The sequence below is a fragment of the Malaya genurostris genome, chromosome 2, assembly GCF_030247185.1.
Source record: "Malaya genurostris strain Urasoe2022 chromosome 2, Malgen_1.1, whole genome shotgun sequence".
NCBI classification, from domain to species: Eukaryota; Metazoa; Arthropoda; class Insecta; order Diptera; family Culicidae; genus Malaya; species Malaya genurostris.
The window spans coordinates 215,068,020-215,140,108 of record NC_080571.1 but is presented as its reverse complement, the minus strand read 5'-3'; the positions used below and the strand labels follow the sequence as shown (position 1 = coordinate 215,140,108).

General features: G+C 37.1%; 2 protein-coding genes across 7 annotated transcripts; one reads left to right on the top strand and one right to left on the bottom strand.

Moving 5' to 3' along the window:
* The first annotated feature begins 21,375 nt into the window (after positions 1-21,375).
* LOC131427515 (coagulation factor VII-like) lies at positions 21,376-23,301 on the top strand. The gene is made up of 5 exons (XM_058590777.1): positions 21,376-22,047; positions 22,106-22,393; positions 22,461-22,628; positions 22,728-22,875; positions 22,947-23,301. Exons 1-5 carry the CDS (start codon positions 21,384-21,386, stop codon positions 23,218-23,220), a joined length of 1,542 nt encoding a protein of 513 aa, XP_058446760.1. The 5' UTR covers positions 21,376-21,383; the 3' UTR covers positions 23,221-23,301.
* A 7,339-nt stretch (positions 23,302-30,640) lies between these two features.
* On the bottom strand, positions 30,641-59,491 carry LOC131427512 (neprilysin-3). 6 transcript variants are annotated; one of them, XM_058590765.1, is made up of 5 exons: positions 58,831-59,491; positions 46,632-46,908; positions 33,088-33,602; positions 32,598-33,016; positions 30,641-32,535 (listed from the first exon to the last, which is right to left on the bottom strand). In XM_058590765.1, exons 1-5 carry the CDS (start codon positions 58,843-58,845, stop codon positions 31,380-31,382), a joined length of 2,382 nt encoding a protein of 793 aa, XP_058446748.1. In that variant the 5' UTR covers positions 58,846-59,491; the 3' UTR covers positions 30,641-31,379. The 6 variants fall into 6 exon arrangements, with proteins under 6 accessions (XP_058446748.1, XP_058446752.1, XP_058446753.1 ...); XM_058590769.1 differs by lacking the exon at positions 58,831-59,491 and adding an exon at positions 47,333-47,462; XM_058590770.1 differs by lacking the exon at positions 58,831-59,491 and adding an exon at positions 47,237-47,360.
* Positions 59,492-72,089: the final 12,598 nt, after the last annotated feature.

The following is a 72,089-nucleotide window of genomic DNA, read 5'->3' as shown; positions in this document are numbered from 1 at the left end:
CGCCATAATCCTTCCAAATTCAATTGACACTGTTAGCTTTCAAATTTGTTGAGTTTTTTTCTACAAAATTCAGCCGATGAAAAATGTGTGTGGTTAGTCGGTTACGTCACTTAAACCAAGTGACAATCATTTGATTTTCGAACTTCATTTAAAATTCAACTGTGGCTTTCAAATGAGTCTAAGCTTGTTGAAATCGGTTCAGCCATCTCCGGTAAAATTGAGCGGTAAATAAATCGACAGTCACACGACAAAACGTTTCAACTGCAAATGAGAACCTCTTTTTGGTTTACTTTCTCTTTTTATTATTACGGAGCCATTACTGCAACTTCTTGAAAGTTTCCAATATAAATCGAAAGCTTTTAGTTTTAATTTGAAAGTTTTGCGAAGAGTAAGGCGTCAAATATAAAATCCATCCGATAAATCGTGAAAGAAAAAGTAAACAAAGAGAAACTGTCATTTGCAGTTAGGCCCTCTAGTCGTGGGACTGTCGAAATCTTTGAAAGGTGCACACACACATACATACATATACACACACATTTTCCGATCTCGTCGATTAACATAACACTACTAGCAATTCTATATCCACAAAGAAAGTCAAAATCAAAGATTATCTGATAACGCAAAAAATATTAATTTTTTCATTAGAAGTTGTATATATATATATATATATATATATATATATATATATATATATATATATATATATATATATATATATATATATATATATATATATATATATATATATATATATATATATATATATATATATATATATATATATATATATTCGTTGATAAAATATAAAATAATATATATTTTCGTTGATAAAATAGTAGAAAAAGTAAAAATAGTTTTTATATGTAAATTTCTTGAATATCTGCATAACTGGTAACCCTGCTTACGAATTTGACAACGAGCTGAGAAGAAAACAGAGCCATATGATTGTGTTGTCGTTTAGAGCTAAGACAAGACCTCACAACTGGCTTCTTATTCTTCCTTCCGAGTCATCCTTCTCGATTCTCGTAATCTTCACCCTGTTGAATAAATACCACCCACATACTCAGTGCTGCCAGACGACTGAGTAAACGCTACCAGCGGACAAAATATGGCTGGCAGCCATTCTGGTGACCGACTGCCTCACCGCTGCCAGACATACACCTCAAACGATACAACCGTATCCACCAAGATTTTTCCACATCAAAATCTTTGACATTTTCAGCAGAGGTGAAATGATACAAACACTCGGCTATCTGAAATACAAGCGGTTATGTTTTGCCAAATTGGATTTGACAGATGTCACTGAATCAATTTTGGTATCCGTCTGGTGACCATGCCTCCCCAAGTATGGATATGGATATGGATCATACGATATGCCAAAAGGCCGTGCGGGCAACTGCTCGTTTACGTATCGGCTACAGTGTTGCCATATTTACATATTTTTTATTAACTGAGAAAAATATATGAATTTAATTCAAATTTTTAGGCTCGGTCTTTGATTTGAAATAAACGTAAAAAATGTTTTGCTATTAACGTGTAAAAACAATCAATTGAGCATACTTCTGCTGTTGAATTTATTTTACGTTTTTACTCTCCTATTTTCAAACGAAAAGCTACAAATCGCTAAATTAAAGGATGTGGTGTCACGTTCAATTAATTGGATCCTTGTTATGAGTTATGAGGTAGTGCTTGTTCAATAAAAACAACTTGGAGTATAGACCTTAAGATCTACCAGCGTAACCAAGTGAACTATCAAAATCCTTGCACACGGTTCATGTTCGTGGTACCACATGGAAATCATTTCTCTTTTGTGAATGTTCTAGGTCCTTAGGTTCCTGGAGTTCAAAATAGAACAGCATTGAAAAATTATACATACGTTATTGATTGCTCGTGTAGATCTTAAAATCTGTTTTCACTGATGTTCTTGGATGACTGAGAACATATCTGCAACAGCTATAAATAGACGAGTAAGCAATGTGTAGCTCTAAAAATATGAACAACAATTAAAAAATAGATATTAGCGTTTTAGTTCTTGCTTAGGCACAGTGTAGTCTCGAAGGACAATATTCCAAGTAGTTCTTATATCTTGGAATATTTCTTACGGATTTCCGTAGTCTCAAAATATACTCAAATGGTCTTAGATTCTTTTGCGTATGAACGTAGTTAGATTCTTTGTGTTATTTATGAATTGAAAAAATCATTTCTTCATGCGAAAATTTTGGAATAACGCGATGTTTCATTTAATTTACGCAAAATTTAATTTACGCATCTCCAGCTTTGCGCGTTAAGTGGTCCACTGTACCTCCTACAGGAATAATATACCAATTGAATGAAATAGACAGTAATCAAATAGTTTATTTATTTATTTATTTATTTATTTATTTAATCAACAGACAAATTTAAGTCCTAATGATTGTTTCTAAGAAGCGCCTTATCCCTTATTCGGCTGCGGGAAAAATGAAAATCGAATCCCGTCGAAACACCGTTGAAGGTTCGTTGCAATGCAATGATGGCACCGTTGATTCCGTAGTTAGTAAGACGTAGAGGCAATCTGAGGAGGTTGTTGTTGCGGAGAGCTCTGGAACGAACATTGATGTTGATTTGACTAAGAAGTGCTGGGCAATCGATATTGTTTGTCAAGACATCGGCAATCAGCATTGCACGGAACAGGTCACGACGCACTTGCAAAGTATCGAGCCCGATAAGCATTCCACGGCTTTCGTAGCTCGGCAGCTGATGAGGGTTGGTCCAGGGCAATTTGCGAAGAGCGAAACGAACGAAACGTCGTTGGATTGACTCAATTCTGAGAACACCGTTAACATAGTGAGGGTTCCATATCACCGAGCAGTGTTCAAGTGTGAACGAACAAGTGAGCAGTAGAGCGACTTCAAACAGTATATATCTGTGAAGCGCTTAGCAATTCTCATAACAAATCCCAAACAACGAGAAGCCTTCGTAACTATGTAGCCAATATGCTGCTTGTAATTCATTTGTTCGTCTAGATAAACTCCAAGATCCTTGACACAAGTGACTCTTTCAATCGCTGCATCATGGAGGCAATAATCAAACCGCAAAGGGTCTTTCTTACGAGTGAATGTGATAATAGAGCATTTGCTAATGTTTAAAGTCATTCGGTTGATCTCGCACCACCTTGAAAAAATTGTCAGTTGACGCTGAAAGTATGAAGCATCCTCTGCACTCTTTATTATTTGGTATAACTTCAAGTCATCAGCAAAAGATAGTCGTGGGCCTTCTAGTGAGTAATTTACATCGTTGAAATAAAGGAGGAAAATCAGTGGACCGAGATGGCTTCCTTGAGGTATTCCGGAAAAAGCAAAGAACTCCTGCGATAGACTGTCATTGATTTTAACCACCAGCCGTCGATTGCAGAAATACGATTGCATCCATCGAAGAATACTGGAACCGAAACCCAGCCTATCCAGTTTGGCGATCGTGATAGCGTGATTGATTTTATCAAAAGCTGCGGAGAGATCCGTGTAAATAGCATCCGTTTGGAAGCCATTAGACATAGCATCCATTATGTACGTCGTAAAAGATAAGAGATTAGTAGCAGTGGAGCGTTTCGGCATGAATCCGTGTTGAGTTTCCGCGATGTATTGTTTACAGTGGTCGAAAATTGGCTTAAGAACTACTAATTCGAACAATTTAGGTATGGCGCTTAGGGCAGTAATTCCACGATAATAGTTGATGAAAAGGAAAAAGGAATACGGAAAGGAACACTTCAATTATTTCTAGCAGCACTGTATATTATCAGTAGTATTCTATTAGTAGCATTTCGGTTCATTGCGTTAGTCTTCAATGAAATCTTGTTGAGTAAGTATCAAATCTCAGTTCACTGGTAGGTTCGGCTAGTATGTTCTAGATCATTCTTAAGTTTACGTTTCGTCTTCGACTCATCAGTGCGTCAGCAGATTATGCTGACGCAAACCCCCGGATCAACATAATCCGCTGAGCAGACGTAAAGTCAATGCTATTTGCAAGACACTTTTTTTGTACACATGAAGTGTAACGTCTAACCTGACGTCTCGAACGAAACAAGTTTCGGCTTACTGGCCGTACAGATTGTGGTAATTTGAAGGGGAAAAAGCTTGCTTTTACCCCCAAGTTTATGCTAGGTGCACATAACCATTTTCTTAAGTTTACGTTTCGTCTTCGACTCATCATTGCAAATAGCATTAACTTTACGTCTGCTCAGCGGATTATGTTGATCCGGGGGTTTGCGTCAGCATAATCTGCTGACGCACTGATGAGTCGAAGACGAAACGTAAACTTAAGAAAATGGTTATGTGCACCTAGCATAAACTTGGGGGTAAAAGCAAGCTTTTTCCCCTTCAAATTACCACAATCTGTACGGCCAGTAAGCCGAAACTTGTTTCGTTCGAGACGTCAGGTTAGACGTTACACTTCATGTGTACAAAAAAAAGTGTCTTGCAAATAGCATTAACTTTACGTCTGCTCAGCGGATTATGTTGATCCGGGGGTTTGTGTCAGCATAATCTGCTGACGCACTGAAGAGTCGAAGACGAAACGTAAACTTAAGAAAATGGTTATGTGCACCTAGCATAAACTTGGGGGTAAAAGCAAGCTTTTTCCCCTTCAAATTACCACAATCTGTACGGCCAGTAAGCCGAAACTTGTTTCGTTCGAGACGTCAGGTTAGACGTTACACTTCATGTGTACAAAAAAAAGTGTCTTGCAAATAGCATTAACTTTACGTCTGCTCAGCGGATTATGTTGATCCGGGGGTTTGCGTCAGCATAATCTGCTGACGCACTGATGAGTCGAAGACGAAACGTAAACTTAAGAAAATGGTTATGTGCACCTAGCATAAACTTGGGGATAAAAGCAAGCTTTTTCCCCTTCAAATTCTAGATCATTGTTTTTAAATGCAATATTCAATAGATCAGGTAATAATTCAGTTGAATTTCAATTAAATTCCACACCATCAACACAATTATTTTTGAAAAATTCGAAGCACCTAAAGCAAAAACTGCATAACCGTTGCATACGATTAGGCCCGTTGGTGTCAATTTTCCTGATACAAGTGATACTTGAGTCCAAGCGTTTCCTAAAAGTAGCTACGCTCTTAGCTTGTATAACAGATACTCTTCAAATTGACATTTTGGCAGAATTTGCAATGAAAACCCATTGTAATTTTTCATTTATGTTGAGATATGTGCTCAGGAAAACATCCATTTTAGTAATTGTTTGTTTTGCAAGGCTCAATTAATAACTTTCATAAACCAGAATTTATAAGAAATGCGAGGAGATTTTAGAACATGAAAATGAAATTCCAATGTTTTTGAATCAAATCATCGACCACATAATTACTGGACCAACGAGTTCTAAGATATTTTACTTTGAAGGAATATGAATTCCAATGAAAATATGCTTACTTTAGTTGATGTTGTGAATCAGAAATCCCTTAGCGATACAGCCCGCACATGTTTTCATTGATGTATTCATTGAATAAAACATTCACTGCTCCAAATTAGGTCGTTTTAACAGTCCCAAATAGTTTAATTATCGTTCGTGTCGCCGGTTTATACTGTAGTAAGATTCATACCGAAGGCAAGACGAAATATGTCAACCGTCACATTTTCCACACTCAGCTTGAATGTAAATTTATAAACTATCGTCCGTAAACGATGCACTACTGGCAGAACCGGGGACCGCACACACCTCAAAGAGTTCTTCCGCTTTTTATGGCTTTATTACCATCAATGTACAACGCGATAAATGAGAATGAATAATAATGACGCCTGGACGCATTTTACAACATGCACCAAAACGCAGCATCACTTTACAGCATCGGATACCCACAGCGGAACCGTCTTCGGAACATCAGTGAACAAGAAAAAAAGGGAAAATAAACTATAACAGCTCCTTGGATACCCACTTGAGTGGCCAACAAGGTGCGCCTAGCTGTAGTTGAACTTTTTACCAAAAAATCAAAGTGGCCCATTTATGGTTGTGGTGCCATTTTGGAGGTTTAGAAAATCCATCTAAAAAATATTTCTTTTATAAATCGATTTCTAAACTGCACAGAAACTTGTACGAAACGCCACTCATTCCTCGATGATGCTTTTAAGTGGAAACCCGGCGAAAAAGTGTAGCCCATAAAGTGAAGACAACAGCATGCTGCAACGCGGAGCCCACAGTCTTTGGTATACCGAATGTATTGACGTGACATATTTATAGCGTTATTAAGATGCATCAATAACACTTTCGGCTGGTCCTTGATACTTTTGGGTAGTGCTAGCAACACGTTGAAAGTTTTGAGCGATCGCAGTATTATTGTCCTATAAGACACTCTGCTTTACGTTTTTGCGAGATATCGTTTAACTACCCAGTGCATAATTTTTAATATCGCAATTCGAATACTCCAGAACATTTTTACAGTTTCTAGCTGAAATCAACGGGATACGAATATGTTCAACATTAGAAACAGTGAAGTTTTCGTCGGACAAAGCATTAAAAAGCGGGTGGGGTCTAACACTTTTGAAAAATCATTTATTTTTTTCTTTTTATTTTCTTATAGTAAAACATTTCAAGAATATTCTATGAAATTTTCAAGCCAATCCGAGCAAAAGTAAGCAAGTTATGGGCCTTTACCTTTGCTTATCTTATACTGAGAAGAAGCAAGCGCTCGGCGCACAGGTCTAAGGTTGATGTCAGAGTGAGTGCAGAACGCGATGCGAAGCGAAGATTCAATGCAATGTACTGTTATCGCATCGCGTTCACTCTGACAGGCTTGCTTTGATCAAATGCAACTAGCTCGCACGCGTACCTCGACGCATCGCGTTACGCTTTCACTCTGACAGCAACCTAAGAGCTCTGCTTCGATTGACTTGAAAATTTGACAAAACGTTATTGAAATGTTTTATTGTGACAATATACAGAAAAAAAACATGATTTTTAAAGTGTAGGAATAAATTGTTTCCTTCGATTTTATAGACAATAAACATTAAACGCGGTTTTCTCGAAAGCAGGTTTTGAAAGTCCCTTTTCATTTTTTGTTACTAAAGGGAGGTTTTACCGCGGTTTTTTGCATGAAAAGAACGCATTTTTAACTTTATACAACCACAAAAACTTCAGAAAATTAAAAAAAAAATCAAACAAAAACGTTGAGGTCTAGAAAAACATTTACTTTATCAATACTGCTTTGATTTGTTGACTTCTGATTAGTTTGCGTTGAGGCACAGTGGACAACGCAAATCATGATTTCCAGGAAGCGTGCTCAAAAATAATTCTTCGTCGGCTTATTTCTCAATATTTTTCTACGAAAAAAATAAGGAATGTTGTTCGAAAAATGCTTTGTATTATGCAAAACATTTGAATTTATTTTGTTGAGCCAAGTACAATTAAACATCCACATATGAAACTATAAGATCTTTCATTTGAATCTAAATTTATGAAAATCGATTAAACATAAACTGTTATGTTTTGATATTACACATGAATCAAATGATCAGAAAGTCGAATGAAACCTTTACAATCGAAACAAAAATTTGTCAGTTGTTGGGAAAAACCACTTTATTCGCTCACTGTAAAACTCCTCCGACGAACGCCAATAAATCGATCCACAACGAGAGTATTTATTTCAGTAGTTACTCCCGTTGAAGCGCGACCGTCTGCGACAATTTATGATATCGGGGTATATTGGCGAGAAATTATGCTAATAGACTCATTAAAGAGTGGTTGTATAGAAATTAACATGATAAACATAGTAAACGAAAAAAAAATCCCGATCCCGGACCGCAGTTCCGCGTCCCACATGATTGGTTGTCGGCATCTGCTCACTGGCATGATAAATTTTTACCAAGTCGAAGTGCGTGGCCGCCCAAGCGAAGCTTGTGAATACCTCGCGGCCCGCTAATAGCGAGAGCATCGGTTGGTTGGCCCCGGGGGCTCAATGAACCGAAAAAGTACGAGATAATTTATGCATTCTACCGTGATACCCACTCGATCGGTACTTGGGACCACTTGGTCGTTACAAACCTACCGATAAAGTATTGCAACTATTTTTTCACATGTTGCAAAAGTTTTCTCCGTGCACAAATCAGCGTGCAACGAGTGAATGAGTGAAATTTATTTTCTAAGCTAAACTGATGGTTTGGTTTGAATCGAGCAGGGTTTTGTTGGTTAGTGATAGTTTAAAGTGATTGTATACCCATTCAGATCCGAAAGTCGCAAACCGGAAACGACATCGGTTGCATACGAGTGGATTTTGTTGGTTGGATGAGGTATTGTTAAGGTGTAATAAAACTGGGTTTGTTTATCAGAGAACAAATAAAAAATTAATCCAACGGACTTCATGTTTTCACGCGGAACAGTGAAGTGAGCTTCGAATGTTGCACTCTAATTGTATATGTCAAATGATGTTTTTTGTATCTTCTAACCTTCCGAGTTACGCCGTCCGGTGTACTACTTGTATTCGGTTTTTGTTTTCCGAGTGCTCAAAGTTTTCAGTGAGAGAGTCGATTTCGCGAAGTCGAATGAAGAAAGCAGCGATTTAGAAGAAAAATTTTCAAAAAGAAGTTATGTTTTGTTTATGTCTTTTTCTCCGATACAACATCGTATTCATACCTGCCAATATAGAAAAGTCTACCGCGACTGGAATTTTATTCGGTAGTAGTGTGTCATCTAGTGGCTAGTAGTCATTACGATGTTAACGTTTTTTCGGCGACAGAGCGCCATATAGCTGTAAATTGCAGAAACCAATTCAACCATTTATGTTGGTTGAAAACAACGTTTTATTTCTCTAATTCAACTAAAAAAATAGTTGAATGGAAATGAAGTGTGCCTTAGCTAAGAAATGACAGCACGTTTAATTGGTGAATTCAACTAAAAAAATAGTCATTTCAACAAATATTTTATTATTATTAAGGGAATTAGAATTAAAAAATCTAAGTTAGCAAAAGTAAGATTTATTAGTTGTCTCAAAAAATAACTAACTAAAATCAGAAAATCAAATAATTTTTTCACCAAAGTGCTGATTTCGGTCTTTCCATGTAGGATCGTAGCACCAGCCATGCAATGGTTCTGTACGCTATGAATCGATTGCAAAAAAAAAACAGATACAGAAGGTCAACTTCCACAAAACGAAATGTAATGCGATGGCATCTTACCTTTTTATAAACTGACCTTGAAAACTACACACATTTACAAATTTCGGTACTTTAAGCCTAAGATTGGAAGAATCCGTCAACTATAACGATGACATCGATATTTTTCTGTAGTCGATTATTGCTGATTATCTTCACTGACGAAGCTTCCCATGCAGCATCAATCATAGTTACCCATGAATCAGCAGACGAAATTTAACAGCGCTATCAGTCGAACTCTAACCGTGATGGCAAAAACAGTAACATAGCTCTGCTCAGAAGTGTGCACATTTAAAGAACGGTACTCCGCCGCGTCGTTCCGGACGGCCGTAGACCTTGAGCGACAAGAAGCTCCTAAGGAAGCTGAAAAGGAAGACCGAGAGAAAAGTGACTACACCGCTGTGTGTGCTTGGCCGGGGGATCGGTACAACATAACATGTCAGGAAGCGGAAGTCGCATCTACTGGTTTCGGAGCAGCGGCAGTGGCTGAATAAGATGGTCAACTCGATTATCCCGGTGAATGGTGATGAACAACGAGACGACTGGCAGGGTACTCCGTATCCTCGAGTTTCGTAAGTTTTAAGAGAATCGTCAAAATTACATATAATGAAGGGTAAAACCGGGTCAAAATAAACGATAATAATAATATTAATACATAAAATTGTACTGGATGACCGGAAAGAGAAAGTGCGCGAACATGCCATAGTTAGGAATGATTCTGCATATGAGAAACATATTATGCCACTGGATCCCGCACATATTTATTTAGCACTTAAAAGATGAACGCAAGCGCACTTCGCATACATGTTTGGCTGGAGTAAGTTTGTATGGTCATCAACTAATATGATTTACAAATTTGGAAAATGTTTTTCGTTCTCTAAGAATCGGAGTAAGGGAGCTATTTCGAATCACCTCTCAAAATCTATCGTATTATGACTAGAGCTGTGCGCCGATCAAAATTGTCAACATCGGCGGCTGAAAGGTCTTTTTGACCAGCGGCGGCGGCGAATCTGCGTGACGCTATTTCCTGAAAACATCGGCGGCGGAGGCGGCGCGATTCGGCGTAATCAATTATAAACATATTAAAAATTTTAATATTGATTCACACAGGACAATTTCTCTATCTTATTGTTTTGTCGAACTACAATCAACGATCCTAATGTTTATGTGATCCATTAAAGCCAACGTAGTGAATGGAGATGGTAAATGTTTTCGAATGCATCGAATTAGAGGAGAAATTGAGATGAATATAAGTGCGATATTTGGAGATGGTTGACTATTGTTTAAATAAATTTTTTTTTATTTTTTTTTAAATAACTATTTATTGGAATATGAGTTAAAATTTAATTATTAAGATTTAAATTGGGTGTTCAGCCACAAGTGGTGACTTTTCAGCCCTATTATATATATATATATATATATATATATATATATGATTTGGCTATTACTATGAGCACATTATTTGCTTCCGCAATTCTGAGATTTTTGTGTAGGGAAAATTCTAAACCTACTTGTATTGTGTAATGGGAAAAAGGAACTTATATACTAACTTACTAACTAATATAGAGAGCGAATCGATTCAATTGAAGATTGCATCGATTTTTGTCGGAATTTGCTTATAATATTATGTGACATTACATCTAATGGTTCTATATTTGTGAGTCTGTGTAACTCATTTGTACTAAACCAGGGAGGACGCTTTAAAATCATTTTCAGAATTTTATTCTGAATCCTTTGATGCGTTTTCTTCCTGGTGGAACAACAACTTGACCAAATTGGTACTGCATAAAGCATTGCTGGTCTGAAAATTTGTTTATAAATTAACAATTTGTTTTTTTAGACAGAGCTTAGAATTTCTGTTTATAAGAGGATATAAACATTTAATATATTTATTACACTTTGCCTGGATTCCTTCAATGTGATTCTTGAAAGTGAGTTTTTTGTCATACGTTAAACCTAAGTATTTAGCTTGATCAGACCATGTCAATTCCAAGCCATTCAATTTGAGAATGTGATTATTGTTTGGTTTAAGAAAAGAAGCTCTTGGCTTATGAGGAAAGATAATTAATTGCGTTTTTATTGCATTTTGTTTAATTTTCCATTTTAACAGATAATCACTGAAAATATTTAAACTTCTTTGTAAGCGACTGCAGATCACTCTTAGATTTCTACCTGTGGCTAACAGACTTGTGTCGTCACAGAATAGCGATTTCTGACAACCAACGGGTAGATTTGGAAGATCAGAAGTGAAAATATTATACAAGATTGGAGCTACGCTCGAACCCTGCGGAACACCGGCTCGTACGGGTAGCAATTCAGATTTACAGTTCTGATAGCTAACCTGAAGAGTACGATCAGTTAAATAATTTTGAATCATTTTGATCAAATAAATAGGAAACTGGAAATCGGACATTTTTGCTATTAAACCTTTGTGCCAAACACTGTCGAATGCTTTTTCTACGTCTAGAAGAGCAACTCCAGTGGATAATCCAGAAGATTTATTTGATTTTAGCATGTTCGTTACTCTTACAAGTTGATGAGTAGTTGAATGTTCATGACGAAATCCAAACTGTTCTGGTAAAAAAAATTGAATTCTCATTTATATGAGACATCATTCTCAACAAGATAATTTTTTCAAAAAGTTTACTGATAGAAGAAAGTAAGCTAATTGGTCGATAACTTGATGTTTCTGCTGGATTTTTATCAGGTTTCAGGATAGGAATTACTTTAGCGTTTTTCCATCTTTTTGGGAAGTAAGCTAATGAAAAACACTTGTTGAAAATTTTAACCAGGAGTCTCAAGGCAACATCGAGAAGATTTTTAATAAGAATATTAAAAATTCCATCATTACCAGGAGCCTTCATGTTTTTGAGTTTCCTAATAATTGATTTAATTTCGTCAAAATTCGTCTCAATAATGTCATCATGTGATAACACTTCTCGAATTGCTGAGCAAGTTTTTCAGCTTTTTCGCCATTTGTAAGAAGTATTTGATTTCCTTCCTTGAGAGCAGGAATTGGTTTCTGAGGTTTCTTAAGAACCTTAGAAAGTTTCCAGAAAGGTTTGGAATATGGTTTAATTTGTTCAACTTCTTTAGCGAAATTTTCATTTCTAAAAATCTATGTTTAATTTCTTTTTTAAAATTCCTAACTATGTTTTTCATAGCAGGATCATGAGAACGTTGATATTGTCGTCGACGAACATTCTTCAACCGAATGAGCAGTTGAAGATTGTCATCGATGATAGGAGAATTTAATTTAGTTTGAGCTTTGGGAACTGAAAGATTTCTAGCTTCGATAATGTAATGATTCAAATTATCAATTGCTGTGTCGATGTCCGCAGAATTTTCTAAAGTAGTTTCATGATCCACATGATTTTCAATGTGAGATCTGTAATCCAACCAATTAACTCTATGATAGTTGAATATAGAACTAATAGGATTAATTATAGCTTCGTTGGAAAGTCTGAATGTTACAGAAAGATGATCTGAGTCAAAGTCAGCATGTGTAATCGGTTCACTACAAATGTGACTTTGATCTGTTAGAACCAGATCAATTGTAGACGGGTTTTTCACGAAGAAACAAGTCGGATTACTGGGATAAAGAACTGTGAAGTAACCAGCTGAGAGTTGATTATGAAGTATTTTACCATTACTGTTATTTTGCCTACAATTCCACTGGACATGTTTGCATTTAAATCCCCTATTACGAAAAATTTCGGTCGATATCATGTGAGTTTTTGCAAATCGCCTTTAAAGAAATTTAATTGTTCGCCGGTGCATTGGAATAGCAAATATGCTCCAGCGATGAAATAAATTCCATTAATGGTTTCAACTTCGATTCCCAAGTTCTCAATAACTTTAGTATTGAAAGAAGGTAAAATTCGATGTTTAATTTGCCGTTGGACAAAAATGGCAACTCCACCACCCATTCCAGTAAACCTGTCAAATCGATGAACCACATAATGTGGATTACTTTTCAATTTGACATTTGGATAAAGAAAAGTGTCTATCACTATGGCAATATGGATTTTGTGAACTTTGAGAAAAATATAAAATTCATCTTCACTCGATTTCAAAGATCGAGCATTCCTATTTAAAATATTCAAATAATTTTTTAACATCACTGTTAAATTTTAAATTCATTAAAATATTATTTGCAAATTGCCATTCGATTTGAAATGCTTCAAAAAGTGATGAAGTCGAATTCATTCGGATGATCATTTGAAAAAGTTGATCTTATAGGTAAATCATTTTATTTTCAGTTATATCGCCTAAATCGACTTCATTTAAAGAAGCGAATGGCATTGAAGGAATATTTGTAGGTAGACTGCCATTAGAAGAAGATGATTTGGCCGGTCTACCTATTAATAAATTGTTTTCGTTAGAAGATGAACTGCAAGGCGGTCCTGTGTTTGGATTATTTACATTAGAAGAAATAGGTGGTAGATTTCTACCTAATATACCAGCATAACTGACATTAGAAGAAGTTGATGACGAGGTCGATCTACCTGTCAATAAATTGTTTTCGTTAGAAGACGAATTGGCAGGCGTACCTGTTTTTTGTTTTAAATTCGAAGAAATAGGTGCCATAGAAGAATTAGTTGTGGCATTTGTAACGGTTTTTTGATTTTCAGGTATGTTCTGTAAATTTAAGGTCGTTGATTTGACTTGTTGTCTAAGCGAACGAGCGTTTAAATTTTTTTCCCTGACAGGACATTTCAAATAATTGGATTTATGATTTCCATTGCAATTTGAACATGAAAATTTATCAGTGGTTTCATTCATTGGACAAACGTCTTTCGAATGCGATTTACCACAATTCAAACACCGTATATCCATATGACAATTTTTGGTTCCATGACCAAAGCCTTGGCAACGACGACATTGCGTTAAGTTTGCAATACGATTATGCCGTTTATAATGTTCCCAATGAATTTTAATGTGGGAAATGAAACGCACTTTTTCTAAAGTTTTCAAATTGTTTACATCACTTCGATTGAAGTGTATTAGGTAAAGTTCATGGGAAATTCCAGAGCGTGGTTTAGAAGTACCATTCGCTCTTTTTTTCATAATTATTACTTGGGAAGGGGCAAAACCAAGCAATTCTTTAAGTTCAGTTTTAATTTCATCAATACTTTGATCATTTGATAAGCCTTTCAAGACAGCCTTGAAGGGTTTGTCTGATTTTATACCATATGAATAAAATTTATGAAGTTTCTCGGACAAATATCGAATAAGACGTTGGTAATCTTCCAATCCATCAACCAAGACTCGACATTCTCCTCTTCGTCCGATTTGAAATGAGACTTTTACTTCCGGGAGAAAAGTAGAAAGCTCAGTACGGAATGCTTTGAAGTCGGAAATGATCACCGTCACTGGTGGCATAGATTATTCTTTCTTCCCAGAACGATAAGCGTCATTTTTGGGAATTTTTGAAGAATTTTCTTCTATGACGCTACAATCGGATTCAGGAAGAATCTCGTAAATATTATTAGACGGCATAGGATCAACGGAAGGGAAATCCGTCCGTTGTCTTTTATTTTTACATTCAGATTCTATAAGATCGTGAATGTTATTAGAAAAATGTTGAATAACGGATTGTGATTTATTCTGTATTGAATTATTTTTAGCCTTAGGTTTGTTACCTTTCCGGTTGGACGCAGGCATTTTTTAAATGAATGGAATTTTGAATTTTGAAGTTTGAATAATAGTTCTTTGAATAGCTAGCCTTAAAAAAGGCTGATTAATTTCTTAGTCACTCTAATATCACTCTTTGTATCACTTAGTCACTCTAATATCACTCTTTGTATAGCCTTGAGAAAGGCTGTCTTTAAAAAGACTGTTAGTGATTCAGGTAGCCTTGAAAAAGACTGAAGCCTTGAATTAATGAAACTCTAGGTAGCCAGAAAAAATTTCCAGGAGCCAAGAGCTATATGCGTGCGGTACGAACGACTGTTCAACACCAACTTTGATGTTTAAATAAATATTTCATTCATATACAAAGGGTTTTTTATTATTATGAGCAAGAAATATGAAGTTTTATTCGGAACTATTTTTCAAATCGCTTTTTACATAGTTGATAATTATCATGTATAAAAATCGTTTTATCAACTCAAAAAATAAGTATATCTTTTTCGTACGTATGTAATTAACATAAAATCGATTAGGCGCTCAAATTCATTCAGATATCAAAAATAATATCGAATTAACAAATTCAAATTTTAATTACTTCTCATTTGTAACGATTTCTTATAAAAACGGGTAAATTCATTTGAAAAGTCACTTTTTGACAGTTGAGGTAAACAGTCTGGTTGTTTGAATATCGAGCTCTCTTTTTAATCAGTGTTTTTTGCATGTTTATATCCATTCCATCACAACTTACGTTTTCATCAAAACCGCCGATCTACGTATCATCAATTTCATCTGGAGTACACTTGTTTCAAGCCATCGAACCAGCAATTTCAGAGAGATTTTAGAACTGAATATCCATCCTTAACCTAACAATGGATTCCGCTTCAGCTTGTTGTGCTTGCGCCTGCGAAGTATCAAAAGCAGAAGAAATTGTGTGCAGTGGATTTTGTAGATCGTCTTTCCATCTTAAGTGTGTGAAACAATCAAATGCGATTCGTGATTCAATCGTCAAATGCTCCAATCTTTTCTGGATGTGCAACGCTTGCACTAAGATGATGGCAAATGCTACTTTCCGTCATACAGTTTCGTCAACAAACAATGCCATAGCCGCCATGAGTGTAGAACACAACAAAGCACTTTTGGAGTTAAAGGACGAGATGGAACAAAACAGTTTGAAAATAAATCAAATTCTGCAGCAAATTCCAACCATCCTTCAGCAAACCGGACAAAAAGGTATGTCTAGTGATAATCCCCGGAAACGCCCCCGGACAGACATTGATTTCGATCAGTCAGCTTCGGATACATCAGTAGGCACTAAAGATGCTGATCCAAATTTAACGATACCTTTGGCAGTACGCAAGCCTAATGATGACTTGTTTTGGCTGTACTTGTCCGGTTTCGATCCTAAAGCCACTGAGGAGGATATACGCAAATTAGTACAACGAAACCTGGACACTAATGAGACTATCGAAGTGCACAAGTTAGTTCCCAAAGGCAAAAATCTTGACGAACTTTCCTTTGTGTCATTCAAAGTCGGAGTTGGTATGCAGTTTAAATCTCTTTCGTTACTAACATCAACCTGGCAGAAGGGAATTACTTTCCGGGAATTCGAGTTTAAAGCACGATCAACTTTTCACTTTCAACCCGCTAAGTAATAGTGATTCAACGGCAGACTCGCGATCCAGTCCGCTTAGATGCGCTAACTTAACTTCATATTCTCCATTGATACATGATAGCACTGTTTTAAACAACTCAAGTAACCCTTCGAATGGATCTGTATCAATATATTATCAAAACGTACGTGGTCTGCGCACCAAAACAAATGAACTTTTTTCGTCTCTTTCTGCTTCCGACTACGATGTCATTGTTCTTACAGAAACCTGGCTAAACGAGAATATACTTGATGCAGAACTCACTGACCAGTATATCATTTACCGATGTGATCGCAACAATTTTACAAGCCGGTATCTTCGAGGTGGCGGTGTTCTGATTGCAATTAAGAAAGGCAATCAGAGCAGTATCATGACTGTCCAAGGAGCGAATTGTCTTGAGCAGATAGCGGTTCGTATTACGTGCGGAGGGATTTCGTTTGTTATTTGTGCTGTTTATTTACCACCGAACTCCGAACCCTCTTTATTGCCCCGTTTACACTTCTGCTGGCTGCCAGCATGCTGGTGTCAGTGTACTGCCCTCTTAGGAAAAAACGTTCAACTGTGGTCCAATGATCCAAAGTATTAGACCAACGAAGGACCACCGTTGAACGTTTTTTTCCTAAGAGGGCAGTACACTGACACCAGCATGCTGGCAGCCAGCAGAAGTGTAAACGGGGCATATATGAGCAACATGCAGCCTGTGTGAATGAGCTCTCTAATAAACTGACTGACCGTGATAGAATTGTAGTAGTAGGTGATTATAATTTACCAATGTTGCGTTGGAGTTTTGACGAGGAAGTTGGAAGTTTTCTTCCTAATAACGCATCTTCAGAACAAGAATTGTTATTAGTTGAATCCATGATCGCTACAGGATTGCAACAAATTAACAATTTGACGAATTTAAACGGAAAACTTTTAGATTTGGCATTTGTTAGTTGCTCCACTGACTGTGAAATTTTTGAACCGCCCTTACCTTTGATGAAACTGGATCAGCACCACTACCCTTTTGTTCTCACAATTCAAGCTTCATACACTTTATTGACGAATGACAATGCAGACTTTTATTATGACTTCAATCAGTGCGATTATCAACTACTGAATGCGGAAATCTCTCGTGTAAATTGGATGGATATACTCAGACAGGGCGCTTTGGATGATGCAGTAGACTTGTTTTATCGTGAATTAGATTTTATTTTTCAAAATCTCGTGCCGCGTAGGAGACGCGTGTGCAACTCGAACAACAAGCGGCCTTGGTGGAATGATGAGCTGCGCAACCTTCGAAATCGGTTAAGAAAGGCTCGTAGAAGATTTTTTCGGACAAAAAGTGAAGGAGATAAACTGTTGGTGCGTGAATTAGAGCATCAGTTTGAATCATTGAACGTATCGTGTTTTCGACTCTACGTTTCTCGACTGGAGAACAGTTTTAAGGAGGACCCGAAACAGTTCTGGTCTTATCTGCGAAGTAAAAAGTCTTCCCGAGGATTTCCAGAAAGCATCTACTATCGAAACCAATCTTCAACAACATCTATTGACTCAGCCAATCTATTCTCGTCTTTCTTTCAAAGCGTGTTAAGTAACAACTCACCACCTTTGTCAGAATCTTACTTGAATAGTCTACCGTTGTATAATGTGAATCTACCCGCTGCTGTTTTCACCCAAGACGAGGTGCATAATAATCTACGATTAGTTGATGGATCAAAGGGACCGGGCTCGGACGGCCTTCCGCCATCTTTTGTAAAGCAATGCTCATCTGCTTTGGCCTTGCCGGCATCTCTTATTTTTAATCGTTCTCTCGCTGAAGGCTATTTTCCTGCGAAATGGAAAGAAGCTGTAATAGTACCAGTTCACAAATCCGGAAACATACATGACGTCACGAACTACAGAGGCATTTCTATCCTTAGTTGCCTTCCAAAAGTTTTCGAGCGTATGCTGTTGGATATTATTTACCCGTCAGTAAAGCACATCCTCACAACCGATCAGCACGGCTTTGTCAAAAAACGATCAACTACTACGAATCTAATGAGCTACGTTTCTACTCTGATTGACAAGCTTGAAAAACGACAACAAGTTGATGCGGTGTATTTTGATTTTTCTAAAGCTTTCGATTGTGTTCCTCATGTACTCGCTGTTGAAAAATTGAGACGAAATGGATTCCCTGACTGGATAACAAACTGGATTCTTTCGTATCTTACAGATCGTAGTGCTTCAGTTCGAGTCGGAACTGTACATTCTGATCCTTTCGATATTACATCAGGTGTTCCACAAGGGAGTCATCTCGGACCACTTCTGTTTGTGCTGTTTGTGAATGATCTTTGCAATGAACTGTCGTCGTTTAAAGTAATGTATGCCGATGATTTAAAAATTTACCGAATCATCACAAGCCTTGTAGATTGTTGTGCGCTACAAATGGACATTGAATGTGTCATAGATTGGTGTAATAGAAACGGCATGAGTGTTAATGTTAATAAATGTAATACCATAACATTTTCACGAGTTCAGTCTCCAATTTTATTTGAATACTCAATGATGGCGAATCCAGTCAAAAGAGTTTCTTCGGTAAAAGATTTAGGCGTAGTTCTCGACCGTAAGTTACGCTTCACCGAACAGCTTTCGATGGTTATTGCTAAAGCTTTTGCCGTCCTGGGACTTATCAAACGCAACACTAAAGACTTTAACGACGTTTATTGTCTCAAGGCTGTTTACATTGCTCTAGTGCGCAGTATTCTAGAATACGGAGTTGTAATCTGGGCTCCATACCACAACGTTCACATCGACCGGATCGAACGAGTGCAGAAATGTTTTGTCCGATTCGCGCTTCGAAGACTTCCTTGGCTTAATCGGCTTCAGCTACCACGTTACGAAGATCGCTGTGTTCTCATCAACTTACCCACGCTGCAAAACCGGCGGATATTTCATCAACGACTTTTCGTTTTTGATTTGCTTAATAATAACATCGACTGCCCCACACTTCTGGCAAGGATTCATATCAATGTTCCGGGAAGATCTTTGCGAAGAATGGACTTCATACGACGATCAGCTCATCGCACACAGTATGGACAAAATAATCCAATGGATGTTTGCTGTAATCAATTCAATAGAGTTTATCATCTGTTTGATTTTACTATGAACAAAGACACATTTAAATCGAAAATATTGTTAAGTTAATGTTTTTAGACTAGATAGATAATAATAAGTCTGTGCGATAGTTTTTACTCTAATCGAAGACAAATAAATTTGAAAAATAAAAGTCATAGTAGAAGTAGAAGAAAATGTTTTTACTTTGAGTTGGTAACGTTGATCTTAATCTATTGTGCGAAAACTAACGTTTATTTGGATCATGAAATTTTGTTCAATACCATTTTTCAAATGCCCGGAAATAACAAATAAAGTATCCAAAATAAATGGTACTCGATCACTAAACATTCTAGTACCTGAGAAATCAACACTTCACTGGTTTCTAAAAAAAATGTTAATCGGAAAAAACCTAACATTATTTATTTTTTTCGGAAGAACCCTCCTTCTTTGGTTCCATTTTTCATTTTCAGATGTCGCCACCGATAATGTGCCAATAGCTCTAAACCTTTTAAATAAAGACAGAAAATAGGCTTTGAATCAAATGACATCGGTAGTACTGATTTTCAGTATAAGTAGGAGGAAAGTAACTGTACTGTAATTTTCAATGAATTGTCATGAAAACTGTAAACAATTTTCCACATTGATAAAATCATTTTTTCGGCTGATGTAATATTATCGGCGGCACGATTAAAATGTGGTAACCGGCGCGCGATCATCTTTTTCTTAAATTGGCGGCGTGTCGAAATTATCGGCGGCGGCGGCGTGGCGCGGCGGCGCACAGCTCTAATTATCACTAGTCTTGTGGGTTGTTGTACTCCATAAATGGACATTTAGAAGGTCTTAAACATGTGTGACTGAAATGGCATGACAGTGAGCGTAAAGAAATAGTATGTAGTAACTTGATCTAGGGCACAGTCATTGATTTTATTTAAATACTTAATAATGATTCTTACCATTGCATTGCACTAAAACATAGTATAGGAGTTACAATTTGGGCTCACGTTCACATCGGCCTTGGCTAAATCGTCTTAAATTGCCACGATACGAGAATCGTAACCTATCGACTCTGCAAAAAAGACGAGTACTTCTTCAACTCTAATAGAAGTCAATGAAGAAATATAAACGTGAGATTTTGAGCACTCAAAATCATGTATTTTTGAAATTTTGAATCCATTCTATCATTTGTGAAAATCGGCCCAGTCGTCTCAGGTAAATCTAAATGTGCGTTTTGTTTTGTAATTTTGACCGCTACTTTCGGAACTGAAAATCGAAAACCGGTAAAACCAAATTGTTATAAAAACTAACTAATAAGACGTGAAAATTGATACGGGATTGATTCAAGTGGAGAAAAATTTTCTGTTTTTGTTGCATCGTTACTTCTAATGACGATTTAAAATTATAGATACTTTGGGACTATAAGTAGGATATCGATGAAATTAAATGTCATACGATCTATCATTTGAATATAAGTTCGTGAAATAGGCCAAGCAATATCAGAGAAATCGGTGTGAGTCTGTTCCGACGCTCTTGGCCGCTTCGTTTTTCGGTGCTCTTGGAACTGCTAAAGTCAATTGGCTCCTCCCGAAGCAAAATCCTAGGTTCGGGCCTGCTGTGGAGAGTCGTTCACCGGGGGATGATTACGGAAGCTACCAATGTTCTAACAAAAAACGAATTTGCTCTAAAACTCCACAATTTCGCTAGTGTGATTCAGAATCGACCATATTTGTGAATTGTATTCCCGCGAATAAGAAGGTATTCCCGATACTATCAACAGTTCAACACAGTGGTGTTATCAGTAATGTTATGTTGTGAAATGCGTGTTTTGTTTTGTTCTGCTCATGACGCGATCATGTATCCCCGCTTCAAGTTCAGTACAACTGCAACCATGACATTTGCGATGCGCTTACTTCTATTGCTCGTTATGTTACAGAGCGCGTTTGTAACTAGTCTGGTGACAGATGGCCATCGCTGCGGACAACGCCCAGTCAACGCGATTGCAGTGATCACAGCAGGTCAAACGACTCGATCCGGAGAGTTTCCCTGGCATGCTGCAATCTACCTTGTGGAACGACTCAGAAGTTCGTACATATGTGGAGGATTTCTGATCAGTGACCGTATCACGATTACGGCAGCACACTGCGTTACAAATCACAATGGATTTGAACTGTCTCCGTCTGGACTGTCGGTGCGTCTGGGGATGTTCGAGCTACTTACGTTGAGTAAAACTACGCAAGAACATCGAGTGGAAAAGATCCACCGGCACGGCAACTACTCGGCCAGTTCCCATCGGCATGACATTGCGGTGCTACTTTTGCATACAGTAGCTGAGTTCAATGAGCATGTTCAACCGATTTGTCTTTGGAATAACAAGGAACACGGTGAAGGTGAAGCACTTGTAGGAGCTGTTGCCGGATGGGGTTTAACGGAAAACGACACGCTGGCAAGCACTCTGAAAGCGACGAAAATACCCATGGTTAGTTTCCTGGAATGTCTGGATAGTGACAGAAATTTATTCTCGCATGTTCTCTTCGATGGAATGTTCTGTGCTGGTTTGAGAAACGGTAAAGTTTATTTGTGTTACAATCAATGAAATATAACCAGTTAGGAAAATACTGCCAGGGACGAATGTCTGCAACGGAGATAGTGGGGGCGCTTTCGCAGTGCTGGTGAACGAGACGTGGTTTGCACGAGGCGTCGTTTCCTTCACTGGGCTGAGAGAAAACACTGCTTCATTATGTAATCCCCGTAGTTTTGCTGGGTTTGTCAGCATTCCTCGGTATGTGGAATGGATAGAAAAAGTTACAGATTTGAATCGATTCATCGTTGAACCTACGAATCCACTGGAACATATAATTCCAAGCAGCACCGAAACGCCGGCAGAGACATTCCAAAGCATTAGCGAGAAAAGTATTAAGATAAATCATACTCCTTCTTTTATTCGCTGGCATCAATGACTGTTCCATTTTCCTTACAGAATGTGCAGAACATAAAAACGGCTTCCAGGATTTGTCCCACTTTGCGTATGTTGCGAGGGGCGCTCCATTCATGCGTGTGATTGATTGTTTCGCTATATTGATAAGTGAACGCTTTCTAATCTCAACGGCAGACTGTCGCTCACGGAATATTCTCGATAAAAGTTCAGGTGGGTTCACTACTTGATATATGATTATTCGATGGAGGTAAAAAAACGAAGACATAATAAATTGAATACTTTACTCTACCGAATCGGACGCTGGGACAGACAGAGGAAATGAACAATTCGTTGTTGTCGAGAGCGAAGGTCAGGCACTTCCGTACGAGATAAAAGATTTCCATCAACATCCAGAGTTTTATCGCAGTACGACCGACGATAACAATCTTGCTATAATTGAGCTGAAGCAGAACGTATCGTAGGATGTCATTTTTAATCGTTCTCTATTAATCGATTTGGTTGAGAAATTAAATACTGCTTGCTTTGCAGGATACCCAGCGGTCAGTTCGTTTGTCTGTGGAGTGAGGAAATCTTCGATTGGGACAAATTACTATTATATTCGGCAACCGGCTCATCGAAACTTACAGGTGAACCAGAGTTCAAATGTTTTAATCAACTGCTAGCTCCATCAATTATGATACAAAGTCCGGCAAATGGAATGAATTATTTAGTGGGACTCGTTGTTGGTAGCACATGCACGAAAATTCGATTTATTAAAATACCAAAATTTATTCCGTGGATCGAGACCATTGTGTGGAAGTGAACAGATCCAGGGTTATTGAGATGCTATCTTGTTTCAACTTTATTGTTTGAACTCATAATGTTAATAAAATTAAAAGGATTTTTTTAGTGTTCTCCATAATATCCCTTTTCCCATACAGAGAAACACTCCAAAACTCAACTTTCAAACCGATAAGCGGTGTCATACACTTTCGCTTCTGCCCGTCGGTATCAACAGTTTCAGTGTATTTTTTTTCAAATAATTATTCGAAAGAGAAGGAATAAAATAATCGTTCTGACTTGAAGTAGGTTTGCTCACTATCTCTTGAAAAAAACCTGTTTCAATCCACCTAGTGTTGTAATGATACATTTCTCATGTAAATATAATATTGTGGTATTCTATTCAAAAATTTTATCATCGAGTTTTGAAAGAAACGAAGAGATTGTTTATGTATAACATACAGAACAAAACAGTGCTTTGATTGCGTAGGTCATCCTTAAGAAAACGAAGTGGGTTCACTATTATATGTACTTCCGGCACCGGAACCCGAGAACCGGTATAATCAAAGTCGGTTCGTACAGCCACCTGCTAACATAACATACAAACTCTACTAGTACGCACTCTTAATTACGATTTAAATGTTTGTTGCATCCGAAAATATGCAGTGATTTTTGGTAGGACCATAAGACCTTGCAATTGACCCTAAGATTGGGAATAACGGTTTAAAGTCCAGTTTATGACATTTTTTACGGTTTTAGTTTCGCCGGTTTAAGTGATGGTGTACAATGTTGAACACACTTTACCCTATAACTCCGGAACCGGAAGTCGGATCCGGATAAAATTCAGGAATTCCGTATGGGACCACGAGACCTTTCGTTTGAATTTAAGTTTGTCAAAATCGGTTCAGCCACCTCCGAGAAAACCTAGTGAGATTATTTGATTTGGGCCAATTTTCACTAGTGAGTTTTTCAAGTGATTGCATAACCATTCTATATGAGAAAGGCACCAAGTGTCATCAATTAGTTGGAAATGTAACTCTTGCTGTAACAATAAGAAATCAAAATTTTTCGATTGTGTGTTCATAAAACTTGCATCTTCTAGTGTAACCTTGAAATATACAGAAAAAGTAAAAAATCTTGAATTGGCAAGCCTCAGACAAAAGGTCAAAAATCTCTACCTTTTTTCAAAATTTTTTGAGTCATACATCATACATACATGTCAATTATTACGAACTTGTTTGGCTTTTTTTAGGTTTAACTAGAAGCCAACACCAAAGAAAATATTTGTTCCGAATACAAAGACAAAGACAATACAGTATTCTATTTTATGTAATTTGTGGTTAAGGCGGGAGCCATCCTTATAAATCGTTGGTTACCTATGATAATCAGCTGATAACGTGTCAGTTTTGTGAAAAACCTGTACACTAAGGCAAACCCTGCACGGGAACTGCGGAAAGGACATCTTCAACCAAAGTTAGGATTCGATCAGTGGCGCGACATGTGTCGACATGCTAAGCCCGTATTCGAGCGAGTTGCGCTGCGGTACACTCCGCGCGTGCGGGTCGTGATTGAAAAATTCACTGCTCCAAAAGTATTAATCTTTCCACTCTCAAACTTTGCGCGAAATTGAGTTAGACCCCTAAGGCTTCTTTTTTAAACTAAAAAAAAAAAATTAGGCCCAAGTTTGAAATTTGTTTTTTGTTTATTAACTTTTAACTTTATTCATTAAATAAATTATAGAGGTTGTTAAATGGAATCGCTTATTTGAAAGCTGAGAAAAAGACGCACATTTCATGTCTTGGACGAATTTTTGTATCTTTATTAGATTTTTCAGTACAGGTTGTTGAAAAAAGGCTCATTTTTGAAAACGTGATACTTCAAAAAATCATGTCTCGAGAATTCCACGTAACATTTTGATATAAAAACCCTTCTTAACCTTTAATGCCTTTCTCTTTCTTCAAAGCAGTCTCATAATTTTTTTATAATTTCACGAAATAAATTCTGACGCTAGTTTTGGTTCATTTTTGACACCAATTAATTCAGATTGATTCACAAAAGCATGCTTCAGTGTTTATGTCACACAGTCAGCATCATTTCTCCAAACTAGTGCTTGACATTTGCGCTTCCTATTTGTATGAGAAGAGTGATGCTAATCTAAAATAATACCTTTCTATTGAGAGAGGCAAAAACACTTCTTAGTCCACTTAGTGGAATTTTCATATATCTTGAAAAATCACCATAGGGGGTACATGAAATTTTCGAAATTTAAAAAAAAATTTTGATTCCAAAAGGCTTAGAATTGCATAAAACGTCGAGATTTAGTGTCATCTGAAAAAAAGTTTTTTGAAAAAATCAACATTTTGGGACAAATCAAGTCCCAGAAAGTTGATTTTTTCAAAAAAAAAATTTTTGTTAGATGTCACTAAATTTCGACGTTCCATGCAGTTTTAAGAGTTTCGGCATCAAAAAAATTTTTCGATTTTGCAAATTTCACTCCCCCCTATGGTGCTTTTTCAAGATCGAAAATTGTCAAACCTATACCACCGGGCAGCACCCCTTACGCATGTCCGATTTAGTTCAAATTTTGCATGAAGACATTTTTCGAGGTGCTTAAACTTTTGAGCACTAGCGCTTTACGAAATTAGAGGTGATCCCAAAATATTGACATACTTATATATAAGAGCGGTAAAAATCAACGTGTTTTGTCGGTTACGTCACTTATACCATCATATCTGCGGAACCAAACGTCACAGGCATTTGATCTTTGAACTTGATGAATGGCCCGACAGTAGATTTTAAACGAGCATAAGTTTGTTAAAATCGGTTCAGCCATCTCTGAGAAAATTGAGCGCGTTCAAATATCTTCGGAAATTGCACACACACACACACACACACACACACACACACAAAAATCCATACATCTGCAAGTAACTCCGTACAAGCGATCTGGCACCGCTTCCAAAGTGCCTTAGCCCAAACAACCGGAGTGCCAACCAGCACATTAGGATCGACGCCAGTAAGACCCTAATTATGGCAAACTGGCAGCCCATGGACGTGGACACGAGCAAGGAATACGTATATACTACATGACGCTACAGAGCTGACAGCCGTGCTATTCCACTACCCTAGTAAGAATGGGTGACACCTCTCTGAAACGGCGAGTGGGCTAATGGTTGCCCCCGTCCCGTTAAAACCTTGGCAGGCCTCCTAGTACGTTCCGAACCCGCCACCCTAGCCGGTGGAAGTAGGCTCAGTTGAACATTCCGGACTAGTGCCAATCCGGCTCTGAACACGGCTCCCCATAAAGGACCGTGTCAACCATAGTATGGCCTCACTGCTTGCAAAGATCACCATGGGATCACAACGGCAACTACTTATGACGGGCGACGATAGCGGCTTGGAGGGGGGACCCAACCAGATGGAGAAGAAGCAAAATAACAACACAACGGAGGTAGCAGATGATATGGATGCGAGCGCATTCCTAAGGAGCAGTAGGTTGACACGTTCGCCGGTAGAAACTTTCAGTACCACGGCAACGGATAGCAGCGTCACGCCACGAGGTGGGCAACATGGACTCTTTAGAGCAAAAGGGGTAACGAGCCAAATGTCCACACCTAGCGGCAGCACTAAAGGAGGGCCTTCGGTGCCTACACCAAGCAGCAGCACCACTCAAGAAGGCCTACAACTTGCGAGGCCCAAGGTGTCAATGATGGATGTGAACAGGAAGGTCATCGAGCTGCACGAATACGTAAAGGGCGCAGAAGAGAGCAGAGTCTGCTGAAAAGGCTTTGAAGCTGGCCTTGGAGCAGGTGGCGGCAGTGGAAGCGTCAATCGAAATGCAGGAGACCCCGAAAGGACACAGAAATAAGAGCTCGAACAAGCGGAGTCGAGAAACACCAGGCAAGGAAGAAGACCCGAAGAAGACAAAGAATGTTCAAGGTAGTGAGGAGTCGAGCGACGAGAGAACCAAGGGCTATTGGAACGTCGCCATAAATCGCAAGGAGAAGAAGAAAAATCAGTCCAAAAAGGAAGAAACGAAAGGGAATAATCGGATCGAAAAGGGAAGAATGCCGGTTCGTGATAAAAGGAGATCCAAAGAGAGCTGGCAAGAACGCCGTCTACCCCATCCGGAGAGACACATCGGAGACACCCTGCTGGTCAAGGCAAACGACCAACAGTCGTACGCAGCAATCCTCAAGAAAGTCCGAGAAGATCCGGAGCTGAAGGAACTGGGTGAGAACGTGGTGAGAACCAGGCGCACTCAGCAAGAAGATATGCTGTTTGAACTGAAGAAGGATCCAGCGATTAAAAGTTCTGCCTACCGAGAGCAGTTCGCCAAGTCATTGGGCGACCTCGTCGGGGATGGCAGGAACGTGAAGGCTTTGTGCCAGGAAGCAACGATCGAATGCCGATACCTGGACGAGATCACAACAGTAGAGGAGCTTGGTAGTGTACTGAAGACGCAATGCGAATTGGGAGAAGAGGTTCTAACGATCCGGCTGATGAAGGGGCACCAAGGCACACAAACAGCGATGATTCGACTATCGTTGCCTGCGGCCAGCAAATTGCTGAAGATAGGCAAAGTACGAGTTGGCTGTTCGGTGTGCCCGCTGAGAGTCGCCGCCCGAGTAGTAAGGAGTGACAGCAAACGGGTTTTGCGATGCTTCAAGTGCATGGGCTTCGGACACATGTCGGCCATCTGCAAAGGCCCAGACAGATCTGAACAATGCAGAAAATGCGGAGAGAAGGGACACATTGCGAAGGACTACTCGCAGGCGCCAAAGTGCACGCTCTGCACTACGGAAGAAGGAAACGCCCACTCGACGGGTGGATACAAGTGCCCTGCATATAAGAAGGCGATCGCAGGTCAACAGTAATGGAGATAATTCAGATAAACCTAAATCATTGCGACACCGCACAGCAACTGTTGAGGCAGTCAACAACAGAAGCAAGCTGGGATCGCTTGAAGAGTTTGAGCAATACGATAAGTGCATGAGCACGGATTAGAAGCGACCAAAAGTGCTTGAGCACAGCAATAGAAGAGTGCAGGAGCACATTGCCCCCCCCCCCCCCCCCCCCCTGAAGTAGTCGCATCAGTGGTACCAGGGCACAGTGGTTTGAATCGACAAAAACGTGAACTTAATTCTCTAGCCGTTAAACCGTTGATCCGATACACATAGTTCCTCTGGAGAACTCATTCACAAAAATATACCTCGTAATTTGATCACAATAAAAAATGTGCAAAGCCTACTACGATAAAAGTTCATTTCAACAACTTTTTTCCCTTAAGAGATAGAAAAACGATGTCTTCTACAAAGTTTTAGAACTTCTAACGAGAAAAAACTTTGCCGAAGAAGCTATAGGTCTAACGCAAAAAGTTTCGGATATATGAAGCATTTTCGTTTGAAACCATTTAAAATCAATTTTTTGTACATAACTTCTTTCGCAATTATTTTCAGTGTCTACTATGTTCGAGACAATTACTAAAAACATAAAATTACACGTTTTCGTTGAAGATTGTGTACGGTTTGGCCTTTTCCTTAAAAAGTTATTTAACATTTAAACTTTTATATGCACTAACTTTAACTACTAATAGGAAGCAGGGTCGCAGACCAAAAGGCACATACATATACTTTTTGGAAAGCTTAAATCAAGTAATATAAAGTTACGAAGTGTGTAGGGTGGCCTTTTTAAATTGTGTGAATCAGACAACAAAATATAGAGAGCTTTTTTGACCATTTTCTTAGGAAAACTTACATTAATAAAATTGTTTATTTTCATATCATGCGGTTTTTGGTGATATCAACCGATAAGTTACCTTTAGGCAACAACTTTTGCAAGAAATTGCAATTTGTATTATCAACCAACTCTTTAGTGTTCTTAAAAATAATATGCCGCGCTGCTCTCACCAACACCAACAGTGCATATTTGAAGCAAGAAATTTATTATATAGTTACTTCTTTGTGCTTCATTTGTCAATATACTGTAAAAGTAAAACTAAGCGTCAATTAAATAAACGGTCATATTCATTGAAATTAATGTATTCCAATTTAGTTTTACATCGAGAATGGTTTTGAATCGAATTTTTTATTCAACTGATGTCCATTTCATAGTACTACTTATTTAGAAATCGTGTGAACTTCATTATTTTTTTCAGTGTATGGCTTAATTCATTAGGACGTATTTCGTAGAACGACATGATTTTACAAAAAGGATTCAGCCTTTCAAGCAGGCTACACTTACACATTTCAATACATAGAAATTAATCGCAGAAGACTTGAATTCAATCGATGTTTTTGGGCGTACTGGTAATGGTGTAAGATATCACCCTTGAAATGAATTGGATTGGAATTAAGAGAACGGATAAGGAATATTCTATTAAAAGAATAAGTACAACTTTTCGAAATTTAATGAGAACGTTAACATGCTTCTTTAGTTTGATCAATTGCATACAAGAATGCATCATGAAATTATATTCAATCATAACACCATTGCACCAAAGCTACACTAACGACCGATTCCAATTTTTGAACATTTCCTACAAAGCACCTTTTAATAAACCAAAAATAATCGTTTTAGTAAATGTTTTTTCTAAGAAAATGGTCAAAAAGCTCTCTATATTTTGTTGTCTCATTCACACAATTCAAAAAGGCCACCCTACACACTTCGTAACTTTATATTACTTGATTTAAGCTTTCCAAAAAGTATATGTATTTGCCTTTTGGTGCCGACCCTGCTTCCTATTAGTAGTTAAAGTTAGTGCATATAAAAGTTTAAATGGTAAATAACTTATTAAGGAAAAGGCTAAACCGTACACAATCTTCAACGAAAATGTGTAATTTTATGTTTTTAGTAATTGTCTCGAACATAGTAGACACTGAAAATAATTGCGAAAGAAGTTATGTACAAAAAATTGATTTTAAATGGTTTCAAACGAAAATGCTTCATATATCCGAAACTTTTTGCGTTAGACCTGTAGCTCCTTCGGCAAAGTTTTTTCTCGTTAGAAGTTCTAAAACTTTGTAGAAGACATCGTTTTTCTATCTCTTAAGGGAAAAAAGTTGTTGAAATGAACTTTTATCGTAGTAGGCTTTGCACATTTTTATTGTGATCAAATTACGAGGTATAATTTTGTGAATGAGTTCTCCAAAGGAACTATGTGTATCGGATCAACGGTTTAACGGCTAGAGAATTAAGTTCACGTTTTTGTCGATTCAAACCACTGTGCAGGGGGATCGAGGCATATATGTGTAGCAGAGTTTTTTCAATCGGTTTTCTCTGCTGAGGGAGGTTGGAAGGAAAAAACACACACACACAGACAGACATTTTACGATCTCGAATAATTTCGAGTTCTTAGCCGGAAAAAAGTTAGATGAAAAAATAATGTTTGGGTAGCTGATTTTGCGTGAAATGCCCTATATATAAGTTGTGATATGATATTTTTTTCGGATTCAAAAAAGACATTTGCCCAATATACAGATTTTTGAAATTTATTATTATTCAAGTCGTATTAAATTGTGCTTCCAACTTACAAGTTGTCAGTTTGTTATTCAAACATATAATCATATAGACCATTAGAACTAAATAAATTGCACTAATAGAATGTTTCCTGATTTTCACAAGGAACCGAATGTCTTTTCAGAAATACTTTAAAACACGATTTCATGGTACAGTAGTTAAATGTTACGTAGAAAATTTGATTCTCTGTTAATCGTGACCTTCGTTTGTTACACCCCTCTGTGTGTTTAATTTACTATTAATTTTCTACTAAATAGACGATCTGTGTCGAAATGCGCACTCCTCACGGCACGACACGTTTTGATTTGAATCACATTTATAGTAACTGTTCAAAATGTCAATACGCTTCCCTGGTAGCTTCAACTGTCACATGTAGGTAGGTCTCTCCTATCACTATTCCGGTAATATTTAGGGATTATGTTAAATTTCAGCAGGGGTAGGTAGCAGTCTACACTAGATATTCACATAGATTAATGTTTTTTTGGCATCGCAGATAGTTTTTTTTACATTAAAAAGAATATAAAACTAAAACCTAACAGAAGCAGCAAACGTAAATCTCTTTTGTACACATTGAGTTGTAAATAAAATATGTATATTAACAGGATTACATGCAACCATCGGAATTGATCCTTCTTCAATTTATACTAAGCAAGCAAAGAGTTGCCACGCTATCCTAACAGTCTTTTACCATACCTCACATTTGCGTTCTGGATTCATTCTCGAGCCCACTGGGCACTTGAACGTGTCCGCAAACTCCCTAAGATTTGACAGAGATCCAATCACTCGGTACATCGGTGGAGAGTGTGGATCTTTCTCGATCTGCAGGGTTGTCGTCTCGTCGGTTACCGCCGAACACCAAACTTGGGCAAATGATATGAAGAACAGCTGCCGGTGAGTCATATTCAGTCCCGGAAGTGGAAGAGTGTCCGTATCGGAGCTGCTGAATTTCTCACTTTTGATATACGCATGAAAGGCCGCCTTCAGGCCTCCATTATCGGCAATGTTCTCACCCATGGTTTGTTTGCCGTTCAGATTTTTACCGTTCACCTTGTAAACACTGTACTGCTTGTTGAAACACTCAGTTTGTTTCTTGAAGCGTTCGATGGTTTTATTATTCCACCATTGGTGCAGATTACCATGTTTGTCGTACTCGCGACCTTGGTCATCGAAGGCATGCGTAAGCTCGTGACCCATAACAACACCCATTGCTCCGTAGTTTAAACTTTTGGGATTTTTCATATCGAAAAATGGAAGCTGCAATATCCCAGCTGGGAATACTATTTGGTTCTTTGTTGGTGTATAGTAAGCATTAACTGTCGGCGGTGTCATCCCCCATCGAGTTTTGTTAACAGGTTGGTCAAGTTTTTCTAAATTTTTCTTCAAACTGTAAATATTGAAGTTAATATTGTTTTCAAAATACATCTTCGGATCGATATTCAAATCTTGGTATTTTTTATCTAACTCTTCTGCATTCAATATATAATCCGGAAAGCCGATCATATCCGAAATGGCATCAGCTTTTTCGTTAGCCAACTGCCTCGTTTCGTTGTCCATCCAAACTAGGCTATTTAGGTTATCCTTAAAGGCAGTACGGACTTCATTGATCATTTCCTCCGCCCGCGGTTTCGAATCACCGTGGAATACTTCACGAACAAACATAGCACCAATGGCAAAGCCTAGGACGTTCGTAGTATCGCTAACACAATACCTCCAGGGTTCTTCTCCTCCATCCGAACCGATCAAAGCCTTGCGGAGACCTTTGTATGCATCACGGAAAGCTTTCGACAAACATGCAGTTAGTGTGCGTACGGTTTGCCAAACGAGATAGTTGTTGAGGATGCTGTAAATGAAATCAAAAACTTTTACAATTACTTGAAATACATGAAATACTAGAGTGCATACGTTTTCTTCTCATCCGTTGAATTATATTCCTGAATTAAAGCGTTCAACTTTTGCAGATATTCCGGAGCATAAACAACGACCTTTTCCTTCTCGGTGATTTTTCTTTTGACCAACCGAAAAGCCTCTTCAAAGTGATCACGCCAATTAATAAACGGAGCCTTCTCTTGCAAGGTCGTCAGAGTCATCAAGTGGTACATCTCTTCCTCATCTCTACGCATGTCTTGAGGAGTAGTGATGTTGGCCAATCTAGTTTCAAACTCAACAATATCCGACATCTGACGACGTGCGTCTGCTTCATCAGCCCCTAATAAAACAGCCACCTTCGTCATGTAATCCAGGTAAGCCGTCAAGATCTTCGCATTGGCCGTTTTGTTCAGGTAGTTGTCTCGTGAAGGTAACGTGAGACCACCTTGGTCAATCTGTAAACAAAAAACAAAATGAAAACATACCAATCCCATTCTACGGAACAAACATCTCAACAGATCAGTACCTGAATGATGTGTTTACTGGAATTTCGATCATCTTCACCAACAGCCCACCCGAACAATCCTCCCATATTGTATTTGATTTGCAAAGTTTGAAGTGACCTTTGTAGAGACCATTTGCTCACATCGAACCCACTGGCATTGGCCGTCACATTCCAACCACCGATCGACTTGAGCAGTTTCAACAACGGTTCAGCACCCAGCTTTTCCATGGTTTCGTCCTCATCCAAGCAGGACTGGTAGTAGAGTTTCGCCTTCTTTTCGGCTTTCGACTTCAGTTCGGTCTCGGGTCGTTCGAGGGCATTCTTGACCACCAACTGATTCTGCTGCTCGAGTTTACCAAACGTTCCCCACATCGATTTGCCGTCCGGTATGGGATTATTCTTAATCCACTGATTACAGGAAAACGCGTAGAAGTCATCGCACGGGTTAACCGAACTGTCGATCGAGTGCAGTATCTCACTTGCTGCGAATATACAGTGCTTGTTCAAACATGGCCGCGAAGAGTCCGACGTACCGTCTGAGGAAAAGAAAAGAATGTGTGAGAAATTCGTTATTATACTCAGAATTCAAATCATTTTATTCGTGCCCATGGGAACTTTCAGATATCTGATAGGATCTAATAGGATTTAATACTATTTCCCTTTTTTGGACCCGAATCATATCAGCATTTTTCAGTTCGCTTTCTCATCTCATCCATGTCAGTCTATAAAACAAAACCGCTTACGTACGGGACGGAAGAAACCAAGTACAGTATTGTGTAGTGAACAATAGAATTACTTCGAAATAAGTTATCCAAACGAACAAAAGCAACCACCGCTACAAAAAAATACAATTATTCTTGACTTCAAGCAGTGAAAAATTCGACCTTCGATACGAGAACTTGAAGCTTTGCTTAAGGAGCAAATGCATCTTGACATTAAACGTGTGCATTTACTTCAATGCAATAAGACAAATAATGTTGTTTACATCCCGTTTCATAAACACTTTGATGCAATTCAATTCGCAAAAGACAATAATAATGTGCACTATGTGGAGCACGAAAACATTAAGTACAACATACCAGTATATATGGAAGATAGTGCTATAGAAGTGCGTGTGCATGATCTTCCCTCAAGCGTCATCGATCCTTATATTCGTAAAACTATGTCCCAATACGGAGAGAATCTCTCTATCGAAAAAGAAAAGTGCCAGAACTTTTTCGTCGGTATTCTAAATGGCGTACGCTTATTACGCATACACTTGAAGAAGCCTATACCTTCTTATGTGACTTTCGGTCAGGAAACAAAAAATCCCGTGCAAATCACTTGTTACCTATGACAATCAAATGGCCACATGTCAATATTGCCAAAAAGTTGTTCACTACGGTAAGCCATGGGATAAACTAGACAAGGAGACAACTGCACCAAAGGACAACGGTACTTCCTTCACACTAACCCCAAGCAAACACAGTACACCTGTGATCAGAGATGGCATTTCACCAGAGAGATACACGCTAGAGTCAGATTTTTGCCACACCGAGGATCCAGAAAACGAAGCACCGCACAAAGAGGAAAGCGCACTTCTTCTCAGTGTCGAATAGACAGCATTTGAGTGTGTGCTTGTGGTTAAAGCAGCTGGCGCGAGTGAAACACATTCTCTTCGCATGAATCGCTCACACGCGCTCTCGTCTAAATACACCCAAGTGACCACCGGCGCGTGATGGTGAGCGAACACTTCTGTGAACTTCAATTAATAGAGAGTAGATCTGGCCTTGCTATGAAAAATTTGCAAGGAAAACCGAAAATTTTACGATAAATTGTTTTATTTTGCTGATATTGCGTGTCCACGCTTCATCTACGAAAACCATACAGCAGAGGGCTCACCGGCGTGTACACCTCTGTGAAAGTATCTGCATCCACCTCAGAGAATTTATTAGCTAATGGTCTAGCACTTTGGTGCGATTCAGTGGAAGAGGTAAAAGGAAATAAACAAACGCACTCATGATGCGTGCACACTTACACAACAGTGGTGTATAAATGTGAAAGAGAAGAGCTCTCGTTGAAGTTGTCAGTGCGAGGGGAGAAATTTTGCTTGCTCTTCGTCACACAGAGGAGATAGACATCTCTGCCTGTGATAGCCACCAACAACAATGAAGCAACCCTTCAACAAACACCAACAAACAAACAACAACAATTACCCTCCAACCAACCAGCAATTGCAACCAATATACAACAAGGTGCATCTACAGCAACTAGCAACGAAAAGAAGACGGAAATCGACAACAATACCTTCGATGCGGCAATGGATGATGAGACGAGCCACGAACAAAGTGCCCCTTTTTAATAATTCGCTTCAGTCTGGAGTTTTTCCAGATACGTGGAAAAACTCTTTCCTTATACCAATTTTCAGAAATGGGAAAAAGCAGACATATGCAACTATCGCAGGATTGCTATTCTTTCTTGCATTCCGAAGCTCTTTGAAGCGATCGTTAATGACAAACTGCTTAGTCAAATAAAAAATAGAATTACTCACATGTAACATGGATTTTTCAAAGGACGTTCCACTACTACTAATTTGCTTGAATTCGTCTACTATACCTTGACCGCTATGGACAAGGGAAATTACATTGAAGCTCTTTATACAGATTTCAGCAAAGCATTCGATCGTGTTGACATACCCACGCTTATGTTCAAATTACAGAAATTGGGAATCTTACCAGGTCTTCTTAATTGGTTGGAATCTTATCTAACAAATCGTCAACAAATTGTAAAATTTAAGGGTAAAAAGTCGAGTCCCATTCACGTCAGTTCCGGGGTCCCCCAGGGATCTCATTTAGGTCCTCTTTTATTTATCTAGTTTGTTAACGACATTTCCTTTCTTTTAAAAAAAAATAAAAATTCTAATATACGCAGACGATATAAAACTATTTTTAGAAATAGAGAAAAGTGAGGATGCCAAGGTTTATCAAGAAGAAATTCTATCTTTTTATACATGGTGTAACAAAAGTCTTCTTCAACTAAATGTTAAAAAATGCAGTAGAATAACATTCAGTAAAAAACGAAATACACCTGACTTGATAGTTACTCTTGAAAGTCAAACAGTTCAGAAATGCGAAAGAATTAGGGACTTAGGAATAATACTATATTCTGAAATGACTTTAGTTGACCATTATAATACAATCATAAACAGAGCCAATAACATGCTAGGATTCATAAAACGATTTTGTTACTGTTTTCACGATCCGTATACAATCAAAACATTATACATTGCCTATGTTCGGTCAGTACTAGAATACTGTAGCTTAGTTTGGTCACCTTACTTAATCACATGGGAAGATCGAATAGAATCAGTTCAAAAACAATTTTTGTTATTTGCACTTCGTAAATTAGGTTGGACAGGACTTCCTCTTCCGTCATATAAAGCCCGCTGTATGCTGATAAGTATTCAAGCATTAAAAGAACGCAGAGAATTTTCAATTGTCTCATTTGTAAATGACATTGTCTCGAATCGCCTAGATTCCAGTCAACTCCTGTTCAAACTAAATTTTTACATACCATCTCGGCGTTGAAGAAATCGAAATATTTTTATTACAAACCACCAGCGAACAAACTATGCAAAAAATGGGCCAATAAATCAATTGATGGCTGTATACAACAAGCATTCAGAAGCAGTCGATTTCACTTTGTCAAAAAACAAACTAAAGCAATATTTCAGTTCTATTCGGTAAGCCAATTATTATTATTTAACTCATAATTAATTATACATTATTTAGTGATCTATTTAGAATAGTTTACTAATTTAAGACGATTATTGTAATTAATCATATAGTCTACTTTTGATTGACGACAAATATATGAAAAAATCCTCGAAGGAGGAAAATGGAAGCTCCTCTCTCTCTAAAAAAGGGTGACAACGAGATCCAATACAAAAAAATATCTTTTATTTAAAAAATCGGCACAATCGGCTACGTAAAGCTTGTACGCAAATAGGCCTGAATAAAAATATATTTGAAATTAACATTCAAACGATCGGGTTGGGATTTTCATCGTTTTTTTTCAAAAATTTGTAACTACTAAATAAATTGACCGATCTTGATGCATTTGGTGTCAGAAAACCCGGGTATTCTTTAATTTCATTCTGCCTTAATCGGTGTTGATATGGTCCAAAAACACCGGTGTTATTCCAGATCGCCTTGGGGTAGGTCGGTTTTGCAATTTGGGGTATTCTATCTAAAAAACTAAAAATGTATATGGGAACAGTTCTTTAACAATCTGAAATGTGCAAGATTTACTGAAACGCATCAATTTGAATAAACTAATCATTTGGCACCATCCCAGAGGGTACTGGAACCGGTTACAAAACTTCTGAAAGACTTTTTTGAAAAGACACAAAAATGTTATCAGAAAAAACAAATTCTATGTTAGAATGAACGAAATACAATGTAAAACTTCACTGATACCGCAAAACCACTTGAAATTGAATCCGGATTATGGTCCCGGAAAACTGCTCTGGGTTTTGGGCAAGGCATACGACATGTCAAAAAACATCTACTGCTCTTCACAAGCTGTTTGAAGACATCCAAAACTGATTCGGAGACGAATATTACAGAGCGGTAAGTGAAAAAGTGCAACTTTCATGACAATCGTTGTAAAAATACTATTCTTCAACATTGAATGTTAAGTTCTTTCATTTTGCCGGTCTTATAAGTTGATGTGTACCAGGCCCGTACCTAGGATTTCGTTTCGGGAGGGGTTCACAAATAAGAAATATTGCATCTAACTTATGATTCTTATGCCTTCACTATTTTTTGTTCTTTTTTGCCTTTCTCATATAGAAAGGCTATGCAATCACTGTGAAAATCGACTTTTTAACCGAGGCCCGGAGGGCCGAATGTCATATACCATTCGACTCAGCTCGACGAACTGAGCAAATGTCCGTGTGTGTGTGTGTGTGTGTGTGTGTGTATGTGTGTGTGTATGTAACAAAAATATGCACTCACTTTTCTCAGAGATGGCCAAACCGATTTTCACAAACAAAGATTCAAATGAAAGGTCTCATAGTCCCATAGCCTGCTATTGAATTTTATTCCGATCCGACTTCCGGTTCCGGAGATATAGGATGATATGTACCAAAAAAGTGAAAAAAATATGCACTCACTTTTTTCAGAGATGGCTGAACCGATTTTCACAAACTAAGATTCAAATAAAAGGTATTATAGTCCCACAGCTTGCTATTGAATTTCATTTGAATGTGACTTCCGGTTCCGGAGTTATATGGTAATATGTGAAAATTTGAGAAAAAGTTTACACTCAATTATCTCTGGAACAACTCAACCGATTTTCGCAAACTTAGATTCAAATGAAAGGTCTTATAATATCCTAAAAATTTGTGAAACATTTTATCTGAATCCGACTTCCGGTTCCGGAACTAAAGCGTGATAAGTGGAAAATTACCAATTTTATTAGTATTTTTCCACGAACGATGGTTAAAAACAGGTACAAATCCCATAAAACTGTCTGATAAATTCTTCTAGTTTGCAGAGCTTGTTAGTTTGTGGGCATATAAAAACTTAATTCGGCACTACTGGTCCCCTCTTTTCCTGTTCCGAGAGCACCGAAAGTGGAGAAGAAAAACTCCTAAAACTAAATTCACTTCGATTTCTCTGCGATGCTTGAACCGATTTTCACAAATCTTGATTTGAATTGAAGTTCATACTGTCTTTAAACCTACTGTGAAATTTCATCTGGATCCGACTTCCGGTTCCGCAGTTACAGGGCGATGAGTGTCAAAGTTTTCAAATCGCCATATAGAGTGACAATATGTACAACACCGAAAGAAGAAGAAAACACAAAACGAACAAGGCGTGCTTACGTACACGTTGTGTAGTGATGTCAATAATAATAATAACAATCCAACTACATGTTTCAAGCTGCTGATTCATGCTGTTTAGCACGCAGTAGTAACAGAAACGCAGGTTCGTTTCGTTAGATTTAGTTTAATTGGTTTAAACGAAATAGAGCATGAGATAGTAAGTATAAGTTTAACTACGTTCAAAACTGTTCCAATTTGTAGGTCATATTTGTTGGTAGCAAACGAACCAACTTCGGCTATTCCGTTCATCTGAATCCGGTTTCGGGAGAATTGGAAATTGTGATTAGAAACTGCAAAGAGGATCTCACTCACTTTTCTTGGAGATGGCCGAATAGATTTTTACAAACTTATAGGTTCAAAAGAAAAGTCTTACCGTTTCATACGGAATTCCTTAATTTGTTGTGGATACTACTTTCGGATCCGGAACTACAGGTTAAACAGGATTTATAAAGTTTGTGAGATTTGTTCCGAACAAATTATCCTATTCCTATTCAATAAACAGTTGTTTTTGCGAATTTCACGATTATATTCATGATGTAATGAGTAATATGAGAAAGGCATCATTACACCACTAGGTGGATTAAAATAGGTTTTTTTTTTTGAAGAGTGAGTGCAAGTAATTGACAATTTCAGTAAATATGTACTCACATATTTTGGATTAGACAATGAGGGATTGAAGCAAGAAATTCTGTGTGTTAAAGGGAAGCGATTGATTTTATACATTTATTTTACCATATAGACCCATAGTTCGGGTTCGACTTCTGGTTCCGGAAAAAGAGTCCGGATAACATTTTTCAATCCATTGTTTTGCTTGCATGGTGTTTTTATCCATTAAAAAACAATGTTTTATCAAAACACGAAGCTCGGTTTTTTTCCATTTTTTAAACAAACTACAAAACGACTTTACTCCAACCTTGATAACTCAGCTGTTTCTGGTCGGATCGACTTAAAATTTTGACCCGTTTCAAGCAAAGGTTAGTACTCTAGAAGAACGTGGTTTACTACGAGCGCCATCTCTGCTTTAGTCTCGGGACTTATTGATCCATGTGTTGTACAAGGTGATGAGTATAGAAATTTAAATTCGTCATTGGGAGTGACGATACAAGAGAAAAATGTTCTTAGTGGTGGTCAAAAACACCAAAACGGAACTCACTTAAATTTCCCAGAGATAACTAGGACGGTTTGCAAAATAGTAAGAATGGATTCTACTGAAAGGTCTTATTGTTTCATAGACTTGTATGCTGTTTCAACCGAAACCGACTTCCGGTTTCGGAACAGGTTCCGGAAGTAGTGGTCAGAACTCCAAAACGAAGCTCACACTATGCTCTTGTGTATCTGTGCATTGTCTCGCTCCAATAATGCACACTTATACCTGCTGTCGAAGGTGTTTTTCTTTTTTCGAGGTAGTCCACGAAAAGTATACCAAGGCAAGCCCAAAGAACCGACTTCATAACCATTCCGCCCAATTTAGTCTCCCTAGGCCGCTTCGGAGCACTCATGCTGATTTCAGTCTATTGTTGGTTGATCATTCTGTTCTCTGGTGTATAATAATGCATCTAGACTTCGTCAACAGTAACCAACCGACACCATCACCGTCAGCATAGACGAGCATGCTTCCAAAGTGTGCTTGCGTTCATCTTTTTTTAATCCTGAGTATGCAAGTGCTGCATCCAGCGGCAGGACATCTTTTTCAACTGCAGAATCTTGCTAAAACTATGATATGTTTGCTCGGTACTGATCCTCGTGGCACTTTTTGGTCATCCAGTACCATTTCATTTAATGTTGACATTGATTGTTATCACTGTGAAAACCGACTTTAGACCTCCGAAAAAATATAGATTGCAAAAAGAAGCGGGTTAAAACTGGTTGGTAAAATCTTATAATTATCCGTTCTTGTACGTGCCTGACGGGTACAAAAAGCATACTTTGGTTCTACCGGAAAATGAGGTCGAATACTCCTAAATAGAACAAATTTCGCTTTTCCTAGAAAACTTTCATAAACTTAGGTTTAAATAAAAAGTTTTACGATCTTGTAAGCTACAGTTTAATTCTATTCGGATTCAACTTCCGGTTCCAGAATCTCTGAGTGGAGATGCAAAAGAAAACGTAGAAAATCTACAAATCTGACTTTACAAACTAAAGTCCTGGGGACGGCTATAGCGTGATGGGCTAGTCGATGCCTTTCATGCAGCCCACCTGGGTTTGAATCCCAACCCCGAACATAGGTCTAGAGTTTTGTCGTGAATACGACTTACTTTACTATGGGGCGCCTTTTCAAAATTAGCCATACGGAAGAATGGGCAGAACTTATACGTGAATATCTCGACTTGTATTAACGACAGCAACATAATTCTTTCACTATTTTATCAAAAATATTATCAGGAATTTAGGATAATATTTTGAAGAGTGTGAGATAGCCACAAATAACTCAAAAAGTAATTTTTTTTTTTCAAAATTTGAAAACAACGCAGAAAACTTTTTACTTTCACTTGGATTTTTCGCGCAAGGACGACGATTTTGAGGTAGTCAGGTACATATCTTCAACTGAACGGAATAATAAGTCAAAAATCGTTTAAAATTCTGGTAGTGAAAAGGTGGAAAGTTCCACAATTCACACAATCGATCAACTATCAATTCGAATTCGAAAGTATAAAGAAATCGTGTCAGTTTTATTCGTATTCACGACATCCAGTTATGTCTCTATCATTACACACCCGTACTTTTTCTGGCCCGAAGTGGCGAATGATATTAAGTTTAAGACCTCTATAATCGGAACAAAGAAACACTAATGTCCCGGTCTCCAGCTTGAGAATATCGATCAAAAACTACAAAAAAGTGCTTTTCACTTTCGCGTGAAAACATTACACCACTAAGTGGATAAAAAAAAGAAAGATAATAAATTCGATTGAATGACCCATTTGATGAAACGGGTTTTGACGAAATTTCTCGACCCTCTAGATCAGTGATTCCCAAACTAGTCCCTACAGCCCACTAGTGGGCATTACCTCATTTTCAGTGGGTAGTAAACTCAAAATTGTTAACAGGTGGGCAATGAGTAGCAAATAGTGGGCTTCGATACTTAAAAAATCTTTCTGAGAAAGGCCCTGAGTAAAATGTGTTCATGACAAATTTATATAGAGTTATGGGTAATATATCATTGCGAAAACCAATTCCATTCCAATCTATCAGTTGCAAAAATGATGTAATTAGTGCATCATACAATTCTTGTGAGATTTGTGAGAAAAATAACGAAAGTTAGAAGATTTAACCAAGAATTGGTCGAATAAGAATGGGCGTAAAAATTTTCAATGTTTCATTAGAAATTCATATAATGTCTATATTACAAATTCAATTCATACAAAATACAGAAAAAAATCAGGTCCACGTTCTGAATTCAGATAGTCAGAATGATTTTCGGAGTTATTCAGAATCCTGAGGTCAGATACAGAATTCAGATTCATGTTCGGAATTCAGACCCAGAATCCTGCTTCCCGGTTCAGAATTTAGGTTCAGCTCTAAAACTTCTGTCAGGAATTCCCACCCAGAATCTAGATCATAACTTATGTCCAGAACACACGAAAATCTATGTATCCCTGTCAGCAGTTCAGGTCTATAACCCAGGTCCAAAATTCAAATTCGAATTCCGATTTTCGTTCAAGAAGCTAGGTCCATGTTCTGAAACTAGGTCCAGAATTAAAGTCCAGAATTCAGGTGAAGAGTCAAGATTCAGGATTTAGTTTTAGGTTTAAAAACTCTGTCAGAAGCTGATCCGGGGTCAGAATTCCGGCCCAGAACCAAAGTTCAAGTCCAGATTGGATATTAAATTCCAGAATCCTGATGCAGAATTCAGATTCAGGTGAAAAATCTCTGTCAATAATTTTGGTCCAGAATCTGAGTCCAATTTCAAAATTCAGAATCCATATCCAGACTAAGAATTCCGGTCCAGAATCATAGTCCCGATTTTAGGTTCAGAATTCAGATTCTGCACTCAGATCACAAACACATGCTCAGAGGTTAGGTCAAGTTACTCAATTCAGGTCCAGATCTTGGCTTAGAATCCATGTACAGAATCCAGATCCAGATTCAGAATCCAAATCAAGAATTCTGTATCAGTTTCAGAATACAGAATCAGGATCCAACTTCAGAATGCAGGTCCAGAAATCAGATCCAGAAACCAGGTCCTTAATCATGCTTAAAAATTTTGGCCCAGAATGCAAGTCCTGAGTTATGATTCTGAATCCAGATTCAGGTTCAGAATCCAAAATCAGGATCAAGTTCCAGGTTCACGATTCTGGTACATTCCCATTTGAGTAAAAATCTTGTTTGAAATCCTGAATCCAGCTCTAGAATCCTGCTCCAGATTCATACCCGAAACCTTCATTGTAAACTCTGTAAGCCAAGAAATCAGGTTCAGGTCTAGGATTCAAATCCATGCTCAGTACTCAAGTGTAGATTTCTATCACAGGCTCAGAGTCTCTGTCCAGATTTAGTATTCAGATCCAGAAACCTTGTCGGATATCCAACTCCAGGGTCCTGATTCGGAATCCTGGTCTATGTTTAGAATCTCTGTCAATAATTTAGTTTCAAATTTGGAACTGAGCAATTCTAGAGAACTCAAGCCCAGAATCCAATTCAGACTCACAGTTCAAGTGCAAAATAGGTTTACAGTTTAGTTTTGGAAATTCTGTCAGAAGTTTAAAAAACAGAATTCTGGCTCAGAATCCTGGTCCAGAATCTAGGTTAAGGTCTCTGTCAGGAGTTCAGATTCACAATCTAACTCCATGTCTAGAATCCAGATCCATGTTATGAATATAAGTACTGAATTCTGCTTCAAATTCAGAATGCATGTTCGGATAAAGAATCTCTTTCAAGAATCCACGTTCAGATTCAGTATTCTGATCCAGAAACCTTTTTGATAGATCAATATTCTAATTCAGTGTTCAGAACCAGAATCCAGATCTAGATAACGCTTAGTTATTACTGGGTGAAAGGACTTGGGAGTTTTTCTAACAATCATAAAGACTGTCCCAAAAAGTATAGACGCAACCAAAAACCGCTGCCATTTCGCAATGGTTCAGAATCTGTCAATTTTTTGGCTGCGTCCTGTTGTTTACACACTTCTCTAACCACCTGTGCAGTTGTTTATTCGTTTTCATTAGTTTGTTTCGAAATGCGTGGACTTTCAGCATATCAACGTCGAAAAATTGTGTACAAATGGTGCACAGAACGCGGACTGTCTCTGAGAAAGATAGCAAAAATCGTAGGAGTAAGTGAAAAAGCCGTGCGAAATGCAACCAGGAAGTTCGGTGAGGATAACACTTTTGAGGATAAACCAAAAAAGTGGGCACTTCGAAGTCAAGTGTTCTTCGTGCTAAAAAACGTTTGAATCTTCGAACCTATAAGAAGCAGAAACAACCAGAACGTAGTCCAAAACAAGAAACATCGATCAGGTCGAGGGTTCGAAAGCTGTACAATACGATTGTTACTGTAAATTTGAACTGCATAATCATGGACGACGAAATCTACGTGAAACTCGATTACAAATCCTTGCCAGGACTTCTATATTATAAGGTGCGAGAAGGGCAAGTGTTAAACCAGTCCGAGACATCGATTGAAGTCGAAAAATTTGGTAAGAAAGCTATGGTCTGGCAAGCAATTTGTAGCTGCGGTAAGATTTCGAAACCCTTCATCACCACTGCTTCAATGAACAGCGAAATATATATCAAGTAATGTTTACAAAAACGACTTCTATCTATGATTCGGAGCCACAAGGATCCTGTTGTCTTCTGGCCAGATCTTGCTTCTTGCCACTACTCGCAATCAACGGTAGAATAATGTTACCAAAAATGTCACTTTAGTCCCAAAAGACATGAATCCACCAAATTGCACATAACTTCGACCAATTGAGGAATTTTGGGCATTAATGAAGGCACATCTTAGGAAACATGTCTCGGCAGCCGAAACCATTCAACAGTTCGAAAAAGATTGGAAAAAAGTGTCAAAACTTGTCACCAAGAAATCTGTACGGAATTTAATGAGGAACGTTCGCAAGAAGGTGCTACTGCAAGTATTACAATGGCTAAGTAGCAAATGTTGAGAATAATATTCTGTTGTTGTAGTCTAATATTATCAGTATATCAGTATATTATATTAAATTTGAATATCTAACACTTGTGAATTATTTACAGCGAAATCAAAGTGTGTCCATACTTTCTGGGACAGTCTTTAGAACCAAATACTTATAAATGTAATGAACACAATCATGCACATCTTTATCACCAAATCTTATTTTTTGTCATAGTTTCCCATGTGGAAAGTTGTCGCTTGAGAGTCGTAAATAAATTGTTTGATTTAAAATGTTTTCGTTTTTGTCTCTCACACAAGAAGTAAAACCAGAACTATAAATGACTCGGAAAGTTACTTTTTTATGACTGATAAAAACGAAAATAATGAAATCCAAAAACTAGTATCATAAGGTTTCAGAGACAGTTATAAATCCGTCCGCAACCTTCTTCAATCCGGGGAAATCGTTCTGTCAACTGAACTATTGTGGATGTGATAATACACAACGCAGAAGGCTTCCGGCTAGAAAAGAATTTGGTATTTGATCTGACTGTGCACAGTCGGTTAAGTTCACATTTTAGTTGATCACCTGTGATCCAATTTCATTTCTCTACAGGTAGATCTCACTTTATTTCTCCAGTTGAGCAATGATATGTGTGGTTTTGTTGTTTTTTTGCGTATCCTATGGTTGAACGATAGGATCTTCACGGAAACCCCTCCAATCAAAAAAATACGATCTCGCAATTTTTTATTTTTGCAATTGTTGTTTTAACTAATAATTAGTTGATTCAACCAATTTGCTATTTGATTTGCACATATTGAAGTAGTTGAAAAATATTTTGTGTTTAATGCTGTCTAATGTCAAAAACAGCAAAAAGCAAAACAAAAATCTCAATGGAAAATCAACCATTACTTTAGTTGAAATTCAAACGCGTTTCTTAAACATTTTCATGCAAACGAAATTCGTTTGTAAAACTCGTGAAGAGTAACTTTTGAAATGTTTATCATAGCACTAGTTGTCAGAATATTAATGTGACGATAAATTATCTAATTATAATTTTTCCAATCAAAAATTTAGTTATTTCAACCATCGTTTCTGTTGATCGAAAAACAAAAATGACAGTTTAAAAAAAACAACAATCGCTTAGTTGTACCAAATTTTAACCAATCAAATTCAGGAAAATAACTAATATATTGGTTGTTTCACGATCGCGAGGGGTTCCGTGTTGAATTAACAATTAATTTCTACCGCATTGGGATTGGGAAGCAAATTATTTTTTGTATCATTCATGTATTTATTTTATATTTAAATCTTGAGCAAAAATGTTGGTTGTCGCAGAATTTTAATAATTGTTTTTCTACTTGGTGGGCAGTAGAACGAATAATATATTTAAAATGGCCGTTTGACAAAAAAAAATTGGGAATAACAGCTTTAGATTAATCGATCTTACTCTGAATATTTCCCTTACATATAAAAGAAATCTTAATTCAATTTTAACTTTGAATAAATTGATTTAATCTAAAATGTAAAAAAATGGGATATCTACTCAATCTAGTTGAAAACTAAATCAATTAAATCTCCTGGTTACTGTGCTGTGCCAATATTTCCCAAACCCGCACCCTGCTAACTTACCTTTGTAGTTGTTGGAATCCACATGGGGCTGCACGTGCAAAATCCTGGTGCTCTCGGTTGCCAGTAAGCTGATCAATACCACGATTGTCAGTGCCGAGACGAGTACCAGTAGAAGGAGCACTTTCTCCAATTTGCTCCTGGCGTACCACAGCGACGTCCCTCTGGCCGTGTGATAGCGGATGTGCATCGTCGGACTCCGGCTGGTTTCGTTGATTTGAATCGAACCGATGCTGCTGCTGTCTTCATCGGCGAATTGTGCCTGTTTGTACCGGGTCATCTGTGGATGAGGCAAGAAGAAGAAGACAAATTACGTCGCAGTTGTATGTGTTAGGTACGTTTTCCTCTCAACTGTTTCTAGTGAAAACAATAACTAACGTCGATTACCGACCACCTTCATGGCACTGCACTCGAGGGAAAGCAAAGACTGCACTGAATGTGTTTGTTTGTGCGTTTGTCAATAGATTACGCGGCAGCCAATACAAACCAATTCTGAAGGTAGCTGAATGCAGTACTGCAGTTATTAAGAAATCGCAGTTAAATTTAAACAAACTCGATAGATCTTAGCTTCATTGAATCGAGATGGACGTCTGGGTTAATATGCTCACAGATCCATTAGAGCGGCGGCACTGAATAGCACTTGCGTAATCGCGTAGAATGTTCCTCCCCTGTAGAAGATATACTAAGCACTATGCTATTCTCACTTGTTGAAATAGAACCGGACTGCTATTTCTCGTTAAGGCTAAAGATATGGTGGTAACTCAGCGTAAATTGGCAACCAACTGCGCGTTTAGCACTCATCCGTATGACACCGACTTCCAGCTGCCACACGTACCTAACTCTACTGTGTGCAAAACAAATACGCCACTAGTAGCCGCGATCCTCCGCACGATGCGGGTGGGTGGAAAGGATTATAAACAGCGTTGATCTGCCGGCGGCAAGGCCAAGGGATGAACGAAATGCGCGCGCATTATTTTATTATACCTACTACAGATTGTTGTTATTTGATACAGAGATAAACAACAGCAGAGACTATTTACCCTACATGTCGGTTCGGTCTATTTTTACTTCAATTCGCTGTCATCTGTTCAGCAGCAGATTACACTTTCTGGCTGTTTCGATTAATGGTAGCACTGATAAGGTGCTGATTCAAATGCCAAAGGAACTACACCGATAATTAAATTTCCGTTCCTATATAAGAAAAGTGAAGTTCACAAGCTCGAAATAGATGTGGATACAAAACGGAATGCAAAATGTATTGATCGAATACGAACTTTTGCTGGAGGCTGTGGCAGATGTTCATGATGCAAACGCAAGTGACAGCCGGAATTTCTCCTCTATTAAAAGAAAAAAAAGTTTTCAATTGAGTTTGATTCGAATTATTTAGTCGAAAAGTTTCAGTCTCACAACCTGAATATTATTGAGATTATCAAAAAAATATCTCCCAAATTAATACTGGTGGGTGGACAGTTATAATTCAATTCGATTTCCTCATTTTTACGTTCTCAACCGGTCATCATGCGCGTATCTCGCTGCACCCTGTACTTTAGAGATATTCAATTTTACGTAATTGAAACATCATTGATGAGTATTACTTCTGGAAGTGAGAATTCTACAGTTAGAACAAATTCAGCAGCTGGAAGTTTTACGCTGAAACTGGAACAAACGTATCCCCAGCTAGCCGTTTTAGTTTTATTTATTCGAACAGTTCTCTTGCCAAATTTTTCGAGCTCTTCTATGAGCTACCCAAATTAGGTCGTTGTCTACTCAAACTTTGACTGGATCGTAAAAAATAAGTAGCGAACATTGCCAAAGTTGTCATGACAACACTTTGGGAAATCTCACATTTACATCTTACGTCTTCTAACGACTGTTCGACAAGTAGATAGCGCTGTAGTTCAAACGATAATGTCTTCGAATGAAGCGGTCAAAATACATAGGTATGTTTATTATAGAATTTCAATCAATTTATAAAATTTTTCGCTTAAGAATAAATCTTTTTTACTGTTTGCATTCGGAATAGCCTACATTTTTTGCATTCGAAATGGCCTACAGTTCGAAAAAATCTTGTAATTTTACATCTTATAAGATGCACACAAATGGAGCGTCGTATTTCACACTAATTTGGATTCAATAACATGTAAAATTGTTTGATTTAAAAATTACATGGCTTGATTTCGAACGAAATAAAAAACAAAAGATCGTAAGCAGCACCGCGACTTGCACCGAGAAACATTAGATCACAAGCACATCGGTTACTCGACTGAACCACAGAGCTCATATCTGTTCATTGAATAATTGATACATATGAAACCAAAAAGCGGGACTTGGTAGCCGAGTGCAAATTACATTCGGAGAGTGTAAAATTCTGAGCGAGTGGAATACTGCGTCATTTGGAAAATTAAGTAGTTATGAATTGTATCGTTTGTATAATTCTGTCACCTGTAAAATTCATAATTTTTTTCTGTGTTGTACAAGGAAATATTGCATTGCTTGTAATTTTTTCCGCAATTGAACGGCTGAAAGCAAAAATCGGATAAGTGCAACTTAGTTTGGAAAACCCGTTTAAGTATTTTTGAATGCAAAAATTGGATAAAAACATTGAGAGCAAAAACCGGACATGGATTTTGCAATGCAAGAATCGTTTGAAAACATCTTTTCTGCAAGCATCGGACAAAATAACTTTTAATGCAAACACCGGACAAAAACTTAACTGGTTCTTCCAAAACAAATGTATTTATCCGGTTTTTACAAAGTTTTTACAAACTGCCGCTGTGGAAACGCAGTTTAGATCAAGTTGCCCTTAACAAACAAGCAAACCATGCTTCGTCCACAGCGACAGTCGGTAAAAACTTTGAATGCAAAAACCGGATAAATAAATTTGTTTTGGAAGAACCGGTTTTTGTCCGGTTTTACCTTTTTTTATACATACAAAAAATAGGAATAGAATTCGCTCAAACTTTAGAAAAGTTTTCCGAGGCCCGGAGGGCCGAATGTTATATACCAATCGATTCAGCTCGACGAACTGAGCAAATGTCCGTGTGTGTGTGTATGTGTGTGTCTGTATGTGTGTTGTCAACTAAGAGGTCTAGATCTCAGAGATGGCTGGACCGATTTTGATCAAACTAGTCGCAAATGAAAGGACTCCCCGTCACCCTGAATGCTATTGAATGGTTTTGAGATCGGATGTTTTCTTTTTGAGTTATACGAAGTTTTATGTCAAAATTTTTTGACAGTATCTGTCACAATTGACCTTGAAAACAGAATATTTTTTCAGACTTAGATTCCGTACGGTAATACCTATCCAACAAGCCATAGATTGTTTAAATCCGTCCATTTTTAACGGAGATATCGAAATTTTTGTGTAAGCGCCTTTTCCCCTAATCCAGCAGTAGAAGTTTTGAGCGCTGTCTGGCAAAGAAATGCTAGGGGGCTGTCCATAAAAGACGTCACGCCGCAAGGGGGAGGGGTGTGTTTCATAAAACGTGACCATTTGTGACAGGGGGAAGAGGGGGAGGTTTTTGGAATGTGACGTCCAATATTTTCAATGAGCGCATTTTTGAAATACCTAATTATATTACTGCTTGGCCCTATTTGCTGAAAAAATCTCCACAATAAACGTTTACATGCTATAGAAAATCGTGTATTTGTTGATGTAAAAGCTTCTTCTTGTAAATTTGAAAATGAATGATGCAGGAAATCATTTCTGTTGTAATCAGCAAAAGTGCACGGAGGAGCGAGTAAATTAGCGAAATTAATAAATTTTGCCTAATATGAGTAAAAAAGAAAAAGATGCCTTCAAACGGTTTAACTTAAGTTATGCACTGACAATTTTTTCAGTAATTTGATTTTCTAGCATTGATAATAGTATATCATAAGAATTTCTCTTATCTGATTCTGATGCAGTTTATTCAATTGTACTCCATTTGAAAAAGGGCGGGAGATCAACGATTTCAGACGTAGATCATGTCATGTCTTATCTTGATCATTTGTAATTTTTCTCCACCAATATCAAAGTTCATCGAATCATCCAATGATTGAACTTACATAAATCAAGAGTCATTTTAGCTCAAAATCACTACCCATTGTGTGACGGAAGATCAGTACCGATATTGATCGATGTGATTTAAAATTCACTGATCAACTGATCTTGAAAAGATTCTCCGACAGTGATCTCTTTTTGATGCGGTTTTGGTCTTTATTTTCTCAGCCCTGTATGCTACACTAAGGAAGTATTATTCTTTACCTAAAACAATAATATATCTGTGTACCGCTAGGAGGAATAAAGCATTAATCTAATGACAGCATGTAATAAATCGAATCTTCCCTCATATTTGTATGGTTTGTCATACGTATTGAGAATGTATTGAGATAAATTTTATTTATTTTGAATTCGTGACATGTGACATAGGGGGGGGGGGGGCTTTGCTTCTGTGACAATTTGTGACAAAGGGGGGATGGGGAGTCAAAAATCATCAAAAAAAGCGTGACGTCTTTTATGGACAGCCCCTAGGGAGCAACATAAAACACGATTTTTTTATACTGTCACATACATAATTATATTGATTTAAACTACTTACAGCAATAAATGCTGGAAGAACATAACAGCCATATACCATTCGAATTAGTTCGTCGAGATCAGCAAATGCGTGTGTGACAAATAATTTCACTCAATTTTCTCGGAGATGACTCAACCGTTTTCAACAAACTCAGATTTATATGAAAAGTCGTATGCTCCCAAACAAGGTTCCTGAATTAGGTTTGGTTCCGACCTCTGGTTCCAGAACTACAGGAGGACATGTGAAACAAAATTAAAATTGGGTAACTCATTTTTCTCGTAAATGGTTGAACCGTTTTAAAATTCAAATGAAGTCTAAGAATAATCTAAGATTCAAATGAAAAGTCTTTAGATTCTTTAAGACATCTTGCTTTTAAGTCAGATCCAACTTCCGGTTTCGGGGCTACAGGGTGATTAGTATAAAAATGTCTATTTCACATAAATTAATCAGGTTTATCGGGTTTGTAGATTTGGATAGTCGATAACCAAATAAACTTATTTCATTTTGGTAGTATTAAGTTTTCGCTTCGGAAGGCACCCAAAAATTTATTTCGCACTACGATTCCTCAAAGATGTCTACATTGATTTTCAAACATTTTGACACAAATGTAAAATATACAGCTACTCAGGTAAATTTGTCTAACTTCGGCTACACCGAATTTCGAATTTCGGCTCCAGTATCGAATCGTTTCTCAAAGCTCAATCGTTTTCTCAAAAAAGCCAAATCGAATTTCAAAAACAAAAATTCAAATTAGAAAACTGAGTCGAATGGTATATAACACTATGGGTCTCCGAGGCTCCGTTCGAAAGTCGGTTTTTCCAGCAATTCTAATACTTTTCTATAGAGAAAGGCAAAAAATCCAATTTTATCCAATTCTGACTTCCGATTCTGGAATTGTAGGACGATGAATTTTTAAAATTCTAAGCGGTATATAAGATGACAATCCCGAAAAGCTTTAAAGTTGGACTCAAAAATATTGCAATTTATTCGTCATATGGCTATACGAATCGGATTGGGTTATGCTGGGTCCTGAATACCGGCTCTGGAAGTACCTTAAATTACCCTAAACTCTAAAGTGGTAATTACTTCGACATATCATGGAATGTTTAATCGATTGTTACACTTTTAGATTCAAATTCGATCCGATTTGCAGTTTTGACATTACAGAGTAATGAGTGATTAAAGTCGCAAATTGCACTTCAAACGACGGACATTAGAATAATGCCATGAAAACTGAAACACCGAAGAATATTCATGCAAAAAACACATGCGGATTGATAAAAAAAAAGGTATCGTCTCACTGCTAGGTGAATTAAGCACGTTTTTTATACGAAAATCGCTTATGAAAAATTTCATTTTATACGAAAATCGCTTATAAAAAATGTCAGCCGTAATTTTCAAAATCTTGAGTTTTTCCTAACACTGGTGTTCAGTTCATTATTCTTGAATATCATTGCGGAAGTCAATGGATATCAATTGAAAAAATAAAGTTACATAACTGTGAAAATAAATGTATTGTACAATTAATGGAAGTATCATAAAAATGATACAAATTGCCCAAATTAAGAGAATATTGAAATTTTTCTAAATGTTATAATGTAGTTTCTTCGCGATTGTGGGCATTTCCTCAAATTACTGCTGAAAAAACATATTTTTTTATGATTCTGGTAGAAGTGTTGTAAATGGCTTAATAAAAACACATTTTTCAAAACGATCACATTCCTAGTTTTTTATTATTGGCCTTAGACGGGACTGGCCCGTTTGGTCATATGACATAATACCGTTTGGCATAACGCCGTTCGGCATAAAGTCATTTGACAAAATAGTCATTTGGCGTAATGGTCATTTATTTTGTAAATCGAGATATTTTGGTCTATTGTGGTAACTAAAAGATAACCAAATGGCTGGGATACAAACTCAATAGAAATACGAGTTCTACAGATAGGTTCTAACGGGGTACCCAGGATGCATACTGATGGATGACGAAATGTATGCTAAGATAGACCTAGTGTTGGTTCTCAGACAAAATTTGTATGAAGCCATGTCCTGGAACGAGGTCTAACAGATATTAGTTCGATTATTATTGATCAAATAAATCAAATCAAATAGGAAGTCGGACATTGTTGCTATTAAAACACTGTGGAATACTTTTTCTATGTCCAGTAGATAACCCAGAAGATTTATTTGCTTTTATCATGTTCGTTTCTCTAACAAATTGATGAGTAGTTAAAGTTCATGCGTATTTAGGGGGGGGGGGGGGTAAAGGGAGCACTCGGGCGCAACGGGATTGGAATTCTTTTTGCCCGTCCTAGTCATTTTTTTCTTTCCGGAGATGGAGTTCAACCATTTTTTTTTGCTTACTAAAAACCAACCGTGAGGGCGGCAAAACTTATTTTGTTTTGTGTGCCAAATTTGCTCGGTACGCCACTCTGACGGAACCCAAACTGCTCTGGTAAAAAATTGAATTCTCATTTATATGAGACATCATATGAGAGTTTTCGTCATTTGTAAGAAGTACTTGATTTCCTTCCTTGTGAACAGGGATTGGTTTCTGAGGTTTCTTAAGAAGCTTAGAAAGTTTCCAGAAAAGTTTAGAATATGGTTTAATTTGTTCAACTTTCTTAGCAAGCACCCACGTCATGAGCATTTGAAGATTGCCATCGATGATAGTAAAATTGAATTCAATTAGAGTTTGGGATCTAAATAATTCCTGACTTCGATAATGTAATGATTCAAATGATCTGTTGCTGTGTCGATGTTCGCAGAATTTTCTTAAAATAATTTCATGATTGATATGATTTTCAATGTGAGATCTGTATTAGCCAATTAGATATAGTTAGAAATAATTGGATGAACTATAGCTTCTTTCAAAGCTCTGAATGTTACAGGAAAAAAATTTGAAAGAAAGTTAGCATAACTAATCAGTTCACTACAAATGTGACTTTGATCTGTTAGAACGAAATCAATTGAAGAGGGGTTCCTCATGGAAGCGAAATTGGTCGGATTACTGGGATAAAGAACTGAAAAGTAACCAGCAGAGAGTTGATTATGAAGTATTTTTGTATTCCGCTTATGTTGCCCAAAATTCCATTGAACATTCTTTACATTTAGGTCCCCTACTACGAAAAATTTACAGCGATACTTTGTGAGTTTTAGCCAATCGCCTTTAAAAAAATTGAGTTGTTCAGAACCACATAATTTGAGTTGCTTCTCAATTTGACATTTGTTTCAAAAAATGTTTCTGTCATAATAGCAATATCAATTTTGTGAACTTTCAAAACATTATGAAATTTATCTTCACTCGATTTTAAAGATCGAGCATCTCAATTTAAAATATTCAAATAATTATTTGTTGAATCAAAATAATATTTTAGGCAAGTTATCATCCAACACATTTGCATCATCAGATCAGACGCAGACATTGTTGAAAAATATAAATTAACTAGGCTAAATTAATCTTAAAATAAACTTCTAGTTTTTAAAAGTCTTAATGAAGACTGATTACCATGAAGTATGATTCTTTGAATAGCCAGCCTTAAAAAAAGGCTGATTAATTTATTAGTCGTGAAAAAGACTGATTAGTTCAGAATATCACTCTTTGGATAGCCTTAAAAAGGGCTGACTAATTATTTGTCTTCTAAAAGACTGTTAGTGAAAAGAACGGAAGCATTGAGTCGACGCAACTCTAGGTAGCCAAATATTTATTCCAGGATCCAAGTGTGCGGTGCGAACGACTGACTGAATATTTTCTATTATTTCTTATAAAGGGTGATTTTTTAAGAGCTTGAGAACTTTTTTAAACAATAAAACGCATAAAATTTGCAAAATCTCATCGGTTCTTTATTTTAAACGTTAGATTGGTACATGACATTTACTTTTTGAAGATAATTTCATTTAAATGTTGACCGCGGCTGCGTCTTAGGTGGTCCATTCGGAAAGTCCAATTTTGGGCAACTTTTTCGAGCATTTCGGCCGGAATAGCCCGAATTTCTTCGGAAATGTTGTCTTCCAAAGCTGGAATAGTTACTGGCTTATTTCTGTAGACTTTAGACTTGACGTAGCCCCACAAAAAATAGTCTAAAGGCGTCAAATCGCATGATCTTGGTGGCCAACTTACCGGTCCATTTCTTGAGATGAATTGTTCTCCGAAGTTTTCCCTCAAAATGGCCATAGAATCGCGAGCTGTGTGGCATGTAGCGCCATCTTGTTGAAACCACATGTCAACCAAGTTCAGTTCTTCCATTTTTGGCAACAAAAAGTTTGTTAGCATCGAACGATAGCGATCGCCATTCACTGTAACGTTGCGTCCAACAGCATCTTTGAAAAAATACGGTCCAATGATTCCACCAGCGTACAAACCACACCAAACAGTGCATTTTTCGGGATGCATGGGCAGTTCTTGAACGGCTTCTGGTTGCTCTTCACTCCAAATGCGGCAATTTTGCTTATTTACGTAGCCATTCAACCAGAAATGAGCCTCATCGCTGAACAAAATTTGTCGATAAAAAAGCGGATTTTCCGAATGGACCACCTAAGACGCAGCCGCGGTCAACATTTAAATGAAATTATCTTCAAAAAGTAAATGTCATGTACCAATCTAACGTTTAAAATAAAGAACCGATGAGATTTTGCAAATTTTATGCGTTTTATTGTTTAAAAAAGTTCTCAAGCTCTTAAAAAATCACCCTTTACTTTCGTTGGGTGTTATCATATTTGATATTGGATTTATTATTCTTATATGTATCATTTGTTTAGCCCTATGATACTGTTCCGGGAACAGCGAAGTTTGCTTAGCTTTTCAATTTAAACTTGACGCTAAATGTTTTTCCCTGAGGCCACTTAACCATTTTGTGCTGTTTCTTCTGATGACCCTATTGCCACATGTGATTCAGACCAAATAATTAAATAAATGTAAACACTTGCGTTTGATTGAATCGGTTTTAGAATTTAGTATTGCTTTCGAAATACAATACACTTGGAAAGCGCAAATAATATTCAATACGTTTGTTTTTAATATTTGGATGGGTTTAGCTATTTTAGAAATTCATACTCTGTTCGTGTATGGGCTTTACAGGGTCCGGCACTCGAAGTGTAACCAACTTCAGACCGCTCGCGCAGCTGACGCACAGGCATCAGTTCTCTAGAAATTTGCTAAATGACAGTTCGGAGTTGTATTGTTTACAAGCGCAAGAAAGCATTTTGCCAAAAGTGAACGCGGAAAAAAAATCAGTGATGGATTTAAAACGTAATAGTGTGATTGCTTTATATTTAGATGGAAAATCACAACCAGCGATTGTTCGTGAGCTCAAACACCTTAAAGTGAATAAAGTTTTTGTTTATCGCACCATAACTCGTTACAATAATACTGGTAGCATCGCAAAACGTCATGGAGGTGGTCATCAAAAGACTGCAACGTCACGTGAGATGGTTCAAAAAGTGAAGAAGCGACTTGAACGAAATCCTCGACGAAGTGCCAATCAAATGGCAAAAGAACTGAAAATATCCGACCGTAGCATCCGCCGCATACTGAAAAATGATCTGAAGGTCAAGCCTTGCAAGATCCAAAAGGCGCATGATCTCACACCGAAGCAGCAACAAGTTAGACTTGAGAGAGCGAAGGAGTTGCTTCGTTTGGCCGAAAGCGGTCAATTTCCGAACATTGTATTTTCTGACGAGAAAATTTTTCCAATTGAGCAATTCGTAAACTCTCAAAACGATAGGGTTTACTTGACCGACCGTTCATACGAGAATTTGAGTCATCGATTGGCCACCAGGAGGCAGCACCCGCAACAGATAATGGTTTGGGCCGCTGTAACCGCAGATGGGCGCTCTCCAATCGTTTTCATCGAGCCTGGCGTCAAGGTAAATGCGACATATTATCGGGAAAGTATTCTGGAGGTTGCTTTGAAGCCGTGGGCAGACAAACATTTCGGTGGCAGACCATGGACGTTTCAGCAGGACTCGGCACTGTCTCACAAAGCTCGAGTGAACCAAGAATGGCTGAAAAACAACGTTCCGAACTTCATCACGTCCACACAATGGCTCTCGAATTCACCAGATGCGAATCCAATGGATTATTCTCTTTAGGCCATTTTGGAGGGCAAAGTCCGAACTAAAAGATACACCAGTCTCGAGGCGCTGAAAAAAGTTATTGTCCGCGAGTGGGCCAAAATACCTGCAAGTCACATTCGGGCAGCTTGCGATTCGTTTTTTGACCGTCTCAAGGCCATAGTCAAGGCAAAAGGTGGTCATATCGAGCAAAAGTGAATTGATTCTGAATTTTGTATTATTTTTACACATTTTGTACTTTGAATTAAGTAAAAGTAATTTTCCAAACTGAATTTATGGCCTTTTTAATTGGTTACACTTCGAGTGCCGGACCCTGTATAATTTATCATCATTTATCATTTAATATTTATATTGAGACGAGAAAAAAAATCTCTACAGTAATTCGTTTTGTGATCGGGAAACGAGAGCTGCTCGGTTTGTCAATATTTTGGTTCGATAAATAAAATGTGGGCCGGTGTGGGCTTTGTTCGCCTGTTTAACATACGGTCGCCCTTTAACAAAGGAGATTGTACAAAAGTATACAAAATCTATTGGAAAGACCTATTCATTGACTGAGTTTTGTTTGTCGTATATTGTTAACGTTATAATAAAGCCATAAAACTTCTGTTTAAAAAGTTACTACACACATAACTTCCGAAAGGTGAAAGTTCGTTCAGTGACATTTTCTTGGAATCGAACTACAAACAACCGCAACTAGTTATATATATACATTCATGTGAGTTCTAGCATGTTCGAAAGCAGAAACCGACACACAGCGGGTTTTCGAATATATTACAGGGTTTCCTAGCGAGTTGTGAATTGATTTTACCCAAAGACATCATATAAACAAAATATCCAGATCTCATATTTCCCGAACAAATCATTGACAATATCCATTCTCGCGAACATTACACCTTCAGGCGAGTCCCCATCGATTCTTGTACATATAAGTGGATAAGAGAAATGTCAAATCCGTACGCGCCAAAATAGCAACACTGCGGACCCATACAATTGACATGATATGTTGAATGTTTTGCCGTGCGATGGCGTTGCTAAACTGCAGATTGATTTCGCTTCAAGCTGACAGGGTCTGGTTTACCATAATGGAAACTGTTCTATCTGACAGTGACTTCCACCGCTCAAGTGTGGTGAGTTCAGAAATACAAGGAACGATGATAGTAGATGATTAAAACTAGTAGCTACTGAACTAATCTTGAAGAGAGACTTTCTGCTTGCACAGTGAATTTTCTCTTAACTTCTGTTCGATGTAATTGTCATCGATCATCAATTGGCGTGCGTTTGATGGATTACTAGGTCGATCCAGATTGAAATTGCATTTCATTGAAATAAATGGAATGTTATGAGTATGTATACTTTAGTATACTCTCGTTCAAAATCTATCTGACTGATATACTGCCGTTCTACGCATAACTATCTCATATATAAAGAAAGCTCATTGAATATGGGACAATTACGCTTAGAACGGCAGTATAGTTGGGTATTGAATTGAAATATTATCCAAAGACTATTTCAGCTAATAAAAACACATATTCATCATAACATGAATGAGAAGTAGAATCGTTTACAAAAATTACCTGCACCGACATCATTGGGCCTAAACTTTCCGACTTTGACTAAATAAATTCGGGTTCCCTTTTATCTGCTAGTAAACATTGTACAGTACACGAATTTATCTATCTGTTTTTTTTTTTTTAGTTTCTATTTGTCCGCAGGAACAGAACTCATTTTCCCAACACTTCACGAACTAATCGGCCGCATATACACAGAATCTGGCATACGGATGACTTCGCGTTGTGATATATGTTTTGTTTATCCTTGGGAAAATCGATCGATCGTCTTTCGACTGATTTGTGTATGTTTCTTCATATGCTCTTGTTTCACATTCAATCACAGCATTTCCTAGGTCCCTTCTACGATTTTCCGTGAATTTTCAAACTGTTACACAGTAATGATTCTTGATGCAACTACCATTGATTTCCGTACACAATCAATGAAATATCGTATTACGGCAATCACTTGCACCAACCATTCCGCTACAGTCAACGTGTCGACGCATTCAAATGGTTGCTTTCGATGTCTTTAAACGGTTCACTCAACTATTAATGAATAATTCGTCGTCCATTCGCAGTAGCTTAATTGTTTCGAACAGATATTTATTATCTTTCAGTCTAGTATAGCAAGTTTTGTAACACTGATGATATTCTCCATATGCATGCGATGATAACAACACCCCATGGGGGCATGCGTCAGAGCACACGTTATGGAGACTGCGCGGGGATGAGCTGTCAAACGAAACCGCCAAGGGCAGACGTCATCGAAAGAGGGTGAAATTTCGGTAGACTCTGGCCTCGCATACACGTGTATCAGGGAATCGTGAGTGGTGAACATTTATAAATTTTTGTGCGATTACAACTTCTCCAACATAGAAAGGTCATATAATAATTCAAAGATTTATGCCCAATTGAAAAGTATTGTGCAATTATCAAGCGGAATTGATTCTTTTCGGTGCACAGAACTCATATTGGAGAAAAAAACCGCATGCGAGTTGTAAATAAAAACCGCGAGTTGATTTGAACTGCATCAGAGTAATTCTGCTTTCTGTGAATGTGACCAAATGCCGATATCTTTTATATTACTATTTTTCGATCCATCCCGATAAAAATTTTGTTTCAATTGTCCACATTTTAAATAAGATATCTGTTCATTTTAAATATTTATGATGGGTAAAATTCAAAGCTCACACGACTCAACTGAACGAACTTCTAAGCAGTATCTAGAATACATTGCTCAGGCAGCGAGAACGGTCGCTCGGAACTTGTTCTGTACTTTCACAGTTAACGGATATACTGAATTGCATAAAAAACAGTGTGTAAAATTTTAAATAAACAGTCTGGCGCACACTTGTAGATGTCGCCACGGTCGATACTTTTTGGGTGCGTAAAATTGTTGTTTTTGCTTCAAATTAGGATTGTACACCTAGTTTCGTTTCACTTTGATATTCCGACATGGAAGCAAAATGTGACTTTTACACTTATGAGAAAAATGTGAATTTTACACTGGAGATGAAATTTACAATCTCTCTCTCTCTCCATCAGGCATAGAACCTCTTCATCTTTTTATATCAACAGATTACAAAGATCCAACAAATATATTGCTAAATAGGCGGCTAGGGTCTAACACTTTTTAATATCATTTTTTATTTGTTTTTTGTATAGTAAAACATTTAAAGAATATTCTGTGAAATTTTCAAGGCTATCGGAACAAAAGTCAGCAAGTTATCTTTGCTTATCTCATACTGCGAAGAAACAAGAGCTTTGCGCATAGGCCCAAGATTTCTGTTTCGATTGACTCAAAAACTTGACAAATCATCATTGAAATGTTTCATTATGACAAAATACAAAAGAAAAAATAAGGCTTTATGAAAATGTTAGAGCCTACGGGCTCCCCAGAGTAATAAATTGTTTCCTTCAGTTTTATAGACAAAAACCTGTTTTATTCCACCTAGTGGTGCAATGATGCCTTTCTCATATTACTCATTACATCATAAGTATTACCGTGAAATGCGCAAAAACAACTGTTCAACTGGTGAACAACCGGGGGATTGGGAGGATCGAGCGAATGTTAGAGGCCTGCCTAAGGGTGAACATTATTATTGATTGAAAAATCAACGGAGAACTGAAGCAGACTTTCTAAGGGAGCACTAAACTGAACTTGTGGATTGATGGTTTTTAAGCACTTACAACAGGTACTAAATTAACCCTAAACCTAAATTTAGAATTTAAGTATTGGAGTTAGAAAAACTGTTTGAAATTGTGTTTAAAAACAAACTTTTTTTATGGTGTCGCAAGATTGGTTAAAATCAAATACAATACACGAGAGTATTGGTTTAATAGACGACACATATTTGAGAAAGGTTCATTATAGCCATAACTAATGCGAGCGAATTAGATTCTCAGAAATTGATGAGACTCCCAGATCCTTCACAAACGATTATTGCTTGAGCACAGTGTCGGAAATAGCATAGTTAAATACTACCGGTAGTGCAGTAATACCGTGCCAATGGTGTAGTGATGTCAAATATAACAATAATAATAATAATAATCCTACTACATGCTTTATGCTGCTGATTCATGCTGTTTAGCTTGACTTACATACACAGAAAGAAATAATGAAATTTACACGAGATGTAAATCAATAGTAACATGGAATAGACATGGGTTGAATCGAAATTTTGATTGAAAACCTTCATCGATGCAAAACTGAATTGGATTGCATTGAATTTTGAATTAATATAACTGTATCTTTCAATTAACGCTTATTTTGCAATTAAATTATATTGAAACGTACAGAATTGTAGAGTAATTTTATGTTTAATTACCTGCTCCAAATATGTGCATGAAAATAGATGTAAATTCACAAAATATTCTTATCTGTGTATGCGAAAGTAACAGAAACGCAGGTTCGCTTCGTTTGTTAGATTTCTTTTAATTGGTTTAATCGAAATAGATAATTAGATAGTAAGTCTACACAGCTTGAAAAAATCTTGTAATTTTACATCTCATAAGATGCACATAACTTGTCTTACTTAACTTATCCAATGACGCAATATTAAATTCGTACAGAATTTTACAAGCTCCGAGTGTAATGTGCACTCGGCTACCAAGTGCCGATGTATGGACTCATATGTATCAATTATTTATCAAACAGATATGAGCATCTGTGGCTCAATTTATTAAATGATGTTAAATGCTTGTAATCTAATGTTTCTAGATTCAAGTCGCGCGCTATTTCTATCGATATTCTTGTTTTTAATCGAAATTTGATTTCAATCCATGTAATTTTCAAATCACACAATTTTCCATGTTCTTGAATATAAATTCGTGTGAAATACGACGCTCGATTTATTTATGTTCATCTTATGAGATGTAAAATCACAAGATTTTTTCGAACTGTGTCTATATTGGAATATTCAATGAAAATTTCGCCACTTTCGCAGCAAGATGTTTTCAATACAATCACTCAGCTTTGAATAAGTAGATTTGGAACTCTATCTCACAATCACACAATCGGAATTATTATTTGAAAGAATAATAAATACAGAAAGTAAAAATATTGACACCTGGTTACTTAGAAACATTCAGATTATTATAACACAATATGTCTATTGCAAATGAGTCTTCATGGTTGATTGGTGTGGCAAATATAGAGCTTCAGGACACTTAAAAAAGAATTAAAAAGGAGTTGTTGAAGAAAATACGGCGCCCCACTCGCATCAAATAAGTCTGATACTAGAACTATAGGGTCCGCCATATAACTTTATCTCGACATTGGTAACAATTATTTCGACATTGGTAACCTTAACTTCATTTCTGATTTGACAGAAACTTAGTTTTATCCTTTCGCTGAACGAAAATGGTTGTATATACGCTTTGAGGAACGCGTGAAAATAGTGCCAACTTGAAGGACAACATTCGTGCAGCCATAACTGAAATGAAGCTGCATACAATCGAAAATGTACTAAAAAACGTGATTAATCCACCTAGCAGTGAGATGATACCTTTTTTTATCAATACGCATGTGTTTTTGCATGGATATTCTTAGGTGTTTTAGTTCTCATTACATTATTTTAATTATCGTCGTTTTAAACGGCAAATTGAGATTTTAATCACTCATTACCCTGTAATGCCGAAACTGCAAAACATATCGAATTTCAATCTTAGCGTGCGACAATCGATTGAACATTCCATGAGATGTCGAAGTAAGTTCCACTTTAGAGTTTTTCGTCATTATTTATGGTACTTCCAGAGCCGGTATTCCGGAATTAGCATAGCCCAAAATGATTCGAATGGCCTGAAATTAATACGCGAAACAATTTACATCTTCTATATTTATTTTAAAAACTCATCATCTGTAATAACAGAATCGGATAAAATTCACCAATTTTGTATGGGACCTTAAGTCCGGATTTGTATTTTGTATGGGACCTGAATTTTTGTTTTTGAAGTTCAATTTGGAGAAAATGATCAAGAAATACTGGAACCGGAATTCTAGAATCGGTGTAGCCAAAATCAGTTAAATTCACCTGAGGAGTGTGTAGACATCTTTGAGAAATTGTAGTGCGAATTAAAATTTGGGGGTACATTCCGAATCCAAAAACGAATACCGCTCAAACTGAAATAAATTTATTTGGTAATCGACTATCCAAATCTGCAAACCCGATAAACCTGAATAATTTATGTGAAATGGACATTTTTATACTAATCACCCCTTCTAAACCAGAAGTCGGATCTGACTAAAAAGTAAGAGGTTTTATAGGATTTTAAGACCTCTCATTTGAATCATAGATGATTCTTAGATTTCATTTGAATCTTAGATCGGTTCAGCCATCTACGAGAAAAATGAATTGCATTATTTTAATTTCGTTTCATATATCATCCTGTGGTTCCGCAATCAGAAGTCGGATCCAAACGTAATTCAGGAACCTTGTTTGGGAGTATACGACTTTTCATATGAATCTGAGTTTGTAGAAAACGGTTTAACCATCTCCGAGAAAATTGAGTGAAATTATTTGTCACACACGCATTTGCTGATCTCGACGAGCTGAGTCGTATGATATATGGAAGTCATGTTCTTCCAGCATTTATTGCTGTAAATAGTTTAAATCAATATAATTATGGAATTACTTCCAACTCGATAATGCTGGTATCATCTGGTTTACATATGCCATATTCGAAAGATTATGTTGCCAAAAATGAACCGAGCTAAAATTGGTCCGAGGCAAATTGTCATAAAAAAGGATGTTGTACACAGTCTTTTTGGTACTTAGAAACAATTATATGTAACAGTATAAAAAATCGTGTTTCATGTTGCTCCCAAGCATTGCTTTTTCATACAGCGCTCAAAATTCCTTCTACTGGAATAAGGCTTACACAAAAATATCGATATCTCCGTTAAAAATGGACGGATTTTAACAATCTATGGCTTGTTGGATAGGTATTTCCGAGCGAAATCTAAGTCTGGAAACATATTCTGTTTTCAAGGTCAAATGTGACAGATACTGTCAAAAAACTGAAAATTTTGACATAAAACTTCGTATAACTCAAAAAGTAAACATCCGATCTCAAAACCATTCAATAGCGTTCTGGGTGACGGGGAGACCTTTCATTTGCGACTAGTTTGATCAAAATCGGTCCAGCCATCTCTGAGATCTCGACCTCTTAGTTGACAACACACATACAGACACACACACATACACACACGGACATTTGCTCAGTTTGCCGAGCTGAATCGATTGGTATATGACATTCGGCCCTCCGAGCCTCGGAAAATTTTTCGAAAGTTTGAGCGAATTCTATACCTATTTTTTATATATATAAAAAAAGGTAAAACTGGACCGACCGTATGGCGTACTGAAAGGCCAACCGAGGCAGCCGTTTGAATCAAATTATATTCCACAATTAATTGGAAGGATTGTACTTTAATATTAAAAAAATTTATTTTTAAATCGGATGAACCGTTTGTGTTTTATTGCATGCTTAAAAAAAAGTTACATGGCGGACCCTGTATATAACTGTTGTATACAAAAATATAAAGATGAAGAAACAACAAATCCCGTTATATAAATATAACTTCAGTCAATTGCAATGCGCCACTGTACCATGGAAATCAAAGCGCCCCATCAACAAAGTCAGCAACTAACCAATGAAATTTGAACAACTACAGCACGGGTGCGACGCTCTATCCATATGTCGCAGCATTTCCCGATAGGATTCTATCAAAATTATATATGATCTTAATATTTATATCTCCTTATGTTATAAATATGATTCCAAATCAGAAGCAAACATTCAGATTTTATTAAGATTATAGCAAGTCCAGATATTATATTAAGGGCCGTTATATTTAAGGTAAAACTGAATTGAGAAAAAAAAAGTTCAAGCACTTTTGTCGATCATGTCTTTGACTTTCAACCCGAAAAAACTATGCTTCAATAAAGAGCAGTTACAAAGATTTTTTCCAATTTCACATATCTGAAGATGCTTTTGGAAACAATAATTTGATAGTTGATTGAAAAAGAGAACGTTCCTAAGTAATTCCTACTTAAATTGTGCAAAATTTTTGTTCAAATATAGATTTTAAATTGAAAATAAATATTTTTCAATATGATTTTGCGATTTTCCATATCCCGGGTTGGCGGTTCAATGCATAAGACGCTGGTCTTACAAGCCAGTTGTAGTATGTTCGAGCCCCGACCTGGAAGGATTCTTAGTGTCAGTAGGATTCATGGTACTAGCAATGCAATGATTCTGTACACTAAAAATCGGCTGCGAAGTCTGTTGAAACAGAAAGGCCAAATTCCACAAAAGGTATGTAATGCCAAGACTTTGCTTCTGCCATTTTTCTCTTACGAATAAAGAAAGGTAAGGCAAAAGCTTTAAAACTTGACGAAAAAATATTGGAAAAAGTGATATAGCATTCGACTCAGTTCATTGAATTCTGCAATGTTTCCTCAGATAGAATTTTCACAAGCGTGGAGTCAAATGAATGCTTGAATTTTTCAATTTTATCGGTGACCGATTTTTGTTTCCGAAAACACAGAGTGATAAGTGTTAAAAATTTCAAAACGTCTTCAAAAGTGACACTGCAAAAAACGAAAACCAAAATCTAAACTAAGCTCAATTCTTTTTCGATTTATAGGTCTTTTAGTTGAAGTTTGAAAATAGCGTCTTTAGTTTTACCGGACCCCGGATTTACTGGAAATAGAAAAAAAAACAAATACTAAAAAAATTCTTATCTATTTATCTTTAGTTCTTGATGTACTTTATACTATGTTTATCTGATGATTTTTTACGTAGTTCTGAATAAAAAACTTTGTTAATATTACTTTGAAAAATGTTCACTGGTGGCGCTGATGCTATCATCATGCTTTAGGCTCATCACTAAAGTAATATCGAATCACTTTCACAATTTTTGGATCCAAAATCAGTAAAATCGAAATGAGTTGGTTAGGTCATCAATTGTTAAGATCTACAAATTGCCGATATCGCATTTTCCCCATTGTCATCTTTATCATTGCATGAAAATTTTTACATTCGTGAATCAGACAAAAACGATTTATCGCACCATAATACTTTCGATTTGAAAAGTTCAATCTATCCATATCTGATAAATTTATGATAGTCTCATATCGTAGTATTTTGATTACTTCCAATCCGGAACCATAAGCTGGGATTCGATATTTGCAATGTAAAGTTTGAAGCAACCGACCCGCATTATGAGACTATACGTTTCAATAATTTTTCTGTGAGTAAATCTAGGTAGATATCAAACAATCGAACCGGAATGAAAGTTCAATTTTGATGGTTTTTGAACATTACTTGCGGGGCTTCTGGCTGCGGATATTGTAAACTAATGTGACTAATAGGCAATTGGTTGATCATCAATCATAAAAACTTGCTATTTGAATCGATGTTATATACACTTCTGATTTTTCACTGTTTTTCAAACGATTTTTTATTCTAATCTAAATTTACGATTTAGCCATCGCCGAGAAAATTAGGTGCACATTTTAATCAAATATACACGCCAATCGACACACATCCCACGTAGCACACGTTATTACACTCCAATGACAGTAACTTATATGTCATAAATTCATGGAACAAGTAGAAGACTTTGCAACGTGCATTATAACAGCTATGTAACCTGAAAAGTGTAAGAGGCTTGTGCGACTTATCAACTTCTCAGAAACAAATATTTGATCATCAGTCACAATGAAACAGAAAATATAAGCTCATGTCAAGTTACAATTTGTTGATGTTTTTCCCATTCAACATTTACGACCAAAAATTGGCATCCGATAATAAAAGTTAAAATATAGAATTCAATCCTTTTTAAACTCACTACATCTACTCAAAATCTAAGTGCTATTCGATATTTATGGTGAAGTTGATCATTGTACTTATTGAAAACGTGCGCGCCTTCGATATTTTGGGTTTCGGAACATCCACATACAACATATTATTCATATTCTTATACCCGTCATATTAAATTTTCAGCTAAAATGTCTAAATGTGTTCAGATAGAACTTTTTTGTGATTAATATTAGTTTTTCATACACCAAAGTTAAAGCAGTTGACCAATCGCAATAATTAAAAATTGCATTTTTATTCAAATTTATTGAATATTTTATTCCCTGGTCATAATGGTAGCCATTGGCATAAGTTTTTCCATGCATACACTGCCGTGACAAAGTATAGAAACATTCTCTCTGGTAGAGAGAATGTACTTCCCATGTACCGTACCACAGGTACCGGCAGAAAATTTGCGAATAAGCGCAGATTTGACTATAACCAATATTTTTAAACCGAAGGAATTTTCTAGTTGTTCTACTTATTGATTTAATATTATTGTTTGGGATAATGTACGAAAGCTTTCAACCGACACTGTAATTGTATTTCTTTATTGCATCACAACGAATAATAACCGATATGAAATCATCACTTAACTTTGTCTTGTAGTTTTCACTTTTTCATTATCACATTTTGTTACAGTGACCAGTTGGCGACTAAAACAGTCAATGCGCGCACGTCGTAAGAGTTAGATTACCGAAAAGTTACGTTGGAACTTATTGTAACTTAGTATGATGAGATGTCAATTCGTAACATTATTTTGAATCCATTGTCACCATCATCATACGACTTGTTTCGCCGTGTTTGTCATGCGACCATTTGGCAGCATCTGTTTTGTTTTATTTTTTTATGAACAAGTTACATGTGCTACTTGGGATACACGTACAGATTCGAATGTTATTTGAAAGTCGGCCCTCTTGGTACAAAGAAGTAAAGACTGGAAAACTATCATTAATTAATAATTTTTTTCAGATTCTATAAGGTAGTTTTGTTTCACTGAATTTAATCATTTCCGTTCATTTACAACTATTCTTCAGTACCAAAAAAAAGCCTGCTCATAGTTCTAAAATAGCCCCTTTGTCATTCATATGCCGGTTGGAAGCAAGCGACGAGAGAGGTGGAGAGCGATAGATTATTTTTGTAGCAATATGGACTTACACTAGTTATTATGTGATGCCAATATATCCTCCCAACCTCAGTTGGTCCTCATGCCCCGATGCAATCGTAGCGTATGTTGGCAACTCAAAACTTATCGGTTCGAAACCAGTCGCTTAACTGTTCATGTTTTTTTTTATCGCAAATCAAATCGCCTAATGGTATGCAATTTCATCTTACTTCGCGAAATCTATTTTTAGGTTTGCACGGTGAAATCTTTTCCCCCAAAAAATGGGTAATAACAGCTAAAAAGTCGTACTAAATTTGTAACAAATTTAGATAAAATATTGATATTTGCATATCAAGGTTTGTTTCAATTTGGTTATCGCCTAGGTAAAATTGAGTTATAACTTTTGTTATTTTAACTATTAACGAGGCCAAAATTATGACTAATTTAGATAGAAAAAACGAAACGGGTCGGGCTGTGTTTTGTATCCAAATGGATTCCAGTGGTCATATACTCCAAAATGGATTTTACTTTTCTCAGCGATGATTTGACCGATTTCCACAAATTTAGAATCAAATGAAAGAACTCATGGTCCCATACGGAATTCCTGAATTTCATCCGGATCCGACTTCCGCTTCCGGAGTCATAGGGTAAAGTGTGTTAAGTATTATACACCGTCACTTAAACCGGCGAAACTAAAACCGTAAAAAAAAATTTCTGAACTGAACCCGAAACTACAAAAATCGATAGCCATTATCAGTAGGCAGCTAAACAAACTGATTCTGGCTTTCGATTAACTATGTCAAAAAATGGATCTTACTTACTTTTCTCAGAGATTGCAGAACCGATATTCCCAATATCAACATCAAATTAAAGGTCATATGGTTTGTAAGGTTTTACTACCTGCTTTCGTTCAAACTTATGTGAATTGAAAAAAAATCAACTAACAATTTGCTAAATGCATGGGATAATTCAAAAGAACCGGTAACCACGCTGGTTCGGTACTTCAATAGCTGGATGATATTGAGTATCTTATCAAGCAAACATGGTGTGCCACAAACAGCTCCAAATTGCACCAACACATAATGCAAAAACGACAATTCAGCGAGCGAGCGTTTATACAATTCACCTCACTGGACGAGCTACTTGTTTCATTCACAGGCAAGCATCAACTAGACAAAAAAATGTTTTGCAGCATATATTTGTAGATTTCTCTTCATACTACGCAGAACGATGCGGTGTTTTAATGCATGACGCAATGCCTCCTTTGCCGATAAAGGAAATGACATCATTTTGGACAACTGGGATTGGTAGCTGTTATACATGTTTAAGTAAAAAGTTTCCGAATGGATTGGTTGTTAAATTATATGAATCCACCAACAAATGACTGAGTTATTACCGTTCAAAATTATGACAGAAAACAGCTATGCGGCTATTTTTGAAACTTTTAGGTGACACCCGGCCCCGTATAGTGAAGAGTAAGGCATTTTCAATGCTAAAAACCCATTACCCTATTTAGATCTAGATTCTATTAACAATTAATCAAAAATATGATACACAGTCGGACTGTTTATTAAATAACCAGAAAAAATCCAGTTCCAAAGTGTGACCATCTACCATGTCTAGGCACATATTCAAGCTAACGGTGGAATTGAGTCGAAATATAGGTAAGCTAATGCATCATCGTTCAGATCGGTGCGTTAGATTACATGCTGAAAATCGCAACCATCTTCCAGCATCGGCAGGTGAAGTCAATAATCAATGGTGCTGAGACCGTAGCAAAGTAAATGATGGCCAGCTTCGCACAACTCTGCGGAACATTCATCCACTGACATTTCGACTGAATCGAAATTCGCTCCGGTGATTCACCGCGCGTCAAACATCCCTATCCCAAAGTTTAGCAATATAACCATTACATGATCGAATTGCACTGGAAGAATAGGTTCCCAGATTTTATCGGCGAACTGAAACCCGATTCCAATGAAAACTAGTCTAACGCACATTTTACGATAAAGTTGTGGTATATTTTCTCTTGGTGCCATATCTAAAGCTAGCATGGGAAGCACTTAATTGTTCTGTTATTTATTGTTTATAAATATAATTTTAACCATACACATTAGTTTCCGTAAATTAAAATACAAGGAGTGGGAATTGCAAATTAAAGGCTCGCATTGATTCCTCCACCCCCGATTTTTTTGTTGTTTTTGTTGTTTCTTTAAACCTACCTGAATCACGAACGGTGAGAGCGCCAGGGCCGATTATGAACCTAAAATGCATCCAACCTGGTGCTCCGGTCGATTCTGGAAATGGCGAGTGGAACCAAAGATTTACAGAAATGAATCACTACGGGATCGACCGCTGGGAAAATAGCGCCACGGTAAGATTTATAGCACATCTTAATGGGTTTGATCTTATGAGACCATGAAAGTCGAAAGATTAAAAGGGATAATTCAATTTATGCCTCTTCGTATAAGAGATCGTGCGAATCCAAGCGGTTTCTTATTGCTGGTTAGCATTTTATGGAGTGATTGCATGTGCTCATCAAGCAAGACAGTGCCGATTATGACCACCACTGGGATGTCATTAAATCGATACGTGTTGCATCGCTTCTTGTTGTTTATAAGCTCCAAATGAAAACTGAGAGCATAAATTTTAACAGTTGTTAGCTACCGGTGTTCTGCTAGGAAAATTGATTGGAAACATACGAACAATCAATATAATTTTAACGTAATTTGGTTAGCATTGGTGTAAACATTTTTGGTTTGCATCAAATTATAGAATTATGAGCTATTGCCACACTGAATTCCTTTTTTTCATCAACCTATTAATTTAATCACATTTTGGCAAAATATTTTTTTTAATTCCAACTTTGTATGAAGATGATCAAAAAGTATTGTTAGTGATCTTTTCATGAAAACAAATATTTGTGGATGAATTTTCTATTTCCCTAATTTGGTCAAATAACTCTATTGTATCAAAGCCAACAAATGATATTATTTTAGAATATAGTGTATTTATTATATGAAAGATACCTGATGAGTTTTGATAAACAATTAAGACTGATGCTGATATTGTGACACGTAACTTTGAGGTGATGATGGAAGCATACAGCGGACTGACCGCACGACCGTTTCATATAACGAAGCTCAAATCAAACTAACGTTCAACCGAATAAAAGTAATAAAACGGTACATCGAACAATAATTCAAAAAAATTAAATTCTGACACGATTGCAATATGTTTGGGTTGATTCACTTTTGTTTGACATAATTGCCTGGAGCAATTCAATCTACGTCAGTCGAAATCTAGTTCCACAAGTTAAAGGCTAACTGAAAGTAAATTGGTATGCTACTTGCGCGCCACAAGCACGCCTCTAGTGTTGGCAATCGAAAATGTTTGACAGAACATATTTTCGCAAATAATGATTTGGATGGCCGTGCCGTCGTCTAACCATTTTTCGAATTCAAAGAATCAGCAGAACTCCGATGAAAATGATTGCCACTTGTGCGAGGTGAACAACACATAAAATACAACGTCTGTTCAAAAAGTTCCCGGAATTTTTTAATTGCGCGCGTCTGGAGAGTCCGGTGGTCAAATTTTTTTTTATTGTGTTGGTACATATGTCCCTAATGTATGGTGAAATTTTCAGCTGTATTCATTGTTTACATTCTGTCTTGTAGCGGCTGGTGTAGACGTGTTTTTTTGAGCTCGGCGATTGTTGTTAGTTTAAACAATGGAAGAATTGAAGAATTTGTATTAAATTTTGCGTGCAAAATGAAATAAAGTGTAACCAAGTGTGCGAAATGTTACAGAGAGCCTA

What these genes read in the sequence shown, in the direction of transcription:
- LOC131427515 (XM_058590777.1), top strand. Translation starts at nt 21,384, where the DNA reads ATGCGCTTACTTCTATTGCTCGTTATGTTACAGAGCGCGTTTGTAACT. An exon ending in CTGTGCTGGTTTGAGAAACG is followed by an intron (nt 22,048 to 22,105) that starts GTAAAGTTTATT and finishes AAATACTGCCAG; the next exon opens with GGACGAATGTCTGCAACGGA. An exon ending in CCAAAGCATTAGCGAGAAAA is followed by an intron (nt 22,394 to 22,460) that starts GTATTAAGATAA and finishes TTTTCCTTACAG; the next exon opens with AATGTGCAGAACATAAAAAC.
- LOC131427512 (XM_058590765.1), bottom strand. An exon ending in CCAGTAAACACATCATTCAG is followed by an intron (nt 33,017 to 33,087) that starts GTACTGATCTGT and finishes TTTTGTTTACAG; the next exon opens with ATTGACCAAGGTGGTCTCAC. An exon ending in TCAACGGATGAGAAGAAAAC is followed by an intron (nt 32,536 to 32,597) that starts GTATGCACTCTA and finishes TTTCATTTACAG; the next exon opens with CATCCTCAACAACTATCTCG.